This window comes from Salvelinus fontinalis, chromosome 1, assembly GCF_029448725.1.
Source record: "Salvelinus fontinalis isolate EN_2023a chromosome 1, ASM2944872v1, whole genome shotgun sequence".
NCBI lineage: Eukaryota > Metazoa > Chordata > Actinopteri > Salmoniformes > Salmonidae > Salvelinus > Salvelinus fontinalis.
In genome coordinates, this window is record NC_074665.1 from 98,813,861 (window position 1) to 98,885,949 (window position 72,089).

At 44.5% G+C, this 72,089-nt stretch overlaps 3 protein-coding genes across 11 annotated transcripts in view; 2 read left to right on the forward strand and 1 right to left on the reverse strand.

Moving 5' to 3' along the window:
- The first annotated feature begins 14,550 nt into the window (after window positions 1-14,550).
- On the forward strand, window positions 14,551-23,967 carry LOC129865095 (peroxisomal membrane protein PEX13-like). Its single transcript, XM_055937582.1, has 4 exons — window positions 14,551-14,989; window positions 15,464-16,239; window positions 16,528-16,650; window positions 22,281-23,967. The coding sequence occupies exons 1-4, from the start codon at window positions 14,913-14,915 to the stop codon at window positions 22,691-22,693; spliced, it is 1,389 nt and encodes a 462-aa protein (XP_055793557.1). The 5' UTR covers window positions 14,551-14,912; the 3' UTR covers window positions 22,694-23,967.
- Window positions 23,968-24,192: 225 nt separating this feature from the next.
- Window positions 24,193-41,248, forward strand: LOC129865104 (SANT and BTB domain regulator of class switch recombination-like). Of its 5 annotated transcripts, none has more exons than XM_055937617.1 (22): window positions 24,308-24,528; window positions 25,202-25,353; window positions 26,016-26,205; window positions 26,565-26,649; window positions 26,853-27,094; window positions 27,577-27,635; window positions 28,533-28,693; window positions 28,775-28,861; window positions 29,085-29,195; window positions 31,500-31,623; window positions 31,816-31,968; window positions 32,909-33,063; window positions 34,594-34,711; window positions 36,410-36,442; window positions 36,716-36,815; window positions 38,239-38,327; window positions 38,409-38,437; window positions 38,516-38,589; window positions 38,894-38,982; window positions 39,912-40,003; window positions 40,102-40,127; window positions 40,171-41,248. In XM_055937617.1, the coding sequence occupies exons 2-22, from the start codon at window positions 25,204-25,206 to the stop codon at window positions 40,179-40,181; spliced, it is 2,178 nt and encodes a 725-aa protein (XP_055793592.1). In that variant the 5' UTR covers window positions 24,308-24,528; window positions 25,202-25,203; the 3' UTR covers window positions 40,182-41,248. The 5 variants fall into 5 exon arrangements, with proteins under 5 accessions (XP_055793583.1, XP_055793592.1, XP_055793595.1 ...); XM_055937620.1 differs by having other exon boundaries at window positions 40,278-41,248; XM_055937608.1 differs by lacking the exon at window positions 24,308-24,528 and adding an exon at window positions 24,193-24,297 and having other exon boundaries at window positions 40,102-41,248.
- Window positions 41,249-47,250: 6,002 nt separating this feature from the next.
- Window positions 47,251-72,089, reverse strand: part of LOC129865130 (exportin-1) — a 72,602-nt gene continuing 47,763 nt past the window's right edge. For 4 of the 5 annotated variants that reach the window (XM_055937646.1, XM_055937636.1, XM_055937627.1 and 1 more), the window contains exons 15-25: window positions 71,686-71,842; window positions 70,736-70,899; window positions 69,208-69,342; window positions 67,265-67,448; window positions 66,587-66,693; window positions 60,180-60,374; window positions 58,280-58,448; window positions 53,619-53,753; window positions 51,559-51,718; window positions 49,037-49,133; window positions 47,251-48,738 (exon numbers count right to left, since the gene is read on the reverse strand). In XM_055937646.1, the coding sequence (XP_055793621.1) occupies window positions 48,592-48,738; window positions 49,037-49,133; window positions 51,559-51,718; window positions 53,619-53,753; window positions 58,280-58,448; window positions 60,180-60,374; window positions 66,587-66,693; window positions 67,265-67,448; window positions 69,208-69,342; window positions 70,736-70,899; window positions 71,686-71,842 (1,650 nt within the window). In that variant the 3' untranslated portion in view covers window positions 47,251-48,591. The other variant, XM_055937660.1, reaches the window with a different exon arrangement.

Sequence of the window (72,089 nt, forward strand, 5' to 3'; positions counted from 1 at the left end):
GAGACAGTGGCAAGGGAACCGTTACTGTAGTATGTAGTTTAATGTATGTAGTTTACTATAAACGTTTTTATTTTTTATCGGTCTGACCTGATATAACTTTAACGGTACATTAGCTATAACATCATAAGAATGCATTGTATTAGAAAACATGGATAAACTAAAATACTTTTTTTTTGTTGATTAAAACATAATGAAAATTCTGTTTGATTAACACACCCAGACAATCAGAATAATAATTAGTCAGAGAACTGGCCTTCGGTGTGGCTTTCCATTGAGAGGCATTATGTGTTTTGCAACGCAGTCAAACATTTGACTTCCTCTTCTGACGGGCAAACAGGTTCATGTCAACAACACGCCTTGAGTCACACACACACGCGTGCTCTCTCTCTCTCACACACACACACACACACACACACACACACACACACACACACACACACACACACACACACACACACACACACACACACACACACACACACACACACACACACATAGCTCTCACACACACACACACACACACACACACACAGCTCTCACACACACACACACACACACACACACACACACACACACAAACACACACAAAAACCACAAAATCACACACGTTGAGGGACTTAGATGGAAAGTACCCATAGAAGCCTTAAGCCACTCAGATGTGCTGCCCGGCAAATAACATGACGCAATGTCACAGGAACACAATAATTTCTCTGGGCAGGAACTGTATAGGAACTGAGTCACATACAACCTTTGAAAAAGGAGAAATGTCTCCTGGATGCAGGAACGTGGGAACATTTCCTTTACATTTAAATTACGTGTTAGCGCAGATCCTCCGCACTGCATATTGAATCTAGGCCTTCACTGTCATTAAGCAATGGTCACACAGGGACAGAGATGGTCACACGGGGACAGAGATGGTCACACAGAGACAGAGATGGTCACACAGGGACAGAGATGGTCACACAGGGACAGAGATGGTCACACAGGGACAGAGATGGTCACACGGGGACAGAGATGGTCACACAGAGACAGAGATGGTCACAGAGACAGAGATGGTCACACAGAGACAGAGATGGTCACACGGGGACAGAGATGGTCACACGGGGACAGAGATGGTCACACGGAGACAGAGATGGTCACACGGAGACAGAGATGGTCACACGGAGACAGAGATGGTCACACAGAGACAGAGATGGTCACACAGAGACAAAGATGGTCACACAGAGACAGAGATGGTTACACAGAGACAGAGATGGTCACACAGAGACAGAGATGGTCACACAGAGACAGAGATGGTCACACAGAGACAGAGATGGTCACACGGGGACAGAGATGGTCACACGGGGACAGAGATGGTCACACGGAGACAGAGATGGTCACACAGAGACAGAGATGGTCACACGGGGACAGAGATGGTCACACGGGGACAGAGATGGTCACACGGGGACAGAGATGGTCACACAGAGACAGAGATGGTCACACGGGGACAGAGATGGTCACACAGAGACAGAGATGGTCACACAGGGACAGAGATGGTCACACAGAGACAGAGATGGTCACACAGGGACAGAGATGGTCACATGGGGACAGAGATGGTCACATGTAGACAGAGATGGTCACACGGGGACAGAGATGGTCACACAGGGACAGAGATGGTCACACAGAGACAGAGATGGTCACACAGAGACAGAGATGGTCACACGGGGACAGAGATGGTGAATAGAAGGGGAATGTCTAAACTTTCTCTGTCTTCTCAATTTGTCTCAGGTGCCGCTCACGCTTGAAACACTAAGATTATATTTCCTGCTTGTCCCCATTGTTTGGTGTAGCAGGAATGTTACAATCCCCATTGTTTGGTGTAGCAGTAATGTTAGAGTTATCATTGTTTGGTGTAGCAGTAATGTTAGGCTTTGTCCCCATTGTTTGGTGTAACAGTAATGTTAGGCTTTGTCCCCATTGTTTGGTATAGCAGTAATGTTAGGCTTTGTCCCCATTGTTTGGTGTAGCATGAATGTTACAATCGCCATTGTTTGGTGTAGCAGTAATGTTAGGCTTTGTCCCCATTGTTTGGTGTAGCAGTAATGTTAGGATCCCCATTGTTTGGTGTAGCAGTAATGTTAGACTCCCCATTGTTTGGTGTAGCAGTAATGTTAGAGTCCCCATTGTTTGGTGTAGCAGTAATGTTAGGATCCCCATTGTTTGGTGTAGCAGTAATGTTAGGCTTTATCCCCATTGTTTGGTGTAACAGTAATGTTAGGCTTTGTCCCCATTGTTTGGTGTAGCAGTAATGCTAGGCTTTGTCCCCTTTGTTTGGTATAGCAGTAATGTTAGGCTTTGTCCCCATTGTTTGGTGTAGCAGTAATGTTAGGCTTTGTCCCCATGGTTTGATGTAGCAGTAATGTTAGGCTTTGTCCCCATTGTTTGATGTAGCAGTAATGTTAGGCTTTGTCCCCATTGTTTGGTGTAGCAGTAATGTTAGGATCCCCATTGTTTGGTGTAGCAGTAATGTTGGGCTTTGTCTTCAGCTGCTGAAACTGTGTGAACAAAACTTTTTTAATTTGATTTGATTTATTTGATCATGTAAAAACACAATTCCACCACACACGTAGATGCAGCGTATTTTAAATCATCAAGGATAACAGTTTTTGTTTTCTATTTCCATTGTGGTCCTCTTGTTTTTGCCCGGTAGCCAGGGACTTTGAACCACTTTGCAGAATGTGAATGTGCAGCTATACGTATTGGCTGTGGGTGAGTGGAGGAGGGGGAGAGGAGGAAGTGGAGAGGAGGAGGTGGAAAGGGGTGGATGACAAGCCAACAGAGCTCAAAGGTCACATTTCGAACCAAACCCCAAACACCACGACCACCACCAGTATTCTCATACACCCCCACACAGTGACATCACAGTCTAGAATCCCACCTTACATTTGGGATCCCAACAAGATGGAAATGCATGGCCAGCAGCTACAGTGTGCACCATAGAGGATACAGTCCTGTTAAACACAGGGATAGATACAGAACACATCACCAACACACACACCTACCTATCTAACCTCTCTCTCTCTCCTACCCTCCCTCCTCCTCTCCCTTTCACACACATATATACGTAAACAGTGACATCAGAAAGCACTTTCAAGATTCACACCTTTTATCAAATACTCAACAACCAGAAGAGATGTCTCTTTCTGCACACCCCGCCCTGTGCAACTGGGTCCTGGACGTCCTGGCGGGCCGACCCCAGGTGGTGAAGGTAGGCAACAACACTTACATTATGCTGACCCTCAACACAGGGGCCCCACAAGGGTGCATGCTCAGCCCTCTCCTCTGCTCCCTGTTCACCCACGACTGCGTGGCTTCACACGCCTCCAACTCAATCATCAAGTTTGTAGACGACACTACAGTGGTAGGCTTGACTACCAACAACGACGAGACGGCCTACGGGGAGGAGGTGAGGGCCCTGGCGGAGTGGTGCCAGGAAAATAACCTCACACTCAACGTCAACAAAACAAAGGAGATGATCGTGGACTTCAGGAGACAACAGAGAAAGCACGCCACCATCCACATTGCTGATGGAGAAGGTGGAAAGCTTCAAGTTCCTCGGTGTACACATCACAGACAAGGAGACAGGAGGCTGAAGAAATGTGGCTTGGCCCCTAAGACAGATGTACCATTGAGAGCATCCTATCGGGCTGTATCACCGCCTGGTATGGCAATTGCAGCATCTGCAACCGCAGGGCTCTCCAGAGGGTGGTGTGGTCAGCCCAACACATCACCCGGGTCACACTGCCTGTCCTCTAGGACACCTACAGCACTCTGTGTCACAGGAAAGACAAGAATATCATCAAGGACCTCAGCCACCCGAGCCACGGCCTGTTCACCCCACTACCATCTAGAAGGCAGAGACAGTACAGGTGCATCAAATCTGGGACCGAGAGACTGAGAAACAGCTTCTATCTCCAGGCCATCAGACTGTTAAACAGCCACCACCACTAGCCGGCCACCGCCCAGTACCCTGCCCTGAACTTAGTCACTGTCACTAGCCGGCCACCGCCCAGTACCCTGCCCTGAACTTAGTCACTGTCACTAGCCGTCCACCACCCAGTACCCTGCCCTGAACTTAGTCACTGTCACTAGCCGACTGCCGCTCAGTACCCTGCCCTGAACTTAGTTACTGTCATTAGCTGGCTACCACCCGGTACTCTACCCTGAACTTAGTCACTGTCATTAGCTGGCTACCACCCGGTACTCTACCCTGCACGTTAAGCCGGGTGTACACGACACGACTTTGGCCACGATTTAGCTGTCCCAGACAAGTTTTTGAGATCGGAGACAAAATCCCCCATGTCGCTGCCTTCCTGGGGCGCACGGCTGTCACTGATGATGTAAGCGGGTCAGAGACACAATCTGAGGGGTATGGATCTCGTCTTTGAGCCGTCCCAGACGTCCTGATATTTTCAAACATGTTTGATTTTATCGGCACAAAATCTGGAATGCTCTTGAGGTGTGAGATGTGCAACGACACGTTTTGAGAACGGTGATCAGCAACAGCCAATGAGAGCTCGTCAGAGAAGAAGCCAGTGAGATGATGACGTTGTTTCACATCAACCAGAATATATAGACTAGACCAGGACTAATGACTAATACTGGTATGAATATATAGACTAGACCAGGACTAATGACTACTACTGGTGTGAATATATAGACTAGAGCATGACTAATGACTAATACTGGTATGAATATATAGACTAGACCAGGACTAATGACTACTACTGGTATGAATATATAGACTAGAGCAGGACTAATGACTACTACTATTAGTATGAATATATAGACTAGACCAGGACTAATGACTACTATTGGTATGAATATATAGACTAGAGCAGGACTAATGACTACTATTGGTATGAATATATAGACTAGACCAGGACTAATGGCTACTATTGGTATGAATATATAGACTAGAGCAGGACTAATAACTACTACTGGTATGAATATATAGACTAGAGCAGGACTAATGACTACTACTGGTATGAATATATAGACTAGAGCAGGACTAATGACTAATACTGGTATGAATATATAGACTAGAGCAGGACTAATGACTACTACTGGTATGAATATATAGACTAGAGCAGGACTAATGACTAATACTGGTATGAATATATAGACTAGAGCAGGACTAATGACTACTACTGGTATGAATATATAGACTAGAGCAGGACTAATGACTAATACTAATAGTATGAATATATAGACTAGAGCACGACTAATGACTACTACTGGTATGGATATATAGACTAAAGCAGGACTAATGACTAGTACTGGTATGAATATATAGACTAGAGCAGGACTAATGACTAATACTAGTATGAATATATAGACTAGGGCAGGACTAATGACTAATACTAATAGTATGAATATATAGACTAGAGCAGGACTAATGACTACTACTGGTATGAATATATAGACTAGAGCAGGACTAATGACTACTACTGGTATGAATATATAGACTAGAGCAGGACTAATGACTAATACTAGTATGAATATATAGACTAGGGCAGGACTAATGACTAATACTAATAGTATGAATATATAGACTAGAGCAGGACTAATGACTACTACTGGTATGAATATATAGACTAGAGCACGACTAATGACTACTACTGGTATGGATATATAGACTAGAGCAGGACTAATGGCTACTACTGGTATGAATATATAGACTAGACCAGGACTGATACTTACTACTACTAGTATGAATATATAGACTAGAGCAGGACTAATGACTAATACTAGTATGAATATATAGACTAGAGCAGGACTAATGGCTACTACTGGTATGAATATATAGACTAGAGCAGGACTAATGGCTACTACTGGTATGAATATATAGACTAGACCAGGACTGATACTTACTACTACTAGTATGAATATATAGACTAGAGCAGGACTAATGACTAATACTGGTATGAATATATAGACTAGACCAGGACTGATACTTACTACTACTGGTATGAATATATAGACTAGACCAGGACTGATACTTACTACTACTAGTATGAATATATAGACTAGAGCAGGACTAATGGCTACTACTGGTATGAATATATAGACTAGAGCAGGACTAATGGCTACTACTGGTATGAATATATAGACTAGACCAGGACTGATACTTACTACTACTAGTATGAATATATAGACTAGACCAGGACTAATGACTAATACTGGTATGAATATATAGACTAGAGCAGGACTAATGACTACTACTGGTATGAATATATAGACTAGAGCAGGACTAATGACTAATACTAGTATGAATATATAGACTAGAGCAGGACTAACGACTAATACTGGTATGAATATATAGACTAGAGCAGGACTAATGACTAATACTAGTATGAATATATAGACTAGAGCAGGACTAATGACTACTACTGGTATGAATATATAGACTAGAGCAGGACTAATGACTACTACTACTGGTATGAATATATAGACTAGACCAGGACTAATGACTAATACTGGTATGAGTTTGCACTTGCTTATAACCAAAGCTAAAGTGTAAAATCCTTCCAGCTCTGAATATTTCAATCAACGTTATTCAATTCAACATGTATAGATATTTCAACTCTGGATGGCAGCGTGAATGTCTGACTGAACGTCTATGAGTCTGCTTTGAGCCACAGCTCATCGTAGCTACGTTAACCAAGTGAATAATCATGTAGTGAATGTCTGATTGAACGTTTCTGAGTCTGCTTTGAGCCACAGCTCATCGTAGCCACGTTACAATCTAATCACAACATTGTTTTTCACGAGACAGCGTGGTATCAAGAATCATCACATCCAAGTGAATAATCATGTAGTGTGTGACTTCCTGTCTGTGTCACATCGTTTAGTGTGCCCACCACTACGTTGGCAACAACACAACAAACTACAGGAAAGATGGTAGTTTGAAGTGAGACGCTCAGTAATGTTAGATTAAAGTTATGTAGTGTCCACCCGGTTTTAGAGACTGCTGCCCTATGTACGTAGCTATTGAACACTGGTCACTTAATGTTTACATACTGTTTTACCCACTTCATATGTATATACTGTATTCTAGTCAAGGTTCATCCTATACAACTACTGCTGTACACATTTTCTATTCATATACTGTCCATACTGTCTATACACACCATCATCGTACATATATATTTAAATTCTGGACTCTGACGTTGCTCTTTCTGATATTTCTTAATTCCTTTCTTTTTATTTTGGGGATTATTGTGTATTGTTTTGTATTGTTAGGTATTATTGCACTGTTGGAGCTAGAAACACAAGCATTTAGTTAGATATTATTGCACTGTTGGAACTAGAAACACATGCATTTAGTTAGGTATTATTGCACTGTTGTAGCTAGAAACACAAGCATTTAGTTAGGTATTTAGTTAGGTATTTATGTTGACTTGACCAAATATTTTGATATGGTAGACCATTCCATTCTTGTGGGCCAGGTTAAGGAGTATTGGTGTCTCTGAGGGGTCTTTGGTCTGGTTGGCTAACTACCTCTCTCAAAGAGTGCAGTGTATAAAGTCAGAACATCTGCTGTCTCAGCCACTGCCTGTCACCAAGGGAGTACCCCAACTCTCCATCCTAGGCTCCACGCTCTTCTCAATTTACATCAATAACATAGCTCAAGCAGTAGGAAGCTCTCTCATCCATTTATATGCAGATGATACAGTCTCAGCTGGCTCCACCCCGGATTTTATGTTAAACGCTCTACAACAAAGCTTTCTGAGTGTCCAATTAGCTTTCTCTGCCCTTAACCTTGTTCTGAACACCTCCAAAACAAAGGTCATGTGGTTTGGTTCTCCCACAGGTGTGATTACTACCTCTGAGGGTTTAGAGATTGAGGTAGTCACCTCATACAAGTACTTGGGAGTATGGCTAGACGGTGCACTGTCCTTCTCTCAGCACATATCAAAGCTGCAGTCTAAAGTTAAATCTAGACTTAGTTTCCTCTATCGTAATCGCTCCTCTTTCATCACAGCTGTCAAACTAACCCTGATTCTGATGACCATTTTACCCATGCTAGATTATGGAGACGTAATTTATACATAGGCAGGTAAGGGTGCTCTCGAGCAGCTAGATGTTCTTTACCATTCGGCCGTCAGATTTGCCACCAATGCTCATTTTAGGACACATCACTGCACTCTATATTCCTCTGTAAACTGGTAATCTCTTTATACCTGTCGCAAGACCCACTGGTTGATGCTTATTTATAAAACCCTCTTAGGCCTCACTCCCCCCATCTGAGATATCTACTGCAGCCCTCATCCTCCACATACAACACCCGTTCTGCCAGTCACATTCTGTTAAAGGTCCCCAAAGCACACACATCCCTGGTTCGCTCCTCTTCTCAGTTCACTGCAGCTAGCGACTGGAACGAGCTGCAACAAACACTCAAACTGGACAGTTTTATCTCAATCTCTTCTTTCAAAGACTCAATCATGGACACTCTTACTGACAGTTGTGGCTGCTTCACGTGATGCATTGTTGTCTCTACCTTCTTGCCCTTTGTGCTGTTGTCTGTGCCCAATAATGTTTGTACCATGTTTTGTGGTGCTACCATGTTGTGCTGCCGCCGTGTTGCGTTGCTACCATGTTGTTGTCATGTTGTGTTGCTACCATGCTGTGTTGTCATGTGTTGCTGCCATGCTATGTTGTTGTCTTAGGTCTCTCTTTATATAGCGTTGTGTTGTCTCTCTTGTCGTGATGTGTATTTTGTCCTATATTTATATTTATTTTTTATCCCAGCCCCCATCGCCGCAGGAGTCCTTTTGCCTTTTGGTAGGCCGTCATTGTAAATAAGATTTTTTTCTTAACTGACTTGCCTAGTTATATAAAGGTTCCATTAAAAGATAAGGATTTAGCTAGGTAGTACTAGCATTTAGCATTTAGCTCGGTAGTACTAGCATTTAGCATTTAGCTCGGTAGTACTGCCCTGTTGGAGCTAGGAACACAAACATTATGCTGCACCTGCAATAACATCTGCTAATATGTGTACGTAACCAATAAAATGTTATTTGATTTTGATATTACACGGCACCTGTTAAAACCACACATGACACATCATCATCCGTCTCACTAGGCTGTAGAAGAGCCGTGCTTCTGTCTTTGAGGTCACAGCGTCAGTCCTCTCACAATAGTCAAGCAGACATCATGCACCATACACACACTGTATGGCTCACTTCTGCTTTTACTGTTACAGGAGCACTGTTAAAGGGGAACTACTGTACACACGACCATGGCTCTTCTGCACAACTACTAAAACACTTCTCTGGACAGTATTGTCTTGATTTTGCTTACAGAAAACCAAGTAAAATCGCAGTCTGACATTCAGGAAACCAATAAATAATACAATGATCTATGTTTTTTTCTTAAATAGACCTTGTTTTATAGAAACGTGATGATGGAGATCATTTGACATGAACAATACATCTGCTAAATGTTGATCAAATGTTTTGAATTGGGTAATCTTAGTATGGATTCTGTCAGTCAAATACACCAATGGTTGTTTCATCTAAATTGTGTATTATCTCTCCCAGTTGATAAAACTCCCCCACCTTTGATACTTCAGTATAATTTCCATCAGCCTCAGGGCGACCTCTACTGGCTGAAAGGGAATAATGCAATGGAGCCACATCTTTGATGGAACTGACATCCTCAAGAAAAGACAAAAAGTTAATCACTTCAGTGCAATTTTCTCAAGTACGTTGTACATTTTCAGAACACTAAGGTTAAACATCTAAATAGATTATCAAAATGGCTCGCATTTCAAAACTCCAAGCACATTTTCAATTGACTGAGTACAACAAACAAATTCACAATATCACTTGTTCACTGCACCAAATCACTCTTTCAATTTCAATACATATTCAGTATCCACTTTTCAAAATGCAATATTCATTTTACTTTTGATATGATTTTCTTGTAATTTGCTTATAATACATTTAACTATCACTTAATCAAACTGCTCAAAATGGATTAACTACTGAACCAGGATTATGTATTTATTATATTTAACTAGGCAAGTCAGTTAAGAACAAATTCTTATTTACAATGACGACAAACCAAAAGGCAAAAGGCCTTCTGGGGGGATGGGGGCCTGGGATTAAAAATAAAAAATAAATACAATATAAATATAGGACAAAACACACATAACAACAAGAGAGACAACACTGCATAAAGAGAGACCTAAGACAACAACATAGCAAGGCAGCAACACAGCATGGTAGGAACACAACATGGTAGCACCACAAAACACGGTACAAACATTATTGGGCACAGACAACAGCACAAAGGGCAAGAAGGTAGAGACAACAATACATCATACAAAGCAGCCACCACTGTCAGTAAGAGTGTCCATGGTTGAGTCTTTGAATGAAGAGATGGAGATAAAACTGTCCAGTTTGAGTGTTTGTTGCAGCTCGTTCCAGTCGCTAGCTGCAGTGACCTGAGAAGAGGAGCGAACCAGGGATGTGTGTGCTTTGGGGACCTTTAACAGAATGTGACTGGCAGAACGGGTGTTGTATGTGGAGGATGAGGGCTGCAGTAGAAATCTCAGATGGGGGGAGTGAGGCCTAAATAAGTATCAACCAGTGGGTTTTGCGATGGGTTTACAGAGATGACCAGTTTGCAGAGGAGTATAGAGTGCAGTGATGTGTCCAAAAAGGAGCATTGGTGACAAATCTGATGGCCGAATGGTAAAGAACATCTAGCTGCTCGAGAGCACCCTTACCTGCCGATCTATAAATTATGTCTCCGTAATCTAGCATGGGTAGGACGGTCATCTGAATCAGGGTTAGTTTGGCAGCTGGGGTGAAAGAGGAGCGATTACGATATAGGAAACCAAGTCTAGATTTAACTTTAGCCTGCAGCTTTGATATGTGCTGAGAGAAGGACAGTGTACCGTCTAGCCATACTCCCAAGTACTTGTATGAGGTGACTACCTCAATCTCTAAACCCTCAGAGGTAGTAATCACACCTGTGGGAGAACCAAACCACATGACCTTTGTTTTGGAGGTGTTCAGAACAAGGTTAAGGGTAGAGAAAGCTTGTTGGACACTAAGAAAGCTTTGTTGTAGAGCGTTTAACATAAAATCCGGGGTGGAGCCAGCTGAGACTGTATCATCTGCATATTAATGGATGGGAGTGCCTCGTTAACGTATATAGTTTGATAACTGCTGAACACTGTAACGTTCGATATTTTTACATCATAAATGTATCAATATACATCAATTTATGTTAGAAGTTTTCAAACCAAATCATATATATTCCACACATTATCTGAATGTTGTCAAGTAGAGAAACAGCTGATTCTGTATTAGCTGCCAAGTCACATAGAAAAGGTGATCTTGAACAATGGAATGCACACACCGTGCTAATCCAATGCTACACCAATACATTAACCAACTGCTTTACAATACCCCATCAAAACCCCTTTATCTGATGGTTCTATGTATGTACGTTATAATCTTAATGAAACTGTAAGACTGACATACAACATGCTCACGATCTGCCATCGGATACAAAAAAATATGGTTTGTAAAAAACAATTCTGCGTGTCAAGTTATAGCTAAATACTGACTAAACGATGTTCTCAGGATATTTCACAGACAACTCTTCATGAATGACTCAGGGGTGAAAGATGTGTTCACCTCAAATGAATGCACAATCAAAGGTTCTGAACATAAGACAGGGGGCATTACAAGTGTTCTCAGTTTAGAGTTTTGTACTTACAGTTTTGAAAATATACTACTTTACATCTTAAAAACGCACCGAAGCTATTTAAAAAAAACTGTTATTGACACCAAAATGCTACAGCCAAAGTTAATGTCAGAGAAGTGAAGCTTGCTCAGCTGGATTACAAATACAATATCAGTGCTTTATTAAATAATCCCTCCATGGCTTTGAGTAGGGAGATGGATCAACTGAAGTTGAGGATCCCTGGTGTCTGATACACGCCGTTTGGTGAGAAGAAGACCCTGTGGTGAGGACGAGACTGAGGAGACCATGTCTATCCTTTTGTATTTTGATTGAGTGTTTGCCTGATAAAGTCATGCTAGGAGATGTTAGTTATCCCATGAGACCGTTTGTTCCGAACCCCATACTGTGTTTCAGGTGCCAATGGTTATGGCCACTCATGTTGCAGCAGTGTGTAGGAGGGAGATTCCTAGATGTGAGAAGTGTGCAAGAGGGCATGGGACAAAGGAGTGTGTAATTTCTGAGGAGAAAGTAGTTTGTTGCAATTGTGGGGGGAGACCATTTTGCTGGGGATCAGAAATGTCCTGTGCGAGTGAGACAGGTATTGGCTGCCTTGGCTATGAGACAGGTTAAGGTTTCCAGGGTTCGAGCAGTGCAGAACGTGACATGGGTGATGGGCCATGGGTGAGGGATCATGAGAGGATACCAGTAAGTAGTAGGCCAGGACTGAGTGACCCGGACAGTTGGTGTTTTAGCAAGGTTGGTTTCTTGGTGTTCATTTCTATGATAATTAACTGTAGCCTACTGCACAGATGGAGGAAGTCACAGAAGATAAAAGCAGCAGCAGCAGAAAGGTTATTGGGAGTGAAAGATTTTACGCAGGGCAGGCTCCAGGCATAAGCGACATAAGCTGTCGTATAGGGCTCCCACCATAAATATATACACTGAGTGTACAAAACATTAAGAACACCTCCCTCCCCCTTTTTGCCCTCAGAACAGCCTCAATTTGTTGGTGTCGAAATCTGTAGCCCTGATATCCAGGGGGCCCCCACTGATTTTGTTAGATACTCTCACTCAGATATCATAGCATAAGTCATGGCAAAATGCGTAAAATTGCAGGAAATTAGCTTTAAAACAGCAAAACTTTCTCTCAACGGCAAAATTGGTAGAATTTAAGGAAATTAGCTTTAAAACTGCAAAAAACTTTCTCTGCCCTATTGCAAAATAAGTAAAACTGGATAATTTTTTAATAAAATTGCTACATTTTCTCTCGACCCATTGGCAAAACGTGTAGAATTGTAATAAATTAGCTTTAAAACTAAAAATGTTCTCTCCGCAGTCAAGAGGGGGGCCACTAAAATGTTTTGCCCGCTTGGTGGGGTGGGCCCCCAACCAAATAATGGTCTAATGCCAACAATGAAACAAGGGTTTCATTGCGCCTTGCGCCCTGTGACTTTAATGTAGATGACTTAATGTAGATGACTTAATGTAGATGACAAGGTGTTCACCCATGTGATTGCTAACAGACTGAAAGAGGGCATGACATTATTAATAAGTGATACTCAATCTGACCTATTAGATTACAGACATATGATTGATGATGGTTTTATTTTTTATTTAATTTATTTTTATAAAGCTTTTGATCTGATTGAACACCCATGTATGTTACAAACATTGGAATATGTAGGTTTAGGTGAAAACGGTGTAAAGGTGATTGGAATGTTATATGATGGTAATAATAGTTCAGTATCTCTTCAACATGGAACATCTAAATGATTTGACGTGAAGAGAGGAATTCGTCAAGGATGTCCCAGCTCACCATTACTGTTCATTCTTGCGGCTGAGTTATTAGCTATCCTTATAAATGTTAGTCTGAAGAACAAATCTTACTGCAGAGACTTACTACAAGATTTCACTAGAAGTTCTACAGTCAGAATAAGAACTAGATCATTTTCCTTTATCACCTAAAGCTAAATAACTTGATCTCAAAACAATGAATGACATTTACCCATGTAATGATTTCATAAGACAGAGATTCAACTTTGACTTTAACCATTGTGTGTTTTGTTATTCGGATATTGAAACGGCAGAATAATTGTTTCCCCCATGTCAACCTACTAAAGCCTTTTGGGGTGCATTTCAGTACTAAATCACATAATGATCTATTCATTTCAGTACTAAATCACATAATGATCTATTCATACGCACGTTAACGTTTATCAGTTTGGTTTTCTAATGGAGGACAGGAAAGGTGAATGTACAGTATGTATAACTTCATCATAATTGGGGTTTTTTTAACTACCCCATTTATTGTTTTCTTAAACAAGGTAAAGTGAAATAAACAATCTTTGAAATTGGTTCAATCCAAACCCTTAATCTTTATCTCTGTAATTTGATTCCTGAATAAATTCCTGAATATTTGTACAAGTTTGCTCAGTCTGTTTATTGAAATAAATGTTATTTCTACATGTGAATTATGTCTGTTTGATTTTTAAATGTCTAGGAAAAAAAAACACTTCTCTGGACAGTATTAGTATTGTCTCGATTTTTTTGCATTGTTAACAGCAGTAAAATAGCAGTCTGGCATTCAGAATATCATAAATAATACAATGATCTATATTTTAAAAAATAGACCTCGTTTTATATTTAAAAAAAATTAACGATTGAGATCATTTGACATGGACAATAAATGTGACAAAAGTTGTATTAGTATTGGTTCTGTCAGGCAAATACACCAATGGTGTTGCGTATTTTCGCTCCCAGTTCTCTCAGTTGAAAAAACTGTCCCACCTCATCTTCGATACTTTAGTATTATCTCCATCAGCCTCGGGACGACTTGGAACGGAATAATGCAATGGAGCCAGAGCCCTCTAGGCTCTACTAATCAACGCCGAAAAGATACAACAAAGTTGCTGACTTCAGAGACGTTAAACTTGCCCAGCAAGAATGAAAATACAATATCAAATGCGTTATAAAATACATCCTCTCTGACTTTATGCTTTTAAACCAATTATGTATTGTTTAAAACGTTTTCCGTATCGTCTTATTGATTATTTTGGTCTGGCACACAGGAGTCAGCCATGGAGCTAGATCGGTAGCAATTTGCTAGTTACTACGGGGAAGTGAAGGAAAAACGGTTAAAAACGGTGTAACTTCAGACAATTTGTACGATGGCATCGCAGCCTCCTCCTAAACCGTGGGAAAGGCGGATTCCAGGAGCAGCCATGAGTGCACCAGTTAACTATCGGTAAACAAGTTATTGCTTACTTGACTAACTATGTATGAGTTAGCTAGCTAGCGTTAGCCTCTTATCTAGGCCCAGGCCCTAACTAGGTCGGAGCTTGTTGTTTTGCGTTTGCCTAACGGACAGAACTAGCTAGATTTCTATATTTGACAATAGTTTAGTATTGGACTGTTATTGGATAATAACTCAACCAAAAGTGCCCACCGAGTTCCAATCTAGTTATTGTAACGTTAGTTAGCTAACGTCGTTACCTGTGACTGGCATGTCGTTTGTTTGTTATCTAGCTAACGTTAGCTAATAGACGTAACCCATTGCACTACGTTAAACACACCTAGAGTGCTCAGACTTCTCTTTAACTACGAAACCAAAGGAAACTAGTTGAGGCGTTTTTATTTTTAACATTTTGACAACACGAACACGTGATTGATTTGAATGTTCACTGTTTTATAAGTTATGCCCCTCTTTCCAATCCACCAGGTCAACTGACTTTGCCCCACCAGGTCCCTCCACCTCCGGCCTCTCTGGTCCCGCAGGTCCTCCCGTCTTGACCCGCATGGTGCCCCCTGTCCCCCCTCGCCCTGTCCAGTCCATCCAGCCCTACCGTCCCTCCTACGGCTCCTTCCCTGGCTCCTCACACAACCCCTATGGTAGCTCCAGCCTCTACGGTGGAGCATACAGCCCCTACAGTCCCTACAGTGGTGGCTATGGCATGGGAGGGGGGCTCGGTGGTGGCCTTGGTGGGAGCCTGGGCTACAGCCGCTTCGGCCAAACCGGTGGTGAAGACGTGGCGCCCAGTCGGTTTGTCCAACAGGCAGAGGAGAGCAGCCGTGGCGCCTTCCAGTCCATCGAGAGCATCGTCCAGGCCTTCACCTCGGTCAGTATGATGATGGACGCCACCTTCTCGGCCGTCTACAACAGCTTCCGAGCCGTGCTGGATGTAGCCAACCACCTGACACGGTTACGGATGCACTTTACTAAGGTTCTGTCGGCCTTTGCCCTGGTGCGCACCCTGCGCTACCTGTACCGCCGCATACAGAGGATGCTGGGGCTGAGGCGTGACGGTGAGGTGGAGGACCTGTGGGCAGACAGTGAAGGAGCTGTTCTGGCGACCAGAGGTGCTGGAGCCGCAATGGAAGACCCCAGAGCCGGAGCGGTCAAGTCGTGGCCCATCTTCCTTTTTCTGGCTGTGGTCCTAGGAGGGCCCTATCTCATCTGGAAGCTGCTGAGCTCCGCCCAGGGGCCCGAGGAGAGCGGTGAGGCCCCTTACTGTCTGTGTGTGGGCTCTCCTGTATATCCTTTGTCTCTCTGACTGCCTGTCTGTTAACCACAGTTTCACGACCTCAAACAGATGGGTCAGGGTTAATCTGAACATACACTGCTACTCTGGCTCTGTGTATGCTCATAAGAGAAGTATGCTACATGCATTTTGTTTGTTACGTTAGTCAGCACCTTACCAAAAGGATGTTTTTACATTTTTACTTCATTAATATTCCCTACAAGGACTATATAATTACATTTTGATTGATTAAATCCCTATGCAGTCACCAACTGGGCTAGTGGGGAGGATGACCATGTGGTTGCCAGGGCGGAGTATGACTTCACAGCTGCGTCGGAGGAGGAGCTCTCACTGAATGCTGGAGACATGCTCAACCTGGCTCCTAAAGGTAAGAAACCAGGAGGAGAGGGGGGAATCAAACCCACAACCAGCACCATGCTCTAACCCAGTGTTACTCAACTCCAGGCCTCCAGTACCCCCAACAGTTCACCTTTTAATTAAACAAAAATTGTAGCCCCGGACACCTTATTCAACTTGTTAGCTAGTCATCAAGCCTTCGATGAGTTGAATCAGCTATGTTTGTCTGTATGTCTGTATGTTTGTCTGTATGTTTGTCTGTATGTTTGTCTGTATGTTTGTCTGTATGTTTGTCTGTATGTTTGTCTGTCTGTTTGTCTGTCTGTATGTCTGTTTGTATGTTTGTCTGTATGTTTGTCTGTATGTTTGTCTGTATGTTTGTCTGTATGTTTGTCTGTCTGTTTGTCTGTCTGTTTGTCTGTCTGTATGTTTGTCTGTATGTTTGTCTGTATGTTTGTCCGTAACTTCACATCAACGTAGTTGAGCGGAGACGAGAGTGGGCGGAGTGTACCTCCGACTACATCTAGTCGCTGTCAGTTAATACGAGGAAACGGTCGGTGGTTGTATTAGATTAACATTTTATTATAAAGGTAAGGGTTAAAGAATTTTCATTTTTACAGGTATCAACTGTCAGCGACTCGATGTAGTCGGAAATACAGTCCATACTCTCGTCTCCGCTCAACTCTGTTGATGTGAAGTACATGGTGGAGTTGAGTTTTACTAGGCTAGTTTGCCTGGGACATGTGCTGCTGGGGGTACTGGAGGAGCGGAGTTGTTTTACTAGGCTAGTTTGCCTGGGACATGTGCTGCTGGGGGTACTGGAGGAGCGGAGTTGAGAAACACTGTTCTAAACCAGGAAGCCATTGGAGCCACCAGATTAACCTTGAGATGCCGAAGGAGCCTACTGCCATCTCTCAGGGTTACCCAGTGCTGCAGGCAGGGCTCGCGACTAACTTTTTCCGTCACTGTCCCAAAGTGCAATTTCAACTGAACATAAATCGTCCCAAAATGTAAAATGCTTATTTTTTTATTTGTTGATATGCCAACGTGGATCTAGGTAATTTGCAATGCTTTTTAAAGTCATTGGTGTATTTCTGAGACAAATACAGTCAATATTACATCAACTTAATTAGTTAAACAAAACTTTTTCATCTTAATGAGAACAGACAAACATCCATTATATAATTGTAATGTTTCTAAAACAATACATGTATTACTAGTAAGATGTCATGTGGTGTATTGTTTAATTTCATTTTTTGTGATCTAAGTCTTTTAACCAATGTTCGTTCACCTGTCCCTTTCTTAAGGGTAGGAGGTTAAAGTGCTAATGGGACTTGTCTTGTTTGTGCCTGTGAGATAGAGGGCTGCAGTCCAAACACATTTTACCCCCCCCCCCCCCAGCCCTCGCGCTAGCCACTTCCCTCGGAGGGGAATCCCTGTCGAAACCAGATGCAGTTTGATTGCCATCTTAAGTAGAGGTCCAATTCACACACACGTTACCCCCTCGGCCGTCGATTCAGCTCGAGGGAGCAAGTGAACTACTTTAATCGCTTGTGGGGTTGATATGACCCACAATTCAATGCAAACTGTAGTCATGTGTCAAACTCTGGTGGCCTTGAAGTGTCATTTAGTCAACATAGCTGAGGTACACTTGGATGTGACGATGTAAAATGTCATTCAAAGGCTGAGGGTTTAGGGCTGAGGGTTGTCTACTTTGTGTTTGGACTCCAACCATAGTCTGACTAGTATCCCTAGCAGTTAAAACTCCAACATAGAATAACAACCTAGCTTGAGAACAAAACAATGTCAATAGCCAAGAAAACACAAGGACAAAATCTCACTTCAGTAGACTTTCATTTAGAGTAAATTAAACAAACGTGCCTGTGCACAGCGCTTCTAAAAATGAACCTGTCATTCAGCTCTTCACATGCACGCAACACCCAGACAGGAAGTGTTGCAGCGCGAAGCAGAAATTAACCGGTCATTCAGCTCTTCACATGCGCACAACACCCAGACAGGAAGTGTTGCAGGGCGAAGCAGAAATGTGTTTGGTTCAGGTCAGTAAGATACCATATTGTCTAGAATACCATAGGTGACCCCGTTTCAGGAAACTAGATGTATGCCGCGTGTCACTACTTCACAGGAGAGACGTTTGATCATAAACATAAAAAAATTGAAATGCGTTTTTTTTTTCTTTTTTTTTTCGGAAATGCAGTCTTGAACATGTGAACTTTCATGTGCCTTTTAATAATGAACTTGTATGCCGTCTGTAAATACGAATACAATTGTTAAATTACGCAAGGGAAATGACACAGGACTTCTTATTTAATGAAGGGGTTTGCAGTCTGCCGTGAAGAGTTCATCCATATATACGGATAAGAGTCTAGCTAGATTCAGATATTATACCTTTCTAATTTTGTCAGTTATTTTCATTGCAAGTTAAAGCTTACTGCTAGTTGACGTTAGATGGCTGGCTCGCTAGATAACATTACGTTTATGATCTGTGTGTAGTAATGTTGCAACCAGTCAGGATATTCTCGGTGGTGCAGCTGTAGAACTTTTTGAGGATCCATGCTAAATCTTTTCAGTCTCCTGAGGGGTAATAGGTTTTGTCATGCCCTCTTCATGACTGTCTTGGTGCGCTTGGACCATGTTAGTTTGTTGGTGATGTGGACACTAAAGAACTTGAAACACTTGACCTGCTCCATTACAGCCCTGTCGATGTGAATGGGGGCGTGTTAAGCCCTCTTTTTCCCGTTGTCCATGATCAGCTCCTTAGAGAGAGACTGGCACTACATTACCAGGACTCTGACCTCCTCCCTATAGGCTGTACCGTTGTCCATGATCAGCTCCTTAGAGAGAGACTGGCACTACATTACCAGGACTCTGACCTCCTCCCTATAGGCTGTACCGTTGTCCATGATCAGCTCCTTAGAGAGAGACTGGCACTACATTACCAGGACTCTGACCTCCTCCCTATAGGCTGTACCGTTGTCCATGATCAGCTCCTTAGAGAGAGACTGGCACTACATTACCAGGACTCTGACCTCCTCCCTATAGGCTGTCACATCATTGTCGGTGATCAGGCTGTTGTCTGTTGTCGTCAGCAAACTTGATGGTGTTGGAGTCGTTCTTGGCCATGCAGTCGTGGGTGAACAGGGAGTGCAGGAAGGGACTAAGCACGCACACCTGAGGGGCCCCAGTGTTGAGGAGCAGCATGGCAGATGTGTTGTTGCCTACCTTTACCACCTCAGGGCAGCCTGTCAGGTCCAGGATCCAGTTGCAGAGGGAGGTGTTTAGTCCCAGGATCCTTAGCTTAGTGATGAGCTTTGTGGGCACTATGGTGTTGAACGCTGAGCTGTAGTCAATGAATAGCATTCTCACGTAGGTGTTACTTTTGTCCAGGTGGGAAGGGCAGTGTGGAGTGCAATAGAGACGGCATCATCTGTTGGGGTGGTATGCGAATTGGAGTGGGTCTAGGGTTTCCCGGGATGATGTGTTGATGTGAGCCATGACCAGCCTTTCAAAGCACTTCATGGCTACAGAGGTGAGTGCTATGGGGCGGTGGTCATTTAGGCAGGTTACCATGGCGTACTTGGGCACAGGGACTGGTCTGCTTGCATCATGTAGGCATTATATACTGGGTCAGGGAGAGGTTGAAAATGTCAGTGAAAACACTTTCCAGTTTGTCTGTGCAGACTTTGAGTACACGCCCTTGTAATCCATCTGGCCCCCCGGCCTTGTGAATGTTGACCTGTTTAAAGGTCTTACACACATCGGCTACGGAGAGCCTGATCACACAGTTGTCCGGAACAGCTGGTGCTCTCATACATGCTTCAGTGTTGCTTGCCTCGAAGTGAGCACAAAGGGCATTTAGCCTGTCTGGTAGGCTCGCGTCACTGGGCTACTTGCGGCTGTCCAAAGGCAGTTAAACACAATCCTATTGTTGCACCTTCAGATATTCCCTCTAAGTTTCCACCTTTAGGCTGAATATCCATCTGTCGCTTTATTATGAGGTGCGCGTTTGAGAACGTTGTTCTCCTGTAATAGAATTTTGGAACATTGACATGAGACGAGTGAACACATTGCTGTGCTTGTAATATAAATGTATTCATAGATCAACTTTGAAGCTACATGTGATATGTTTCATCAGCCTCGTCTTTGTGTTTAAACATTTTACTATGGAACCGCTGAATGCATTTTAGATTTTTCTGGCCTATCGTCCCGGTAACTGTCCCAACGTCTGTTTTAAACCGTCCCAGACATAGTTTTTTATCGTTCTTGAGACGACAGGACGCCCTTAATTTCAATCCCTGACTGCAGGATCAGGATCCGGCACCTCAGTTTGGATGCCTACGTTCTGGAACCTACTGGCCAGGTACTTCTCATGGCATGAAACACAATTGTCACTGTTTGCAATGTAAAAAGGATATTAAGAGCGATCAAAGAGAAATCAAGTTGACTCCTCGTTAATTATCCTGCCCCCTGATTTGGCCTGGGCAGGACCATTCTTATAGGGAGGGGGGGGGGGGGGGGGGCGGGCGGGCGCAGTAGTGTGTTAGAGCGCGTCTTACAAGATGTCTACCCTTAACTCCTTCTCTATGGTCCGTAGTAGCAGAGTGTTTGGGATCTGACATGGGGCACGTGGGAGGTTCCCCCAGCCTCACACACAGCTAGTGGTTAGATTGGGTGGTTAGAAACGTCACAGATACAACCCACAGACTCTTAGACCTACTCATCCACACAGAGATATAGGTCCCCCCCACCCCCACACACACATACACATGCATTAACGGTTTTGACAGCCCAAAAGTGTAACACCCCCACACACACGTACGGTGACCATGTTTCACATCAGCCCACGCTTTCTCTCTCTCTTTCTGTGTTCTCTCTCTCTCTCTCTCTCTGTTCTCTCTTCCAATTCAAGGGGCTTTATTGGCATTGGAAACATGTTTACTTTGGCTTAGCAAGTGAAATAGATAATAAACAAAAGTGAAATAAACAATAGAAAATGAACAGTAAACATTATACCCTCTGGGTTCTCTCTCTGTGGGTTCTCTCCATCTAGAGGCTATCCCTCCTACAGTGTCACCATTGTGATGTCACCGCAGGTGGAAATATCAGTGTGTGTAACGCAGACTTGAGAAAGGAGATTGTCAGGGTTCTGACTCGAAAGAGAGGGGGAGAGAGGAGAATTGACGTAGACAGCAGCCTTGGTAAAACCACAATGACGAGAGGGAACAAGGAGGTAGGGTCCACACTTAGAGAAGATTACTAGAGTTGGTTTAATTTTGCAGTAGGCCTAGATCAATTATTTACCAAGACATCTTAAATCGATGGGTTTTCCTGTGCGTATACCGGTAGGATTTATCTGCTGCATTGTTGGTCACTTCATTGTTTTCTCTGGTACCTCTGAGCCCCCTCCTTCTCTCTTGCACTCACTTTTGTTCCGGCACCTTCCGATTTAGAAATGAAGTACTGCGGTTACCACTATATGTTATCAGGGGGAAAGAGTGCTGGAGGCCTTGGGTGGAAGACAGCTAGCACTGTAGCAGGCAGGTCAACAGAACACCATTCAGAATGGGTTACATACTGAATGTGTTCCTGTTAACTAAGTGTGCTAAATGACCATGTTATATCCTCTCTCTCCCCTGTGTGCAGAGCATCAACCCAGGCTGCGTGGGTGGCTGCTGGCCAGTGTAGACGGCCAGACCACAGGCCTCATACCTGCCAACTACGTCAAGGTCCTGGGGAAGAGGAGAGGCAGGAAGCACGCTGAGCTGGAGAGGCTGGCTCAGGTTCAGGCCCAGCCAGGGAACCCACTGGGCACCTCCCTTCAAGCCCTCCAACCTAACCTGGCTACGGGCCCAGTGCCAACTCTAGCCCCAGGCTTGGTTTCAGGCCTAGGCCCAGCTGAAGCCGTCCCAGTAACTATCCCAGAGGAGCTGCTGGAGTGCGTGTATAGGGAAACACCAGCCGGTTACAGCAGCCTGGGCCTGGGTGTAGTGCCTGGGTGTAGCACCACTACAGCTTCAAGCACAGTGCTCACCATACCAGAGAAGATGGACCTGTGATGTCGGAATTTCTTTTCACACACATCCGTTGAGGCTGTACGTGGTTTGTTGAGCTGTTCTGTATAGCTCGGTCCCGTCCAGCAGTGGGGAACCACTTGATCTACATCCAGAAGGTGATTCATGTTCACAATTCAGTGGCTTTGGTTTGCCATTTAATCTGCCTGGAAGCAATTAGTAAGGTTGGTATATGAGGTATTGAGTACCTGGATAAAGGAGAAGTAGTTATGTCAGACATCTGGAATTGAGTGTTTCTAGAACACTATCTTGGTTTGGATGTCTTGTCAGTGGTTATCTAAACCAACCAATACCTATCCTGTAACAGCCTTGTCAGTACGGTTACACTACATTTTAGCCCAATAATGATGCATATTTAAATGTTTTTGATATAGATTTATTTAATTAACAGTGAATGAGTACATTAAGATCAAATTAAGTACGCTAAGAGATGATGCAAATATTTGAGAGAATATTGCATCGTTTGACGTTGACAGGACAAAGCCATAATACTATATTTCTGTAATTCACCGATTTGTTCCACGTGAATGTCGTTGGTTTGATATTAAAAGATAAATTCATGGGAATAGAACGGGCTTGGAACTTCTAACCCTGGCAATTTGACTGGTAAACTCATGGGTACACTCACAATGGCTGCCTGACTGGTATTTTGGAATGTTCTATCAACTCCTGGGTTGCCATGGTAATGTAAAACATTTATTCAAATGATGCTAGCTGATGTGGCTCATGCAACGGAATGTATTGTTTTTGTAATGTCAGTTGACATCACAGGCCCAATTGAAGAGTACAACTTCCTACTTGTACTTCCTGGCTCGGGTCTAGGTTGAAGATGGGAATATTTTAGACCTAGGCATGGGTACACTCAATGTCCACCTATTATGTCAACATTGACTTGGAGACTATTTCTATGGATAAATGACTATCAAGGTTCAGATTTGGTTCCAAGGGAAGGCTTGACTTGGTTTTAAATCGGTGTTAATATGGTTGTAAAATGTTGTTTGAAATTCGGGAATGGTCCAACTATATCTTGAATGTTCTGTAAAATGTCCTAAATATTCAAAGTGGAGTTTTGAACTTGGAAAATAGAACTATCCAATATCAAGATATATTAAATCAAGAAGTTTTGTTGAATGCATCTGTGTAAGAACTGAAATAGCGGTCCTCATCTTGGGGTGTTTCAGTGGTATTTTTAGTCCTCACTCTCCTGAAAAACTGTAAATACAATTATTTTGGAAATAAACATTTTCAAAACCTGAAAAGTGGCCTTTGGCTTTTTCTTATTAAGAAATGAAAAACGTATTATACACATCACATGGCAAAAATACATTACTAACTTAACCTGTTTAGTTTTATATCATTGGATGTTAATTGTTTTGAAAATGTAATGCGTCCATTATAACAAGGTGAAACACGTGGTTAAACACCTGCTGGATACAAAATAATTTCCCTTCATTTGATTTAGCCGAAAAGGGCACTTCTGTCGCTAAGCAACCCCGGGACGCGGGACCACTGCACCGGCTGCTGCACTGCGGCACCGGAAAAGCGGAATCAATGCAACAGAAGATTTGGGGACGTTACAACGACTGGCGGTTCGTTATCTTAATGTCATTCACGAGCGTTTTAGGGTGTTTCTATCCCGTATGCAATGCTGATTGAATGTCTTGTCTGTCCATCAAATCGTCCCCGGGATGATACTGCAGAGAGAGTGCACTTATAGCTAGCTAGCTAGTAGCATTAGCGTTAGAAGTGGATGACGGCTACTGTACACCGAACGTCCTATCATCCGGACCACAGAAGAATCCGGCGTCATCATTGAATCAGTAAGATACAAGATAACCGTACAGCCAACTAGATACTACAAGTATTTTGGAACTATAATACAAACTAATCGTATTTAGCTTCTAGTACAGTGATGTGCACTATAGGTAGCTAGCTTGCTAGAATAAGCTTCTGACAAAAATGCCATTAAATTTGCGTTGGACAGTTCGACTACAGCCAAAGACAAAGGGGCGTTCCAAGGGAGGAGAATCCATCCTTGTTGCAAGAAGATAATCGACGTAGCCAAAAGTATGTGTGTGCGTTTGTAACGGATGTGAAATGGCTAGCTAGTTGCCATTTCACATCCGTTACACGTTGTTCACCGCGTATGCTACTGACAGTCAGCTTTTCAATGACAACGGTGGGACAAAGTAGGAGTAGCCTATTCCAGAATTTGGTTTAGAGATGCTGTTGGATGTCAAGGCTCTCTATACATGCTCTTGTTATTCTTATGTATCTATGTCAAGTAGACCGTCCCATTACTATTGATGATGAAGAAACCTCAGCTTTCTGTGCGCATAAAGTCGCCTCCACCTTTTGTATGATGGTGTCCTCTCACTGAGTCTACCTTTAACAGAATAATGCTCCGATCTCTCTCACCCTTCAGACGTAATAATGTATGATAATGTCATATCGCTGAGTCAACCTTGATCTCTCACCCTTACCTGCTGACAGACATGAGTCGTTACTGCACCCTGAACAACAACTTCCCCAATGACAACCAGCTCCTGGTCCTGGACATGGTGCTGAGCTCTCTCTGGAGCGTTCCACAGCCCGTCAACTGGGACAACGTGGCCATGCTGGTCCCTGGCTTCACACCCAAGGAGGTAAGCTCTACATGCACTGCAAATTGGGACAATAAACATATTGATTGATTGAAGCTATAGTAGCTGACGGCTACAGTGCAACACCCCTTGTGGATTGCGAACCCGGGTCTCCCAGTCTGTAGGCAAGCTTCCCAGTCTGTAGGCAAGCTTCCCAGTCTGTAGGCAAGCTTCCCAGTCTGTAGGCACTGCTCCAACCAAGGAGAGATCGTAAAAGGCTATTCGCCTGGTCTGAGATCTGTCTGTATTGTCTTACTCCCTACGGTCACTGTTTGGCGTGACAGGTAGCCTCGAGGTAAGAGTGTTGAGCCAGTAATCTAATGTTCGAATCCTAGAGCCGACAAGGTGAAAAAATCTGTCGCTGTGCCCTTCAGCAAGGCACTTAACCTGGTGACCCTAGACTTGACCCCACTCTCCACGTCTGTTTCAGGGGGAGTTGGGATATGCCAGGAACACATTTCCATTGCACTTGTACACATGTGTCACATGATAAATAGAAGCGCCCACCAATGTTTTAATAGGTCAGCTGTCCTATAGTTTAGTCTGGACTGCTGTTGAATGTTGTGCAGGGGTTACTGGAACCAAGATGATGTGGTCTGAGGGATGTTGTTGTCATGGTATAGTAGTGACATGGTTGCCATGGTGGTTGTCGTGCCTACCTTCAGTGTGCGCAGAGGTTCGAGGAGCTGAAGAGCACCGGAGGGTTCCATCACGTGGACGACCAATGCAACGCGCTGACGGCAGGAGGATCCTCCCCTGTGGACTCGCTGGCCACCTACATCAAATCCACACTATTGGACACCACGGGAGACGTGGAGGAGACGCGGACCAATCAGAGCTCCATCTCAGTGACGGGTAAGGCTGACTGGTGTTGATGTGCTAGTGCATATGTAGTGGTTTTAGTCCCAGACTTGGTGCTCCGGTAACGCTTGCCGTGCAGTAGCAGAGAGAACAGTCTATGGCTGGGGTATATAGGTCCTGGATGGCAGGGAGCTCAGCCCCATGATGTACTGGGCCGTCCGCACCACCCTCTGTAGCGTCCTTGTGATCGAGGGCGGTGCAGTTGCCATACCAAGCGGTGATGCAGCCAGTCAAGATGCGAAAGTTCTGCGTCCAATGTAGCAGGCAGTAAGACCTGAAGACTGTTCATGTCTGAATATCTAGGCTTTAGCTCGGTGAGCTACACAGTCTTGTTTGGTGTCTCCACTCTCCAGGCCTGGCGGTGAACCCTTCAAGAGGTAGCTCGGTGGAGAAAGAGGAGTCTGCGGAGGAGGGCGAGAAGCCCCAGGAGGGGAAAGGGTGAGTTCCTGGTCTAACTACCGTCAAACAGAAATACACTGTTAATCAGTCCAGCTCAAGTCAAGGTGATCAAAGAGTTTCATAGAGCAAGATCAAGAACTTAGTCTGCTAACAAATACTCAAATGTACTCTACTACAAAAATCAAGAGTTATTCCTCTCTGTGTGTCTGCCTGTCTATCTCTGTATCGCTCTCCCCATGCAGGCCCAATATGGTGATCCACGTGTGTGACGAGGCTAAGAACCTGAAGCAGGACTTCATGTGTCCCCGTGACCTTCTGATCAACGAGATGCGTTACTTTGCTGAGTACCTCTCTGTTGACCTCCAGCGCTGGGAGGAGGTGGACATCTCTGTGCACTGTGACGTGCAGATCTTCGACTGGCTCATGAACTACGTCAAGAGGCACAAAATGGCCGTCGATGGCAACAATGACAAACCCAAACTCGGTAAAGAATTGAATTGATGCTCTCGCATCATACGTACTGTAGCTACATACACTGATGCTTGTATAGTACTATACCATCACTTACCTGGGCGTATCAAATGATAACCATGGAGACGGCAGTGATGTGGTCACTCATAGCGATGTGCTTGTTGGTTGGCCTGGCAGTGTGTTTGGTTTGTTACGTGGGGGTTGTTGGTTGTGTGCTAACATTGGTTGGTTATGTGGTGTTTGTTGGTTGTGTGTTAACATTGGTTGGTTATGTGGTGTTTGTTGGTTGTGTGCTAACATCGGTTGGTTATGTGGTGTTTGTTGGTTGTGTGCTAACATTGGTTGGTTATGCGGTGTTTGTTGGTTGTGTGTTAACATTGGTTGGTTATGTGGTGTTTGTTGGTTGTGTGCTAACATTGGTTGGTTATGTGGTGTTTGTTGGTTGTGTGTTAACATTGGTTGGTTATGTGGTGTTTGTTGGTTGTGTGTTAACAGAGCCCAGCAATGTGATCTCAATCCTCATCTCCTCCGAGTTCTTGAAGATGGACACTTTAGTAAGTGTTGTAATGGCAGGAGCTGGGTTGCTATGCCGGTTCCAATGTACCGTACGTTTCGGGTGCCCTGGTTTTCTGTTGTAGCGGAAGAACGAACGCAAAGTGGCTGAACTGAAATTGGGAAAAAGGCTATTGGGAACCTTTTACAACAAAAGAAAATATTTTGGACCGATTTTTGGCGAGGAGTGAGACCTCCCGCTTCGCCTCTTCCTCTCTGCTACAGTAAATGACCCAGCGAGCTCTTGTTGGTCGTTGAATAAAATGTCCCTCAAGAAAAAAACAGAAAACCAATCAGCTAATTAGGTAAAGAGGCTTCACTCTTCACTTTAGTCTCAAACAGAAAACGAAGGGCCTTTGGAACGGTTCACTTCCGGTTGCATGGTTACAGAAAACGAAGGGCCTTTGGAACGGTTCACTTCCTGTTGCATGGTTACCATTACAATTGTTTTTAGAACTGTAACATGTTACTTTTATTGCAAGTAAGTGACACATGACTTCCAAGGCATTGAACAAACTCAATGACCTATTTATGTCGACCTCTCATAGGTGGAGGAGTGTATTCTGTCACATGTTGACCTCTCATAGGTGGAGGAGTGTATTCAGTCACATGTTGACCTCTCTTAGGTGGAGGAGTGTATTCTGTCACATGTTGACCTCTCATAGGTGGAGGAGTGTAGTCAGTCACATGTTGACCTCTCATAGGTGGAGGAGTGTAGTCAGTCACATGTTGACCTCTCATAGGTGGAGGAGTGTAGTCAGTCACATGTTGACCTCTCATAGGTGGAGGAGTGTAGTCAGTCACATGTTGACCTCTCATAGGTGGAGGAGTGTATTCTGTCACATGTTGACCTCTCATAGGTGGAGGAGTGTAGTCAGTCACATGTTGTCCTCTCATAGGTGGAGGAGTGTATTCAGTACTGTCACAAGCACATGAGTGCCATCGTGGCCACACCCTGCAACATGAACTGCATCAACAGTAACCTGGCAGCGGACATCTCTGACCTCTTCAGCCACAACGAGGCAGACGACATCATGGACAGAAAAGACAAGTTCAAAAGGTAGACCCTAGTGATTTTGTCAGGCCTGGTAGACAGATCGTTCCGCTTCAGCCAACACCTTTCATTTCTCCCTTTCCTCAGTAAGTTATTCCAGAAGAAAATTGAGTGTCTCTTCGATCCTGACTATAAGAACCAGGACTCCCCAGGCAACGCATCGACTCTGTACAGGTGTGTGGCAGCTCTGGGATGCACTGCTCTGTCTGTCATTGGTCTTATTCATTTGGGCACACAACAGAAAACATTTTGCATCACAAAACAAAAATGAGCGTTTCTTACTGGACAAGTGTAGGTAGATCCTGACCTGTTTGTCTGTTTTCTTCTGTTTGGTTCCCAATGAATACGACTCGTGTTAACCTCGCCTAACCACCGAACTGCAACTTGTCTTTCCCAGATGTGGTCTGTGCCTGAAACTGCTGACCAAGGACACAGAGAGGAAGATCTCCTGCATCCCAGGGAAGATCAACATCGACCCTCGAGGAGACATCACCTACACTCACAGCAGGTCCTGTACCACCCAGTTACACCTTGGTTGTGGGTTTGATTCCCTCTGTGGCCATCCATATGTCAAATGTAATCGTGCATGACTGTAAAGGGTCTCTCAGAGTACCGCATTTGGACGCCATACGCACAGCAGTGTTCTAGAATATTGCAACGTTGGCTTTCATACTTTTTGAATTCTCAGCGCAGCTCAAAGCAATTTCTCCAACTGTCAACACATTCAAATGAATAGAGGACGTGTCCCGGAAAGTTGTTGGTTGGGATTTGTGGGGAGGTGCACGTTGGAGAGGTGCACGTTGGAGAGGGGCACGTTGGAGAGGGGCACGTTGGAGAGGGGCACGTTGGAGAGGGGCACGTTGGAGAGGGGCACGTTGGAGAGGGGCACGTTGGAGAGGGGCACGTTGGAGAGGGGCACGTTGGAGAGGTGCACGTTGGAGAGGGGCACGTTGGAGAGGGGCACGTTGGAGAGGTGCACGTTGGAGAGGGGCACGTTGGAGAGGGGCACGTCGGAGAGGGGCACGTTGGAGAGGTGCACGTTGGAGAGGGGCACGTTGGAGAGGGGCACGTTGGAGAGGTGCACGTTGGAGAGGGGCACGTTGGAGAGGTGCACGTTGGAGAGGGGCACGTTGGAGAGGGGCACGTTGGAGAGGGGCACGTTGGAGAGGTGCACGTTGGAGAGGGGCACGTTGGAGAGGGGCACGTCGGAGAGGGGCACGTTGGAGAGGGGCACGTCGGAGAGGGGCACGTTGGAGAGGGGCACGTCGGAGAGGGGCACGTTGGAGAGGTGCACGTTGGAGAGGTGCACGTTGGAGAGGGGCACGTCGGAGAGGGGCACGTTGGAGAGGGGCACGTCGGAGAGGGGCACGTTGGAGAGGGGCACGTCGGAGAGGGGCACGTTGGAGAGGGGCACGTTGGAGAGGGGCACGTTGGAGAGGGGCACGTTGGAGAGGGGCACGTTGGAGAGGGGCACGTCGGAGAGGGGCACGTTGGAGAGGGGCACGTTGGAGAGGGGCACGTCGGAGAGGGGCACGTTGGAGAGGGGCACGTCGGAGAGGGGCACGTTGGAGAGGGGCACGTTGGAGAGGGGCACGTTGGAGAGGGGCACGTCGGAGAGGTGCTTGTGCTTCTAGTTCCGACAGTGCAGTAATATCTAACAAGTAATCTAACAAATTCCACAACAACTACCTAATACACACAAATTTATGACAGAGCGTCATAGAATAGATAGTATAAAATACAGTATATACCAATGAGATGAGTAATGCAAGATATGTAAACATTATTAAAGTGGCATTATTAAAGAGACTTGTGATCTATTTATTAAAGTGGCCAATGATTTAAAGTCTGTATGTAGGTAGCAGCCTCTCTGTGTTAGTGATGGCTGTTTAACAGTCTGATGGCCTTGAGATAGAAGCTGTTTTTCAGTCTCTCGGTCACAGCTTTGATGTACCTGTACTGACCTCACCTTCTGGATGATAGCGGGGTGAACAGGCAGTGGCTCGGGTGGTTGTTGTCTTTGATGATCTTTATGGCCTTTCTGTTACATCGGGTGGTGTAGGTGTCCTGGAGGGTAGGTAGTTTGCCCCCGGTGATGCGTTGTGCAGACCTCACCACCCTCTGGAGAGCCTTACGGTTGTGAGCGGTGCAGTTGCCGTACCAGGCGGTAATACAGCCCGACAGGATGCTCTCAATTGTGCATCTAGAAGTTTGTAAGGGTTTTAGGTGACAAGTCTAATTTCTTCAGCCTCACTACACTGTCTGTGTGGGTGAACCATTTTAAGTTTGTCCGTGGTACACCCCCTGGACAGGAGACTAGTCTATCTCCTCACCCCCTGGACAGGACACTAGTCTATCTCCTCACCCCCTGGACAGGACACTAGTCCATCTCCTCAGTACACCCCCTGGACAGGACACTAGTCCATCTCCTCAGTACATCCCCTGGACAGGACACTAGTCTATCTCCTCAGTACACCCCCTGGACAGGACACTAGTCTATCTCCTCAGTACACCCCCTGGACAGGACACTAGTCCATCTCCTCAGTACACCCCCTGGACAGGACACTAGTCTATCTCCTCAGTACATCCCCTGGACAGGACACTAGTCTATCACAGGGCCAATCTATCTCCTTAATGCTGAGTTCCAAGCAGAACTCCTGACCTTCCAATCTCAGGGTGGACACTCTAACCACAAGGCCACTGAGTTGGTTCCAAAGACCAGGCTGGCCAACATGGTTTTGTGGTGGAGCTGCTTTGAGAAACATGGACAAAATAAAGGAGAGTCATTTGTATCACTACCTCTGGTCTGTAGGCAGAAGAGATGGGAGGTCCATGATTACATGACCGGACTGTATGAGGAGCTGAAGTCCTGGGTGCTGGTCTACTGGAGGATCTGGGGAACCATCAACCACCTCACCTGCTCCCACTGCCAACAGGTAGGGGGGGGGGGAAGCTGTCAACCACCTCACCTGCTCCCACTGCCAACAGGTGGGGGGGGGGGGGGGCTGTCAACCACCTCACCTGCTCCCACTGCCAACAGGTGGGGGGGGGCTGTTTGCGTGTGTGCATGTGCACTCCAGGCATTGTGTAATGCATCCAGACGTGTGTGTGTGTGTGTGTGTCTCCAGGCGTTTGTGTGTGCAGAGCTGTCCCACTGTCGGTATCACCCAGAGGTTGTGTTGTACCCGGGCATGGGGACAGAGCAGGGCTGGCACGGGACGGGCATCTACCCCTGCTGCAACCAGAGGACACTACGCTTTGACCCCACCGGCATTCCCAAGGTAGGAACACACTCACACTGACCCCACCGGCATTCCCAAGGTAGAAACACACTGACTCCACCGGCATTCCCAAGGTAGCAACACACTGACCCCACCGGCATTCCCAAGGTAGCAACACACTGACCCCACCGGCATTCCCAAGGTAGGAACACACTGACCCCACCGGCATTCCCAAGGTAGGAACAGACTGACCCCACCGGCATTCCCAAGGTAGGAACACACCGACCCCACCGGCATTCCCAAGGTAGGAACACACCGACCCCATCGGCATTCCCAAGGTAGGAACACACCGACCCCACCGGCCCTCCCAAGGTAGGAACACACTCACACTGACCCCACCGGCATTCCCAAGGTAGGAACACACTCACACTGACCCCACCGGCATTCCCAAGGTAGGAACACACTCACACTGACCCCACCGGCATTCCCAAGGTAGGAACACACTCACACTGACCCCACCGGCATTCCCAAGGTAGGAACACACTCACACTGACCCCACCGGCATTCCCAAGGTAGGAACACACTCACACTGACCCCACCGGCATTCCCAAGGTAGGAACACACTGACCCCACCGGCATCCCCAAGGTAGGAACACACTCACACTGACCCCACCGGCATTCCCAAGGTAGAAACACACTGACCCCACCAGCATTCCCAAGGTAGGAGCACACTGACCCCACCGGCATTCCCAAGGTAGGAACACACTCACATACTGACACCACCGGCATTCCCAAGGTAGGAACACACTGACCCCACCGGTATTCCCAAGGTAGGAAAACACTCACATACTGACCCCACCGGCATCCCCAAGGTAGGAACACACTGACACACACTTGGAGTTGTGAGGTGACCATGCTTTGAATAGTTTGCATCTCACACAATACAGATTTGACACATTTCACACTTGAATCTTGTCAAAACGGCGTGTGTGTGTCTCAGGGCTGTAAGATGCGGGACCACATAGTGAATGCGTCAGACAGTGGAGACTGTACTGGGGACCACCAGGTAAACTCAGCCCAGACCAGACTACTCAACGACCTGCTACTACACAGAGAGGCAGTGTGTGTACCCAACACACCCCTACCAGAGACAGGGTAAGAAACTGTGTGTGTGTCCCCAACACACCCCTACCAGAGACAGGGTAAGAAACTATGTGTGTGTCCCCAACACACCCCTACTAGAGACAGGGTAAGAAACTGTGTGTGTGTCCCCAACACACCCCTACCAGAGACGGGGTAAGAAACTGTGTGTGTGTCCCCAACACACCCCTACCAGAGACAGGGTAAGAAACTGTGTGTGTGTCCCCAACACACCCCTACCAGAGACAGGGTAAGAAACTGTGTGTGTGTCCCCAACACACCCCTACCAGAGACAGGGTAAGAAACTGTGTGTGTGTCCCCAACACACCCCTACCAGAGACAGGGTAAGAAACTGTGTGTGTGTCCCCAACACACCCCTACCAGAGACAGGGTAAGAAACTGTGTGTGTGTCCCCAACACACCCCTACCAGAGACAGGGTAAGAAACTGTGTGTGTGTCCCCAACACACCCCTACCAGAGACAGGGTAAGAAACTGTGTGTGTGTCCCCAACACACCCCTACCAGAGACAGGGTAAGAAACTGTGTGTGTGTCCCCAACACACCCCTACCAGAGACAGGGTAAGAAACTGTGTGTGTGTCCCCAACACACCCCTACCAGAGACAGGGTAAGAAACTGTGTGTGTACCCAACACACCCCTACCAGAGACAGGGTAAGAAACTGTGTGTGTCCCGAACACACCCCTACCAGAGACAGGGTAAGAAACTGTGTGTGTGTCCCCAACACACCCCTACCAGAGACAGGGTAAGAAACTGTGTGTGTGTCCCCAACACACCCCTACCAGAGACAGGGTAAGAAACTGTGTGTGTACCCAACACACCCCTACCAGAGACAGGGTAAGAAACTGTGTGTGTCCCCAACACACCCCTACCAGAGACAGGGTAAGAAACTGTGTGTGTGTCCCCAACACACCCCTACCAGAGACAGGGTAAAAAACTGTGTGTGTCCCCAACACACCCCTACCAGAGACAGGGTAAGAAACTGTGTGTGTGTCCCCAACACACCCCTACCAGAGACAGGGTAAGAAACTGTGTGTGTGTCCCCAACACACCCCTACCAGAGACAGGGTAAGAAACTGTGTGTGTCCCCAACACACCCCTACCAGAGACAGGGTAAGAAACTGTGTGTGTCCCCAACACACCCCTACCAGAGACAGGGTAAGAAACTGTGTGTGTACCCAACACACCCCTACCAGAGACAGGGTAAGAAACTGTGTGTGTGTCCCCAACACACCCCTACCAGAGACAGGGTAAGAAACTGTGTGTGTCCCCAACACACCCCTACCAGAGACAGGGTAAGAAACTGTGTGTGTGTCCCCAACACACCCCTACCAGAGACAGGGTAAGAAACTGTGTGTGTGTCCCCAACACACCCCTACCAGAGACAGGGTAAGAAACTTTGTGTGTGTGTCCAACACACCCCTACCAGAGACAGGGTAAGAAACTGTGTGTGTATTTGTGTATCTTATGACAGGTTTTGTGTTTAGTGATACTCCCTTGTTCTCTCTCTGTGTATCTATGTGCCAGGCCTGTAGACTCCCCCTCCAGTGGTTCAGAGAGGGGGGAGAGAGGGGAGAGAGGGGAGCGGGTACTGGACTGTGACATCCTGGTAGAGCCGGGGCTTCAGAGAGTAGAGGGCACCACCGTGAGTTTACAACTTATTTATTTATATATTTATCCAGGCAAGTTAATTGAGGTCAAATTCATACTCACAAGTAGAATGATACGTTTTTAGGAACTTTAGTGTGTTTGCTCAAATGTGTTATTTACAATGGCAACCAGACCTCCATGATATACCTATCTGGCTACACATCTGTCTACTAGCTACAGAACATCTGATTTTAAACCTAACCTTAACCACACTGCTAACCCTAATGCCTAATGCCTAACCTAAACCACACTGCTAACTCTAATGCATAATCAAACAAAACCTTAAATAAGACCAAAAAGCACATTTTTGTTTTAAAGAATTTTTACGATATAGCCAATTTTGACTTTGCAGCTGGCCCATCTTCGGAAATCACTCAGTTCTGCCTCCAGGGCAAGATTGATGACAATTAACGTCGACCTGCACTTGATTTGTGGAGTCATAGACTATAGGAATATCTAACTCAACCTATTTCAAATAGACTATAGTCTAACTCAATCTATTTCAAATAGACTATGGTCTTACTCAACCTGTTTCAAATAGACTATAGTCTATTTCAAATAGACTATAGTCTAACTCAACCTATTTCAAATAGACTATAGTCTAACTCAACCTATTTCAAATAGACTATAGTCTAACTCAACCTGTTTCAAATAGACTATAGTCTAACTCAACCTGTTTCAAATAGACTATAGTCTAACTCAACCTGTTTCAAATAGACTATAGTCTAACTCAACCTGTTTCAAATAGACTATAGTCTAACTCAACCTGTTTCAAATAGACTATAGTCTAACTCAACCTATTTATCCAGCAGCATACCACCCTGCATACCACTGCTGGCTTGCTTCTGAAGCTAAGCAGGGTTGGTCCTGGTCAGTCCCTGAATGGGAGACCAGATGCTGCTGGAAGTGGTGTTGGAGGCCAGTAGGAGGCACTCTTTCCCCTGCTCTAAACAAAGATCCCAATGCCCCAGGGCAGTGATTGGGGACACTGCTCTGTGTAGGGTGCCGTCTTTCGGAAGGGACGTTAAACGGATGTCCTGACTCTCTGAGCTCATTAAAGATCCCATGGCACTTATCGTAGGGGTGTTAACCCCGGTGTCCTGGCTAAATTCCCAATCTGGCCCTTAAACCATCATGGTCACCTAATCATCGCCACTTTACAATTGGCTCATTCATCCCCCCTCCTCTCCCCTGTAACTATTCCCCAGGTCGTTGCTGCAAATGAGAACGTGTTCTCAGTCAACTTACCTGGTAAAATAACGGTAAAATAAAATAAATAATTTAAAATAGACTGTAGTCTAACTCAACCTATTTAAAATAGACTATAGTCTTACTCAACCTGTTTCAAATAGACTATAGTCTAACTCAACCTGTTTCAAATAGACTATAGTCTAACTCAACCTATTTAAAATAGACTGTAGTCTAACTCAACCTATTTAAAATAGACTATAGTCTTACTCAACCTGTTTCAAATAGACTATAGTCTAACTCAACCTGTTTCAAATAGACTATAGTCTAACTCAACCTATTTAAAATAGACTATAGTCTTACTCAACCTGTTTCAAATAGACTATAGTCTAACTCAACCTGTTTCAAATAGACTATAGTCTTACTCAACCTGTTTCAAATAGACTAGAGTCTAACTCAACCTGTTTCAAATAGAGTCTAACTAACTCAACCTATTGCTTTGCAGTTTTCCCTGTTGAAAAACTGGAGCCGGCAACTGGTATGATCAACGTTTATTGTTTCCAAATGTAATTGTGCTGCAGTGTGTGTATCCGTGTCTGTATACGTGTGTTTGTGTGTGTGTCTGACGTGACATATTACAGTAGTGACATAGTATACCTTTGTACCACCAGAAGCCTGAGGGCCAGTCTGTTTGTGCTACCATGCCAACTCCTCATGCTTAGTTAATGAGCAGTGGTGTTAGGCTGGACACCAAACAGATCTGGGACCAGCTTATCTAAACCCTGATATGCCCTCCTCTGCCCTGTGTCAGAGGCAGCAGACGCTGCTTTCTGAGGATGAGGAGTATACCACGGGGTCAGAGGTCACTGAGGATGAGGTGGGAGATGAAGAGGAGGCCAGCAAGAAACAAGGTAGAGTAATTAGGCTCTCTGATTGGTTTATACTCTAATTGGAAAAACTGTATGGCTGAGAGGGATGAGGCAAAGGGAATAGCAAATATGTCTGACAACACAGCAGAGTGGTAAACATACATTAAATATAGAAATCACATAACTAAAAGAAGAAACTATACTATGAAAAAAAAGAAGCTCTGGAGTACATTTAATGAAATTCTAGGCAAAAAAGCAAACTCATCTGTCATTGAGGCAGAGGACTTGTTCATAACAAAACCCTTTAATATTACCAACCACTTTAATAACTTTTTTGTTGACAAGATTAGCAAATTTAGGCCTGACATGCAAATAACAAATGCTGAGCCTTCATATTCATACATAATGGACCAAGTAATGGAAGACAAGCACTGTAGTGTAGAGTTCCACAAAGTGGGTGTGGAAGAGGTGAACAAAATGGCTGCTAATCTATAAATAAGGACAAACCACCTGGTACCGACAACCTGGATGGTAAATTGCTAAGATTTGTAGTGGAATACATTGTGACTCCTGTTGGCCACATCTTCAATTTAAGCCTAGAAGACGGTGTGCCCTCAGACATGGGGGGGACACAGAATAGAACACAGAGTTGCCCGTCGAATAGAACACAGAGTTGCCCGTCGAATAGAACACAGAGTTGCCCGTCGAATAGAACACAGAGTTGCCCGTCGAATAGAACACAGAGTTGCCCGTCGAATAGAACACAGAGTTGCCCGTCGAATAGAACACAGAGTTGCCCGTCGAATAGAACACAGAGTTGCCCGTCGAATAGAACACAGAGTTGCCCGTCGAATAGAACACAGAGTTGCCCGTCGAATAGAACACAGAGTTGCCCGTCGAATAGAACACAGAGTTGCCCGTCGAATAGAACACAGAGTTGCCCGTCGAATAGAACACAGAGTTGCCCGTCGAATAGAACACAGAGAGTTTTCGTTAATGGAAGCCTCTCTCATGCAAATTCAGTTGAGTGTGGTGTTCCGCAGGGCAGCCGATTAAGGCCATTATTGTTTTCCTTTTTTTACTAATGACCTTCCACTGACTTTGAATAAAGCCTGTGTGTCTATGTACGCTGACGACTCAACCGTGTACACGTCGACTGCAACAGTAGAATAAATAACTGACACCCTGAACATAGAGCTCCAGTTAGTTTTAGAATGGGTAACTAGCAATAGGCTGGTGCTAAATATAAACAAATATGTAAAGCATCGTTTTTGGGGTTAGGGTTAGGGTTTTGAGAAGGAGGCAAGGATGCAAGGAATCAAATCGAGATTCTCCCTATGTCATAAGACCACACTTTGATATCTGTCTGCAGCTATGAGCTATCAGTTGTAATTGAATCATGAATGTATGTGTACACTGCTTATGGTTGTAACAACATAGGGGTTTTCTATGTGTTCATTGTTAGCTGCTAAGAAGGCCAAGAAGTTGAGCAAACCTTTGAAGAGGCAGATGTCTTCACCTAATTTTCATCGCAAAGAGAAAGCAGTGGAGAAAGTGAGTGTGCTTCACTCGTTTACCTGAGACTTAAATAATTCCAATTTTCTTACTTTTCCAAATTCTGTTGGTTGTTTACAGACCCCTTCGAGGGACAACACTCCATTTAGGTGAGCTCAACTTCGTCAACTACATGCTTCTTCATCTATTTCACCGCTGTATCTGTTTGAAATGGTTTGTGTTTCCAGAGTGAGTGCCCAGAAGAGTAAATGGGACAGCTCTCGCTCCATCCGCTACAACCAAGATGCCCAAAGAGAGGAAGGTAACACAGGCCTCAGTTAACTTAGTGTGGATGTGTTACGATAGATGTGTGTATTTGTAAGTCGCTCTGGATAAGAGCGTCTGCTAAATGACTTAAATGTAAATGTAAATGTAAATGTATTCTAATTGTCCCCTCCCTCTCCCCCTCCCTCCCTCCCTCCCCCCCCCTTCCCCTCTCTCTCCCTCCCCCTCCCTTCCCCTCTCTCTCCCTCCCCCTCCCTTCCCCTCTCTCTCCCTCCCCCTCCCTTCCCCTCTCTCTCCCTCCCCCTCCCTTCCCCTCTCTCCCCCCCCCCCTCCCCCCCCAGACCAGCGGCGTATGGTGGAGATCATTGGTCATCTGACTAAGATCAGGTTCGGAGATCAGGAACAGAGAAAGTCCAAGGACACTAAAGAGGTGTGTTTTACTGAGTCGATTACACCTTTATTTTTAGCAGGGGATAAAACACTAGAGCGTTGAAACATGAAACTTCATTTACATTGTGTGTGTATAGTGTGGTTGTCACTGGCGTACCCCCCCCCCCCGTTGTGGTTGTCACTGGTGTACCCCCCCCACCCCTGTTGTGGTTGTCACTGGTGTACCCCCCCGTTGTGGTTGTCACTGGCGTACCACCCCCCCCCGTTGTGGTTGTCACTGGTGTACCCCCCCCCCCCTGTTGTGGTTTTCACTGGTGTACCCCTCCCCCCCCCTGTTGTGGTTTTCACTGGCGTACCAACACCCCCCCGTTGTGGTTGTCACTAGCGTACCACCCTCCCCCCCGTTGTGGTTGTCACTAGCGTACCACCCTCCCCCCCGTTGTGGTTGTCACTAGCGTACCACCCTCCCCCCCGTTGTGGTTGTCACTAGCGTACCACCCTCCCCCCCGTTGTGGTCGTCACTGGCGTACCGCCACCCCCCTGTTGTGGTTGTCACTGGCGTACCAACACCCCCCCGTTGTGGTTGTCACTAGCGTACCACCCTCCCCCCCGTTGTGGTTGTCACTAGCGTACCACCCTCCCCCCCGTTGTGGTCGTCACTGGCGTACCGCCACCCCCCCCGTTGTGGTTGTCACTGGCGTACCAACACCCCCCCGTTGTGGTTGTCACTGGCGTACCAACACCCCCCCCCCCCCCCGTTGTGGTTGTCACTGGCGTACCAACACCCCCCCCCCCCCCCCCGTTGGGGTTGTCACTGGCGTACCACCCTTCCCCCCCGTTGGGGTTGTCACTGGCGTTCCACCAACCCCCCCCCCCGTTGTGGTTGTCACTGGCGTACCACCACCACCCCCCCCCCCCCCCCGTTGTGGTTGTCACTGGTTGTATAATGTGTGGTTGTGGTTGTTCCAGCGTGCAGCAGGGATCTACTCCAGGCTAGAGGCCCAGTTCAAGTCCTCCTCCCAGGCCAGTGGACGACAGAGTGGCCCTGAGAAAACCCTCAGGTACGTATACATACACACACACATTGTCTCCCCCTACCCTCCTCTGTCTGTCTCCCCCTTTTCTGAATTAGTTGTACCCCCTTTCTGTCTTCTTTCAGAGGGAAGCCACGCTTCAGCCAAGCTCGGACCACATAGATACTGGAACAGGAAGAGGGAGGAAGAGCGGAGGACCACATAGATACTGGAACGAGAAGAGGGAGGAAGACAGGAGGAAGAGTGGAGGACCACATAGATACTGGAACGAGAAGAGGGAGGAAGAGGGAGGAAGAGCGGAGAACCACATAGATACTGGAACGAGAAGAGGGAGGAAGACAGGAGGAAGAGCGGAGGACCACATAGATACTGGAACGAGAAGAGGGAGGAAGACGGGAGGAAGAGCGGAGGACCACATAGATACTGGAACGAGAAGAGGGAGGAAGAGCGGAGGACCACATAGATACTGGAACGAGAAGAGGGAGGAAGACAGGAGGAAGAGCGGAGGACCACATAGATACTGGAACGAGAAGAGGGAGGAAGACAGGAGGAAGAGCGGAGGACCACATAGATACTGGAACGAGAAGAGGGAGGAAGACAGGAGGAAGAGAGGGAGGAAGAGAGAGATCCTCATGTGAGAACTCAGTGGATCAAACTGACCCAAATGGGTCCTGGCAACCTGGCAGCAGCTAAACCTCTCAACCCCACCTTGCTTGCTCCACTGTGCCCCTGGTAATATTTGTGCCTGTATTCATAACGAGCCTAAGAGTAGGAGTGCTGATCTGGGATCAGTTTGTCTTTTTAGAACATACTTTAGAACATACTGAGTGGACAGGGGAGACCTGATCCTAGATCAGCCCTCCTACTCTGAGACACTTGATAAATACAGGCCCTGGTCCTGCATTGGTCGTCTTTAGTTCAGGAGGCCTGGTTTTGCCGTAGGGCTTTGTAGCCCACTTAGAACCCAGTCCAGCCCGTCTGACTCTGGTGACTTTGTAACGATCACATCTCCTACCTCCCATTAACTGTATATTACAATGCAATAGGTCACCTAGCTCTAAACCTGTATGCCATAGAATATAATATACTTTAACATAGAAGCTACCTTGTGGTGAGTAATAGGAGTGGTTAGCAGTAGGTAGAGGATGGTGAATGAAATGCCCGTTGTTTCTATTTCTATATCTGTCTGTGTTGGCAGTATCGCACAGTACTGGGACTAAGAGGACATGGGTGGACTAGGCAGTCAGAAATAAAAGTTACATTCCCACCATTTATCGGTGCCTGAGCTTCTTTTCTGTGTCTTGCATGAGGGTGCAGGTACATGTGGGGCATTTTGTTCAGTTCAACTACTCTCCATTAGATGTCATTATAATATCACAGAAGGAAAATCAATCAGTTATTATTTGTTTGTGGTAAGTTTCTGTACACAGGTAATTATAGTGGGTTCCCGAGTGATGCAGCGGTCTGAGGCACTGCATCTTAGTGCTAGAGGCATCACTACAGATCCTGGTTCGATTCCAAGCTGTATCACAACCGACCGTGATTGGGAGTCCCATAGGGCGGCACACAATTGACACAGCGTCGTCTGGGTTATGGTTTGGTCGCGGTAGGCCGTCAGTTAATTGTTCGTGGTAAATTCTGTGCACTGGTTATTATTAAAATGCCATTATTGTCCATTAGATGGCAGCATTGTCTTTCACATGGACTACAGAACAGTTTCTGCCTGTCAAATCCACTTTACCCCACTGACTCCACCAAGGACACCCACCTCACCTAGATTGCATGACATTGTTTTACTATTGTTTGTGCTGTTCACTCTGGCTGTCTTGCCCTCAGAGAAAGAAAATTATCAAATTGAGACAAATGGAAAATATGGGCTTTTGATAAGAAGGGTAACGCATATTATTAAAACCTCTAGGTATTTTATTTGAGGCAAGTCAAGGTCTAAGCCCTTAAATCGCAATATCTACTAAGCGAACATATGGAATTGTTTTAAGATGGTTTAAAATGGATCATTTAGCCATTTGATTTGGAATTTTAGGATGAATATATTTCAAAAAAATAATTTAATGAAACATTGAATTTAGCCTTTACTGCTATAGCCAATAGAAACGCAATGAATAACACATTTGTACGTGGCAACACAGACAGTCAAAATGTATAATCAGGTTGAAGTGTCTGTCCTTTATCCCGAGAGAGAAGAAGACTCTGGGAAATAAAACAAGTACAGTGAGGGAAAAAAGTATTTGATCCCCTGCTGATTTTGTACGTTTGCCCAAAGACAAAGAAATTATCAGTCTATAATTTTAATGGTAGGTTTATTTGAACAGTGAGAGACAGAATAACAACAAAATCCAGAAAAACACATGTCAAAAATGTTATCAATTGATTTGCATTTTAATGCTGGAAATAAGTTTTGGTCACGTTGTTCATATTAGTTTGTCATGCAAACAGTTGGTTCGGGTTTTATAGACAATTTCGTGACGATTTTCTTTTCCGGATCCTCTCATTTGTAGAAAAAGACTGCTTGTTATTGAATAGCCGCAAACTTTATATCGTCCGAAAGAGGGGATTGAGTTGCAGCCACTACAAGAAACTGCAAATCTAGTATAAACACACCCGGAGCTATTCAATATTTTAAATGACGTCCCCATGTGATGCACGGGTGCGTCGATCTACTATCGGGTTTTTAAAAGTTGTTCTTCGAAAGACGAGGCGGGTAAAAATAGGAACACCTGGGCATGAGTTTGTGTGGGGGTTCATTCTCTCCTCCCCCCTCCCATACAGCATGGGCATTGGGGTCTCTCTTACGCTCTTTCTCCGTCATGTGGCTGGCCAGCTGGGTGGTTTGCGTAAGTAACAGGCTTCCTCCACAACTCTGAGAAGTCTATATTTATAACCTCAGCATGGAGCCATGTGCGGGGGGGGGGGGGGGGGGGCTAGGATTCTGTACCAAATGGCACCCTTTTCCCTATATAGGGATTAGGATGCCATTTAAAGTGTATCTGGACACCTGCCCAGCCGTGCTGTGAGCTCTTCAAAAGGGAAGCCATACCAGGGCTATGGCTCACTGGAAGCAGAGCTGGGTTCAAATAATACTCAACATCTTTCAAAAGCGTTTGCTCTAGTCTTCCTGGAGTGCCAGGTGGGCAGCGTTTGCACTTTTAAAACTATTTCATTGGTTCCATTAAGCCAGGCAAGCTCAATCAAGCACCTATACAGTATTTCAAATGATTTTGAATAGTATTTGAACCCAGGTTTGTTCCCTGGAAGTGGGTCACAGGGGAGAGGGTCTCTGGTTACCCCCAGAGAACTGCCCCCTGTGTGAGATGGGGTCTCTGGTTACCCCCAGAGAACTGTCCCCCTGTGTGAGATGGGTTTAATGATCATTTCAGCACAAGCTCTGCGTTCATGAATTATTACCGAAAGGTTGCATGGCTGACTTCATCACTAAACAAAACATGGCTGACTTCATCACTAAACAACACATGGCTGACTTCATCACTAAACAAAACATGGCTGACTTCATCACTAAACAACACATGGCTGACTTCATCACAAAACAAAACATGGCTGACTTTATCACTAAACAAAACATGGCTGACTTCATCACTAAACAACACATGGCTGACTTCATCACTAAACAAAACATGGCTGACTTCATCACTAAACAACACATGGCTGACTTCATCATTAAACAAAACATGGCTGACTTCATCACTAAACAACACATGGCTGACTTCATCACTAAACAACACATGGCTGACTTCATCACTACACAACACATGACTGACTTCATCACTAAACAACACATGGCTGACTTCATCATTAAACAAAACATGGCTGACTTCATCACTAAACAACACATGGCTGACTTCATCACTAAACAGAACATGGCTGACTTCATCACTAAACAACACATGGCTGACTTCATCACTAAACAACACACGGCTGACTTCATCACTAAACAGAACATGGCTGACTTCATCACTAAACAAAACATGGCTGACTTCATCACTAAACAACACATGGCTGACTTCATCACAAAACAAAACATGGCTGACTTTATCACTAAACAAAACATGGCTGACTTCATCACTAAACAACACATGGCTGACTTCATCACTAAACAAAACATGGCTGACTTCATCACTAAACAACACATGGCTGACTTCATCACTAAACAACACATGGCTGACTTCATCACTACACAACACATGACTGACTTCATCACTAAACAACACATGGCTGACTTCATCATTAAACAAAACATGGCTGACTTCATCACTAAACAACACATGGCTGACTTCATCACTAAACAGAACATGGCTGACTTTATCACTAAACAAAACATGGCTGACTTCATCACTAAACAACACATGGCTGACTTCATCACAAAACAAAACATGGCTGACTTTATCACTAAACAAAACATGGCTGACTTCATCACTAAACAACACATGGCTGACTTCATCACTAAACAAAACATGGCTGACTTCATCACTAAACAAAACATGGCTGACTTCATCATTAAACAAAACATGGCTGACTTCATCACTAAACAACACATGGCTGACTTCATCACTAAACACACATGGCTGACTTCATCACTAAACAAAACATGACTGACTTCATCACTAAACAAAACATGGCTGACTTCATCACTAAACAACACATGGCTGACTTCATCACTAAACAACACATGGCTGACTTCATCACTACACAACACATGACTGACTTCATCACTAAACAACACATGGCTGACTTCATCATTAAACAAAACATGGCTGACTTCATCATTAAACAAAACATGGCTGACTTCATCACTAAACAACACATGGCTGACTTCATCACTAAACAGAACATGGCTGACTTCATCACTAAACAACACATGGCTGACTTCATCACTAAACAACACACGGCTGACTTCATCACTAAACAGAACATGGCTGACTTCATCACTAAACAGAACATGGCTGACTTCATCACTAAACAACACACGGCTGACTTCATCACTAAACAACACATGGCTGACTTCATCACTACACAACACATGGCTGACTTCATCACTACACAACACATGGCTGACTTCATCATTAAACAAAACATGGCTGACTTCATCACTAAACAAAACATGGCTGACTTCATCACTAAACAAAACATGGCTGACTTCATCACTAAACAAAACATGGCTGACTTCATCACTAAACAACACATGGCTGACTTCATCACTAAACAACACATGGCTGACTTCATCACTAAACAACACATGGCTGACTTCATCACTACACAACACATGGCTGACTTCATCACTACACAACACATGGCTGACTTCATCATTAAACAAAACATGGCTGACTTCATCACTAAACAAAACATGGCTGACTTCATCACTAAACAACACATGGCTGACTTCATCACTAAACAACACATGGCTGACTTCATCACTAAACAACACATGGCTGACTTCATCACTACACAACACATGACTGACTTCATCACTAAACAACACATGGCTGACTTCATCATTAAACAAAACATGGCTGACTTCATCACTAAACAACACATGGCTGACTTCATCACTAAACAACACATGGCTGACTTCATCACTACACAACACATGGCTGACTTCATCACTACACAACACATGGCTGACTTCATCACTACACAACACATGGCTGACTTCATCACTACACAACACATGACTGACTTCATCACTAAACAACACATGGCTGACTTCATCATTAAACAAAACATGGCTGACTTCATCACTAAACAAAACATGGCTGACTTCATCACTACACAACACATGGCTGACTTCATCACTAAACAACACATGGCTGACTTCATCACTAAACAACACATGGCTGACTTCATCACTAAACAACACATGGCTGACTTCATCACTAAACAACACATGGCTGACTTCATCACTAAACAAAACATGGCTGACTTCATCACTAAACAAAACATGGCTGACTTCACCACTAAACAACACATGGCTGACTTCATCACTAAACAAAACATGGCTGACTTCATCACTAAACAACACATGACTGACTTCATCACTAAACAAAACATGGCTGACTTCATCACTAAACAACACATGGCTGACTTCATCACTAAACAAAACATGGCTGACTTCATCACTAAACAACACATGGCTGACTTCATCACTAAACAAAACATGGCTGACTTCATCACTAAACAGAACATGGCTGACTTCATCACTAAACAACACATGGCTGACTTCATCACTAAACAACACATGGCTGACTTCATCACTAAACAAAACATGGCTGACTTCATCACTAAACAGAACATGGCTGACTTCATCACTAAACAGAACATGGCTGACTTCATCACTAAACAACACATGGCTGACTTCATCACTAAACAAAACATGGCTGACTTCATCACTAAACAACACATGGCTGACTTCATCATTAAACAAAACATGGCTGACTTCATCACTAAACAGAACATGGCTGACTTCATCACTAAACAGAACATGGCTGAACATGAACTGAGCTGGTGCTGGTGTTGGAGATGGTGTTTGTCACAGGCATTGCATCCATGATCGAGTACTAGGCCTCCCTCCATAAACAGCATTTTGTTTCAGTGCGAGACAGTCAGCGTAACCTTTAGTGGAATACCACTATGTTATCAGTGATTAGTGGTGGTGGTGGGGGGGGGTTACTGCAGCCCAACCTTGGCCAAAGATGTTAAAATAGAAATTGACACGCCACAGGAATATCTAGTGTGTGTTGTGTGAGTGAGAGAGCTCAGACACTGGCATAAAGAGGGCAGAGTGACGCAGAGACACATCATCAGCCTCATGTTTCACTAGAAATCCGTTGGTGTGTGTTCACCTCAGCCAGAGAGAGGGGAAGTGGTTCTGCCAGCCTGTCAGTATAGAGAACAGGAGACGGGGCCTGTCTCCAGTGATGGTTACTAGAACAGCCTATCAGAGCGGTTATCACCGCCCCTCGGTCTTAACTCTCTGAACGAGCTAAAGGGTTTGTAGGTTTTTGTTACAGCCCAGCACTGAAACACTTTTTACTCAACAATTGGGGTATTGATTATTAGTTGATCAGGGTCATGTGCCTGGCTCTCTCTCAGGAGAGAGAAGTTACTACAGACAAATACAGACAGACCAGGGTTGGTGACCACTACTTTAGAGAATATTAATATTTAAAAAATAAAAAAGTTACACTTACTGCCACCACAAAAAAAGCGATGTATGAAAAAGAAATTGAACCCAGAGGCATTGGTTATAAAATCCTCAACTTTAATCAGTTCAAAAAGTTTCACAACAACAAGTAGAGAAGGGGAACTATTTGCCATTTACAGATTGAGTTTGGATTAGGAATTATACATTTGTTGCTTAATTAAACTAATTATTTCACTCTCTGGAATAAAAAGCCTTTTGTTTTATTTTGGATAGAAGAGATGTTATAAAGATCCAAATAAAAAATGCAAAAATACAAAATGAAATGTAAACCGAGTTGTGTTTTATTTTTGCTCGTCTTCTAGGTCGTGTTGTTGAAGCACTACTAGCATAGTAAACAATGTCAATTAGTTCCCATTCACAATCTCAAAAGCCCACTGACAGAAGTTACACAGGAGTTTGTTATGAAGAGGCAGCCATCTTGAACCCATAAATAACATTTCAATAACCGCTTCTTCTTTCTGTTAAAGGTCCATTTTAATGAAGAGCAACGATCCTCGTAGAGGAAAACTAAACGCCCATGTCGTCTAGGCGACAGCACACGCACTCAACACACCCACAAAAATACACTAAATAATAATGATGTTCCCATGGTAATTCATGTGCTATAGAATTGGGATGATATGCACATAATCTGACTGTCTTGCTCCGATGATGCTCCTTCCTGTCTTCCTAGTTCCCGCCTCCCAGTCACAGCCAGGTCGACCAAACGCAGTAGGTTTCTTTCAGTTCGGCGGAGGTTCAACCAATGAGTACGGCCGCTAGCCTGACCACCTGACGCACAAATCAGCAGCATCTCTCAGACTTCCTTCCTTCATAATCCGCTAGCTTCACATTCTAACCACAATGCATTGGGTTGGGAATCAGACGCAGGGTGCGCACACACACACACACACACACTTCTAGAACACCACTTCATTCCTTCCAGTCTGTCCATCTGTCACACCATAGTTCTAGAAGCCTCTTTGCTGAGAACTTTATATAGAGATAACATGTGGAGTGGAGAACAATGAGGGGAGGAAACAAGTAAAGTTCAGAAGTCTGATCCATACGTCTGCATCATGTCATGCAGCTAGGGGACCAAATAAACGATAGAAGTTTGGGTTAAACAGTGGAAACATATTACACAGAAGTCTCCATATAAAACGTAGCGTAGGTGCTATGCATAACGGGCCACGGGGGTGACGCGGTACGGCGTCATTTCCATATTGACATGGTTTTGGTCGACAAAACACCTGATGGATGAGGACGGGCGTGTCTGCTCTCTCCGTACCTCAGCAAAGTGACCGGGGGCCTCCCACCTCTCCTTCTGTTAGGGTTCGTTGTGTTTGTTGGTATGCCTGTATGTACAGTAACAGCAGTATGGTTCATGTGGCTGGACGTCTCAATCACACATCTCCTCAGGTATTTCGTGTGGGTTGAGGATACCGGGAACTGACATCTGCAGCTTGTGTTTCTCCTCCTGCGCCTGACGCAGCGACGCCTCCCGCTCCTCCAGGAACAGGTCTGTGGTGTCTTCCCCTGCAAACTCCTACAGGAGGAGAGAGAGAGAGACATTACCACACACAAATACAGACAGCAACAGGTCTGTGGTGTCCTCCCCTGCAAACTCCTACAGGAGGAGAGAGAGACATTACCACACACAAATACAGGTCTGTGGTGTCCTCCCCTGCAAACTCCTACAGGAGGAGAGAGAGAGAGACATTACCACACACAAATACATACAGACAGCAACAGATCTGGGGTGTCCTCTCCCACAGGAGGGGAGAAGGGGGTCCATGTATATTTTTACAGAGGAACCTTGGTTGGAGGTGGAGGAAAAGGCTCACCTTAATCTGTACCAGGAAGTCCCTCAGGTGTTCCTTGAAGGCTGCAATATCCTGGTTTAGACTGAACAGTCCAGTTACAAACACCTTGACCTGGGCACTGGGGGACAAGATAACTTAGAAGACATAGAGAAACAGGACAACAGTGTTGTGGTCGTCCACCGCCGCCTCTGGACCACACCATGACCCTCAGGGTTGGGATCCTATCCTCTGGACCACACCATGACCCTCAGGGTTGGGATCCTATCCTCTGGACCACACCATGACCCTCAGGGTTGGGATCCTATCCTCTAGACCACACCATGACCCTCAGGGTTGGGATCCTATCCTCTAGACCACACCATGACCCTCAGGGTTGGGATCCTATCCTCTAGACCACACCATGACCCTCAGGGTTGGGATCCTATCCTCTGGACCACACCATGACCCTCAGGGTTGGGATCCTATCCTCTAGACCACACCATGACCCTCAGGGTTGGGATCCTATCCTCTGGACCACACCATGACCCTCAGGGTTGGGATTCTATCCTCTGGACCACACCATGACCCTCAGGGTTGGGATCCTATCCTCTGGACCACACCATGACCCTCAGGGTTGGGATCCTATCCTCTGGACCACACCATGACCCTCAGGGTTGGGATCCTATCCTCTGGACCACACCATGACCCCCAGGGTTGGGATCCTATCCTCTGGACCACACCATGACCCTCAGGGTTAGTCCTATCCTCTGGACCACACCATGACCCTCAGGGTTGGGATCCTATCCTCTGGACCACACCATGACCCTCAGGGTTGGGATCCCATCCTCTGGACCACACCATGACCCTCAGGGTTGGGATCCTATCCTCTGGACCACACCATGACCCTCAGGGTTGGGATCCTATCCTCTGGACCACACCATGACCCTCAGGGTTGGGATCCTATCCTCTAGACCACACCATGACCCTCAGGGTTGGGATCCTATCCTCTGGACCACACCATGACCCTCAGGGTTGGGATCCTATCCTCTAGACCACACCATGACCCTCAGGGTTGGGATCCTATCCTCTGGACCACACCATGACCCTCAGGGTTGGGATCCTATCCTCTAGACCACACCATGACCCTCAGGGTTGGGATCCTATCCTCTGGACCACACCATGACCCTCAGGGTTGGGATCCTATCCTCTAGACCACACCATGACCCTCAGGGTTGGGATCCTATCCTCTGGACCACACCATGACCCTCAGGGTTGGGATCCTATCCTCTAGACCACACCATGACCCTCAGGGTTGGGATCCTATCCTCTAGACCACACCATGACCCTCAGGGTTGGGATCCTATCCTCTGGACCACACCATGACCCTCAGGGTTGGGATCCTATCCTCTAGACCACACCATGACCCTCAGGGTTGGGATCCTATCCTCTGGACCACACCATGACCCTCAGGGTTAGGATCCTATCCTCTGGACCACACCATGACCCTCAGGGTTGGGATCCTATCCTCTGGACCACACCATGACCCTCAGGGTTGGGATCCTATCCTCTGGACCACACCATGACCCTCAGGGTTGGGATCCTATCCTCTAGACCACACCATGACCCTCAGGGTTGGGATCCTATCCTCTGGACCACACCATGACCCTCAGGGTTAGGATCCTATCCTCTGGACCACACCATGACCCTCAGGGTTGGGATCCTATCCTCTGGACCACACCATGACCCTCAGGGTTGGGATCCTATCCTCTGGACCACACCATGACCCTCAGGGTTGGGATCCTATCCTCTGGACCACACCATGACCCTCAGGGTTGGGATCTTACACATGACGTACTGGGTATACTGTATGTTATTCAATGTGTTTCTATTGGCTAATAGCAGTAAGGACTATCTGTTATTCAATGTGTTTCTATTGGCTAATAGCAGTAAGGACTATCTGTTATTCAATGTGTTTCTATTGGCTAATAGCAGTAAGGACTATCTGTTATTCAATGTGTTTCTATTGGCTAATAGCAGTAAGGACTATCTGTTATTCAATGTGTTTCTATTGGCTAATAGCAGTAAGGACTATCTGTTATTCAATGTGTTTCTATTGGCTAATAGCAGTAAGGACTATCTGTTATTCAATGTGTTTCTATTGGCTAATAGCAGTAAGGACTATCTGTTATTCAATGTGTTTCTATTGGCTAATAGCAGTATGTTCCCTCTAAGGTGCGTGGGGCACACAGCTCCCCTGGGAAAATGCCGCACAGAAGAAATATCAGCCCGTGCAGAGAAGCACGAGATTAAACTTCACTCAACTTTATAGAGTTTTCCCATTGTTTATTTGATTGTTTCCTAAAAGAGCACAAAACGTGTACATTTCTAGACATTTCTGAAAAGCAAGTCAAGTAAAGAGCTTTTTTGTTTTGTTTTAAAGGGACAGTGTTGTATTTTGAGACAGGATTGAATAAGCTAATTAGCCAATGGACAGAGGGTAGCATAACTAGCCTGATTCTCTGTAATAATGGTGCGTTTAATTTTGTTCATATAAAGGTACTTACTCCTGTAGATGTGGGAAAGCAGTTTTGAGCAGGTTGGCCACGTACTCCTGTATGAAGACCTGGTTGTTGCCGGGGTTGGAGGAGTTGAGCTGGGTGTTGATTTTCCCTTCCTCCACCAGGTTAAACATGTAGGTCAGGATGGAGGCATGCATCGTCAGGCCTGGGGCAGAGAGACACACACAACCAGACATGCACAGTTACGTGATATGGATTTATGGTAAAACAGAACAAGAGACGTGCGTTCTTACCGGCAGTTTGTGTGTCCCAGCTAGCACATAACGTTCTGAGAACCATAGGTTTCTTAGAGCTTAGTGAGAGCGTGGTTGTCCTATGGCTATTTAGCATACAACCTTTCCACAACTTCCTGGGAATGGTGCAGTATAGCTGCTTGGCTTTGGAACATTCTCAGCACATTTAATTTGACAAAAAAAAACGCTATTTGCTTTGTATATCATTACTTTAACAAAACGTTTCCTAAAAGTTCAAACATGATTACATTTACATGGGTACAATTTTGGTAATGTTCTAGGAACGTTCTCCGACTGGTTTGACATTGGGAATGTTCTCAAATAGTCCAGAGAACATTAAGAAACAAAGTTATTCTGTGGGAATTTCAGTAATTCAGCTTAACATTTCCTACAGGTTTCCTCATGGTTGTATTTAAAATCATGTTCTCAATTTGTTCCAAGAACGTTAAGAAAACTTTCCATAAAAAAACCACAAGAAAACATTAGTAACGTTCAGAGAACGTTCTAAGAATGTAATTGGAAAAAACATACATTCTCAGAACGTGAAGAAAACATTCTGTAAGCTTTAGTAACGTTCTAAGAATGTTATTTAAAAACATATACATTCCGTTCTCAGCATCAACAAAACTCTCTCTATCCTCCATCTTGTTAAGTGTGTTCAGGTGTTAGCCACGCCCACTGATTGGCCACAGCTGATCTTAATGAGTCCTTGTTTCCTTTGAAATGGGGTCTGTTTGAATAGACGAAAATGAACAGCTTTGTATGTGTAAAAGAACACGGCATGCTAGCTCCATCCTTGTGGGTCACTGGACTAATTCAATGGATAGAGAAGATTATAGGTTTGAATCCCACTGATGCCGTGTCACAATAAAACAGAAATGTGCTTGTAGGGCTGAGAATTGCCAGAGACCTCATGATACGATATCACAATACTTAAGTGCTGATATTATATGTATTCGATACTGTGGTTTTATTTGTGATTTGATGTTCCAAACATATTTCTCACCATATGTCTGCTGCAGAGGGACAAGAGAGAACCATGAGACAATGAGTTGGAAATAAAAGTGCTGAAAACAAATTGTCCCCCTTTTAAAAAAAGATGGAGAACAAGCTATGAAGGAAAAAATACTTAAGAGTTTTGGTGCAGGTACAGCCAACAAGCACTAACATAATATTGTTAAACCAATAAATCATCAAAAATAATCTCCCAATATGTAACTGTATACATGTTCCCCCCATCACTATGTGTTCTCATGATTAATGCCTAAGGAAATTAATTTCTATGTATCCTATCAGTGCGAGTTAAAAAAATAACCCAAAATAACCTAGCAGTGTTGTTACAAGTCTCATTGAGACATTCAGTGAAAGTTTTAAGGAAGTTATTTAAAAATCTCAAAATAACCTATAATTTCTGTGCTCAGAGAATTAATAAAACCTTCTAGGAAAACCTTCAAGGAACCAGAGTAAAACGTTCTCAGAACCTCCCAGCAACCTAAAAATGTACGTTACCAGAACAGGAAAAATGTTCACTTCCGTTCTCAGAAAGTAAATAAACTTTCCATTTACCAGTCAGGAAACGTATGGCTTCGACCCCAGAACCAATGGGAAACAAAAAACTTCAGTTCCCACAACTTCAAAAGGAACCAAATGTGCTAGCTGGGATGTGTGTGTGTGCTCATCGTCAGTGTGTGTGTGTGTGTGTGTGTGTGTGTCTGTGTGTGTGTGTGTGTGTGTGCTCATCATCAGTGTGTGTGTGTGCGTGCTCATCGTCAGTGTGTGTGTGCGTTGCATCCGTGTGTGTACTGTACTCACCAGCAGTGTGTGATGTGTCAGTGACCACAGAGAAGATGTGTTGGAGGATGTCACAGAAGTATGTCTGGTAGAAGCTCTGTGCTGCAGCCTCTTCCTGAGTCACGTTCTGCAGTAGAGTGTAGAGGATCTGAAGACCTGCCACAGGAACATACACAATATGTATCATATATATATATACAGGATCTGAAGACCTGCCCCAGGAACATACACAATATGTATCATATATATATATATAGGATCTGAAGACCTGCCACAGGAACATACACAATATGTATCATATATATATATATACAGGATCTGAAGACCTGCCCCAGGAACATACACAATATGTATCATATATATATATATAGGATCTGAAGACCTGCCACAGGAACATACACAATATGTATCATATATATATATATAGGATCTGAAGACCTGCCACAGGAACATACACAATATGTATCATATATATATATAGGATCTGAAGACCTGCCACAGGAACATACACAATATATATATCATATACAGTGCATTCAAAAAGTTTTCAGACCCCTTGACTTTTTCTAAATTTTCTTATGTTACAGCCTTATTCTAAAAAGGATGATTGTTTTTTTTCCTCAATCGACACACACTACCCCATAATGACATCACAATACCCCATAATAACAAAGCAAAAACATTAAAAACGGTGTCCAATGTATCCTACTCATTCGAGGGTTTTTCTTTATTTTTACTATTTTCTACATTGTAGAATAATAGTGAAGACATCAAAACTATGAAATAACACCTATGGAATCATGTAGTAACCAAAAAAGTGTTAAACAAATAAAAATATATTTTAGATTCTTCAAAGTAGCAACCCTTTGCCTTGACAGCTTTGCACATTCTTGGCATTCTCTCAACCAGCTTCTTGAGGTAGTCACCTGGAATGCATTTCAATTAAATTTGTAAGTCGCTCTGGATAAGAGCGTCTGCTAAATGACTTAAATGTAAATGTAAATGTAACAGGTGTGCCTTCTTAAAAGTCAATTTGTGGAATTTCTTTCCTTAATGCGTTTGAGCCAATCAGTTGTGTTGTGACAAGGTAGGGGTGGTATACAGAAGATAGCCATATTTGGTAAAAGACCAAGTCCATATTATGGCAAGAACAGCTCAAATAAGCAAAGAGAAACGACAGTCCATCATTACTTTAAGACATGAAGGTCAGTCAATCCAAGCATTAGTGAAGTCAGCAATGATGTTGGGCGATTAAGCCTGGCTCGCAGTCGGTGTTTCAATTCATCCCAAAGGTGTTAGGTGGGGTTGAGGTCAGGACTCTGTGCATGCAAGTCAAGTCTTTCCACACCGATCTCGACAAACCATTTCTGTATGGACCTCGCTTTGTGCACAGGGGCATTGTCATGCTGAAAAAGGAAAAGGCCTTCCCCAGACTGTTGCCACAAAGTTGGAAGCACAGAATTGTCTAGAATGTCATTGGAGATTTCCCTTCACTAGAACTAAGGGGCCTAGCTCAAACCATGAAAAACAGCCCCAGACCATTATTCCTCCTCCACCAAACTTTACAGTTTGCATTATGCATTGGGACAGGTAGCGTTCTCCTGGCATTCGCCAAACCCAGATTCGTCCGACGAACTGCCAGATGGTGAACCGTGATTCATCACTCCAGAGAATGTTTCCACTGCTCCAGAGTCCAATCGCGGCTAGCTTTACACCACACCAGCCGACACTTGGCATTGCGCATGGTGATATTTGCCTTGTGCGCGGCTGCTACACCATGGAAACCCATCTCATGAAGCTCCCGAACAGTTCTTGTGCTGACGTTGCTTCCAGAGACTAGTGAGTGTTGTAACCGAGGACAGACCATTTTTACGCACTACGCTCCTCAGCACTTGGAGGTCCCATTCTGGGAGCTTGTGTGGCCTACCACTTTGTCGCTGAGCCGTTGTTGCTCCTAAACGTTTCCACTTCACAATAACAGCACTTACAGTTGACCGGGGCAGCTCTAGCAGGGCAGAAATTTGACGAACTGACTTGTTGGAAAGGTGGCATCCTATGACGGTGCCACGTTGAAAGTCCCTGAGCTCTTCAGGAAGGCCATTCTACTGCCATTGTTTGTCTATGGAGATTGCATGGCGGTGTGCTCAATTTTATACACCTGTAAGCAACGGGTGTGGCTGAAATAGCCGAATCCACTCATTTGAAGGAGTGTCCACATACTTTTGTATATGTAGTGCATCTACAATAGAAAATCCATATGTACGTGTGTGTAGAGAGTGTGTGTTAGCATGTGTATTGCGTGTGTCCCCGCTGTTCCATAAGGTGTATTTCTATCTGTTTTTACTGCTTGCAACAGTTACCTAATGTGGAATAGAGTTCTATGTAGTCATGGTTCTATGTATTACTGTGAGCCTCCCATAGTCTGTTCTGGACTTGGGGACTGTGAAGAGACCTCTGGTGGCATGTCTTGTGGCGTATGCATGGGTGTCTGAGCTGTGCGCTGATAGTTTAAACAGACAGCTCGGTTCATTCAGCATGTCAACACTTCTTACAAAAACAAGTAGTGATTAAGTCAATCTCTCCTCCACTTTGAGCCAGGAGAGATTGACATGCATATTATTAATGTTCACTCTCAGTGTACATTTTAGGGCCAACCGTGCTGCCCTGTTCTGAGCCAACTGCAATTTTCCTGTCCCTCTGTGTCACCTGACCACACGACTGGATAGTAGTCCAGGTGCGACTAAACTAGGGCCTGGAGGACCTGCCTTGTTGATAGTGTTGTTAAGAAGGTGGAGCAGCGCTTTATTATGGACAGACTTCTCCCCATCTTAGCTACTGTGGCATCAACATGTTTTGACCATGACAGTTTACAATCCTGGGTTACTCCAAGCAGTTTAGTCACCTCAACTTGCTCAATTTCCACATGATTTATTACAAGATTTGGTTTAGAGTTTAGTGAATGATTTGACCCAAATACAATGCTGTTAGTTTTGTAAATATTTAGGACTAACTTATTCCTTGCCACCCACTCTGAAACTAACTGCAGCTCTTTGTTAAGCGTTGCAGTGATTTCACTCGCTGTAGTAGCTGACGTGTATAGTGTTGAGTCATCCACATACGTAGACACACTGGCTTTACTCAGAGGTCATTAGTAAGAATTGAAAAAAAGGGGCCTAGACAGCTGCCCTGGGGAATTCCTGATTCTACCTGGATTATATTTGAGAGGCTTCCATTAAAGAACATCATCTGTGTTCTGTTAGACAGGTAACTCTTTATCCACAAAATAGCAGGGGGCGTAAAGCCATAACACATACGTTTATCCAGACTATGATCGATAATGTCAAAAGATGCACTGAAGTCTAACAAAAGAGCTCCCACAACCTTTTTATCATCAATTTATCTCAGCCAATCATCAGTCATTTATGTAAGTGCCGTGCATGTTGGATGCCCTTCCCTATAAGACCGCTGAAAGTCAGGTTGTCAATTTGTTCACTGTAAAATAGCATTGTATCTGGTCAAACACCATTTTTTCCAAAAGTTTACTAAGGGTTGGTAACAGGCTGATTGGTTGTCAATTTGAGACAGTAATGGGGGCTTTACTGATCTTGGTTAGCAGAATGAATTTAGCTTCCCTCCAGGCCTGAAGGCACACACTCTCTTGTAGGCTGAGATTGAATATATGGAAAATAGGAGTGCCAATATCGTCCGCTATTATGTTGATAGACAACAATCATTTGTTCACCTCTTCCACACTCACTTTACGGAATTAAAAATTACAATTCTTGTCTTTCATAATTTGGTCAGTTATACTTGGATGTGTAGTGTCAGCGTTTGTTGCTGGCATGTCATGACTAAATTTGCTAATCTTACCAATGAAAAAATTAATTAAAGTAGTTGGCAATATCAGTGGGTTTTGTGATGAATGAGCCATCTGATTCAATGAATGATGGAGCTGAGTTTGCCTTTTTGCCCCAAATGTAATTGAAGGAGCTCCAAAGCTTTTTACTATCATTCTTTATATAATTTATCTTTGTTTCCTAGTATAGTTTCTTCATCTTTTAATTCAGTTTAGTCACATTATTTCTCAATTTGCAGTACTTTTGCCAATCGGTTGTGCATCCAGACTTATTTGTCATTCTTTTTGCCTCATCCCTCTCAATCATACAATAGTTTTTTTATTAATCAATCCAAGGGGATTTAAACGTTTTTTACAGTCATTTTCTTAATGGGTGCATGCTTATTAGTACCTGGAATAAGTAGTTTCATAAAATGTGTCAAGTGCAGCGTCTGGTTGCTCCTCATTACACACCACAGAGCAGCAAATATCCTTTACATCAACATAAGAATCACTACAAAACTTATTGTATGACCTCTCATACACTATATTAGGCCCAGGCTTTGGAACTTTGGCTTTCCTAGATATGACTATTATATTGTGATCACTACATCCGATGGATTTGGATACTGCTGCTTTAAAGAAGATTTCTGCAGCATTAGTAAATATGTGATCCATACATGTGGATGATTTCATTCATGTGCTGTCATTCGTAAAGGAAAGCACCTGTGTGTGTGTGTGTGTGTGTGTGCGCGCGCGCGCGCGCGCGCGTGCGTGCGTGCGTGCGTGCGTGCGTGTGTGTGTGTGTGTGTGTGTGTGTGTGTGTGTGTGTGTGTTCGAGCCTCACCTGTGTCGGCCACGTTCCTCATGGTGTGTTTGAAGGCCCAGATGATGGAGTCCAGTACCAGTTTGAACTGGGCCGGAGGGATGGCCAGGAAGGCTGGGAAACAGTGGGAGTTGACCGCCTGCAGCAGGTAGAAGAAATGAGTCCTGTGTTCCGGGTACTCCTCAAAGTCCTGCAGGGAGAGAGACGGGCCATATTGATGAGAACCAACCGACAACAGTTGTAGGCACTAAAAAGATAGGTTGTCCTTGGTATTGGTAGAACAACAGCTGTAAAATGTGTGCAACACACACCACTAACACTCCATGGAGAGTGACCCCCCTACAGTCAGTATGGAAATGGAACACTCCATGGAGAGTGACCCCCCTACAGTCAGTATGGAAATGGAACACTCCATGGAGAGTGACCCCCCTACAGTCAGTATGGAAATGGAACACTCCATGGAAAGTGACCCCCTACAGTCAGTATGGAAATGGAACACTCCATGGAAAGTGACCCCCTACAGTCAGTATGGAAATGGAACACTCCATGGAAAGTGACCCCCTACAGTCAGTATGGAAATGGAACACTCCATGGAGAGTGGCCCCCTACAGTCAGTATAGAAATGGAACACTCCATGGAGAGTGACCCCCTACAGTCAGTATGGAAATGGTACACTTCATGGAGAGTGACCCCCTACAGTCAGTATGGAAATGGAACACTCCATGGAGTGACCCCCTACAGTCAGTATGGAAATGGAACACTCCATGGAGTGACCCCCTACAGTCAGTATGGAAATGGTACACTTCATGGAGAGTGACCCCCTACAGTCAGTATGGAAATGGAACACTCCATGGAGTGACCCCCTACAGTCAGTATAGAAATGGAACACTCCATGGAGTGACCCCCTACAGTCAGTATAGAAATGGAACACTCCATGGAGTGACCCCCTACAGTCAGTATGGAAATGGTACACTTCATGGAGAGTGACCCCCTACAGTCAGTATGGAAATGGAACACTCCATGGAGTGACCCCCTACAGTCAGTATAGAAATGGAACACTCCATGGAGTGACCCCCTACAGTCAGTATGGAAATGGGGGTCTCAGTGAACTACCTCTTTAAAATTGACTTATTTTGTTGGTTACAGGTACAAAAACAATCAAATCACTGCATACAAAGATAACCCAAAGCATTCCCCCCCTCAGTCCCCATCCCCCCCTCAGTCCCCATCCACCCACCCGAATCCTCCCTCCCCATTCCACCCCTCAGTCCCCATCCTCCCTCCTCATTCCCCCCTCAGTCCCCATCCACCTACACCCATCCTCCCTCCCCATTCCCCCCTCAGTCCCCATCCTCCCTCCCCATTCCACCCCTCAGCATCGTCCCTCCCCATTCCCCCCCTCAGTCCCCATCCACCCACCCGCATCCACCCACCCCATTCCACCCCTCAGTCCCCATCCACATCCTCCCTCCCCATTCCCCCCCCCTCAGTCCCCATCCACCCACCCGCATCCTCCCTCCCCACCCGGAAACCAGGCTTCCTACACCCTCAGATTACGGGATGCCAAGGTCAGACTTTTCCATATTCTGTTCCAGTTAAAACATTGTTCAGATTCAATTAGATCTGTAGAATTGACTCTTTTAATGGCTAGCTCAGAATATGAGCTTTACAAAAGTTGTTTATATATTATTGAGATCAGTCCTTTCAGGAGCCCAGATCATTTATTTATAAATCACATCATGGAATGTTTTGGTAGTTTTAGTTTGTACTTTTGCAACAAAATGCACTTTTGACAAATTTTGCCTACTATGTCATGGATTTACAGCCATACTGACTTCAACATGTTATTAAGAGTACATTTGATAAACTTTCAAGATGAAAGTTTAGAACAATAGCCACTATTAATAATGCTGATACTTACTTTATTGATCATGTTGAGCGTGCATTCGAACACGGCATCGAAGATCTGCGGGATCTCCCCGGTGATGTGTCCGCCCAGCTTGTTGACGATGGTTGCCATGGTGCTGAGGACCTCGGGCTCCCGGGCGGCGGGGACGTTGCGCTGGTAGTCGATGAGAACGGCGTCGAGCAGCGGCGGAACAAAGTTCTCCCCCACCTGGGAGGGAAGAGAGGACGGGATTAACGGACAGATCAACACGGCTGAGGGAGGAATGTTATGTTCTCACCGGGTTATTATAGGACAGGACTGAGGTCAGTGTGTGTGTGTTTGTTACTAAGGACTAAGTGACCAACACGGTTGTCTTTCAAACTCTTAAGGTGAGAGTTTCCCAATCCATTCCTGGAGTACACACAGGACTGACAAGTACTGCTTTAAACAGTCAGGTTGGACAGTCAAGGTTGTATAAGTCTTGTTTTTGTCATGTAGTTTTTAATTGAAACACCTCCGCTGTCTTTCATTGGGATACATGTAGTAACAATATATCCTGATACATGTAGTAACAATATATCCTGATACATGTAGTAACAATATATCCTAGTAACAATATATCCTGATTACATGTAGTAACAATATATCCTGATACATGTAGTAACAATATATCCTGATACATGTAGTAACAATATATCCTGATACATGTAGTAACAATATATCCTGATACATGTAGTAACAATATATCCTGATTACATGTAGTAATAATATATCATGATACATGTAGTAACAATATATCCTGATACATGTAGTAACAATATATCCTGATACATGTAGTAACAATATATCCTGATACATGTAGTAACAATATATCCTAGTAACAATATATCCTGATACATGTAGTAACAATATATCCTAGTAACAATATATCCTGATACATGTAGTAACAATATATCCTAGTAACAATATATCCTGATACATGTAGTAACAATATATCCTAGTAACAATATATCCTGATACATGTAGTAACAATATATCCTAGTAACAATATATCCTGATTACATGTAGTAACAATATATCCTGATTACATGTAGTAACAATATATCCTGATACATGTAGTAACAATATATCCTAGTAACAATATATCCTGATACATGTAGTAACAATATATCCTAGTAACAATATATCCTGATACATGTAGTAACAATATATCCTAGTAACAATATATCCTGATACATGTAGTAACAATATATCCTAGTAACAATATATCCTGATACATGTAGTAACAATATATCCTAGTAACAATATATCCTGATACATGTAGTAACAATATATCCTGATACATGTAGTAACAATATATCCTAGTAACAATATATCCTGATACATGTAGTAACAATATATCCTGATACATGTAGTAACAATATATCCTAGTAACAATATATCCTGATTCCATGTAGTAATAATATATCATGATTACATGTAGTAACAATATATCCTGATTACATGTAGTAACAATATATCCTGATACATGTAGTAACAATATATCCTGATACATGTAGTAACAATATATCCTGATACATGCAGTAACAATATATCCTGATACATGCAGTAACAATATATCCTGATTACATGTAGTAACAATATATCCTGATACATGTAGTAACAATATATCCTAGTAACAATATATCCTGATACATGTAGTAACAATATATCCTGATACATGTAGAAACAATATATCCTGATACATGTAGTAACAATATATATATATATATTTTTTTTTTTAAACCTTTATTTAACTAGGCAAGTCAGTTAAGAACAAATTCTTATTTTACATGACGGTCTAGGAACAGTGGTTTAACTGCCTTGTTCAGGGGCAGAATGACAGATTTGTACCTTGTCAGCTAGGGGATTCGAACTTGCAACGTTTTGGTTACTAGCCCAATGCTCTAACCACTAGGCTACTTTGCCACCACAATATATCCTGATACATGTAGTAACAATATATCCTGATATACAGTTTAAGTCGGAAGTTTACATACACCTTGGCCAAATACATTTAAACTCAGTTTTTTACAATTCCTGACATTTAATCCTAGTAAAAATTCCCTGTCTTAGGTCAGTTAGGATCACCACGTTATTTTAAGAATGTGAAATATTTCAGCTTTAATTTCTTTCATCACATTCCCAGTGGGTCAGAAGTTTACATACACTCAATTAGTATTTGGTAGCATTGCCTTTAAATTGTTTAACTTGGGTCAAACGTTTCGGGTATCCTTCCACAAGCTTCCCACAATAAGTTGGGCGAAATTTGGCCCATTCCTCCTGACAGAGCTGGTGTAACCGAGTCAGGTTTGTAGACCTCCTTGCTCGCACACGCTTTTTCAGTTCTGCCCACACATTTCCTATAGGATTGAGGTAAGGGCTTTGTGATGGCTACTCCAATACCTTGACTTTGTTGTCCTTAAGCCATTTTGCCACAACTTTGGAAGTATGCTTGGGGTCATTGTCCATTTGAAAGACCCATTTGTGACCAAGCTTTAACTTCCTGACTGATGTCTTGAGATGTTGCTTCAATATATCCCCATAATTTTCCTCCCTTATGATGCCATCTATTTTGTGAAGTGCACCAGTCCCTCCTGCAGCAAAGCACCCCCACAACATGATGCTGCCACCACCATGCTTCACAGTTGGGATAGTGTTGTCACCACCGTGCTTCACGGTTGGGATGGTGTTGTCACCACCGTGCTTCACGGTTTGGATGGTGTTGTCACCACCGTGCTTCACGGTTGGGATGGTGTTATCACCACCGTGCTTCACGGTTGGGATGGTGTTGTCACCACCGTGCTTCACGGTTGGGATGGTGTTGTCACCACCGTGCTTCACGGTTGGGATAGTGTTGTCACCACCATGCTTCACGGTTGAGATGGTGTTGTCACCACCATGCTTCACGGTTGGGATGATGTTGTCACCACCATGCTTCACGGTTGGGATGGTGTTGTCACCACCATGCTTCACGGTTGTATTCACGGTTGTGTTGTAGCGGTCACCACCGTGCTTCACGGTTGGGATGGTGTTGTCACCACCATGCTTCACAGTTGGGATGGTGTTGTCACCACCATGCTTCACAGTTGGGATGGTGTTGTAGCGGTATTTATTATAGAGTGGTAGGGATAAAGATTTTGTTCGGGCGCCAGGCAGGTATCAACCATGCCGAAAGGAAAATTGTAGAATAGAGAGAGTACCACTACCAGACCCACACACATCAGCAGAAGAGACTGCCTAGAGTGTAGCCTGTTTACCAGACAGCCAGTGGAGAGAAGAGAGAATACACACATCAGCAGAAGAGACTGCCTAGAGTGTAGCCTGTTTACCAGATAGCCAGTGGAGAGAAGAGAGAATACACACATCAGCAGAAGAGACTGCCTAGAGTGTAGCCTGTTTACCAGATAGCCAGTGGAGAGAAGAGAGAATACACACATCAGCAGAAGAGACTGCCTAGAGTGTAGCCTGTTTACCAGATAGCCAGTGGAGAGAAAAGAGAATACACACCCTATAAAACCCACATCACAGCACAGGGGTAACCCCACCAAGAATACCTCATACAATCATAATAATGGCAGAGCAATTGAACAGCAACTTCATACAAGAAAGAACCCAGTCATCAACAGAGGATTTGCAGTAATATGTATTATCTTCCAGTGGAGGAGTGCAGAGGGTATGAATGTGGGGGGGTGTTCATAGACACAACAAAGGCCTTAAAAATGTCCACAATCTTCTCGGCCACAGGTCATTAGTACACCCCCCCCTCAATACAGTTCAAATAACAATACACAACTTGCAAGCAACCTCCCTTTTAACTAAAATGTCCACCCAAATACTTCTGGCAGGGCAATAATAGTCCAGCTCTAATGAACTTCAATGGGAAGTGCATTTGAAAAATAGAGAGTCTGTTGCAGGGCAAAGCACTGGAACGATAGAGGGAAGAGAAAGAGAGAAAGAGAACAGGAGAGATCTTAGCTGTGGTCTTCAGGCGTGCCGGTGTACTGTCTGACCGTCCGATGGTTTGTTGACTTGTATGTTAAAACTTCTACTTGCTACTAATCCATGCGATCCATAACCGGCGCGGTCCCAAACGATAACAACCACGACCTAGAGCGGTCACACCGATGATTGAGTTAAATACTTTATAATCTACACGCGATGAAAACAAACAAAACTTCTGCAGCATAGCACACACAATCAAACTGTCGCGCCACCCAAGAGCTCCTCCCCAAAGCTGTCTTTATCTCCTCCTTCCTGACTGCTGATGCGCTCTTAAAGTGGCAGCGCACGGTGAAGGCTCCGTGCAGGATTTCACCACAGTGTTCTTCGGCTTGCAAGCCTCCCCCGTTTCCCTTCAAACATAACGATGGTCATTATGGCCAAACAGTTCTATTTTTGTTTCATTAGACCAGAGGACATTTCTCCAAAAAGTACGATCTTTGTCCCCATGTGCAGTTGCAAACCGTAGTCCGGCTTTTTTATGGCGGTTTTGGAGCAGTGGCTTCTTCCTTGCTGAGTGGCTTTTCAGGTTATGTCGATATAGGACTCGTTTTACTGTGGATATAGATACTTTTGTACCTGTTTCAGCTGGGTGGTCCAATGGTGTTTATACTTGCGTACTATTGTTTGTACAGATAAACGTGGTACCTTCAGGCATTTGGAAATTGCTTCCAAGGATGAACCAGATTTGTGGAGGTCTTGGCTGATTTCTTTTGATTTTCCCATAATGTCAAGCAAATAGGCACTGAGTTTGAAGGTAGGCCTTGAAAGACATCCACAGGTACACCCCCAATTGACTCAAATTATGTCAATAAGCATATCAGAAGCTTCTAAAGCCATGACATAATTTTCTGGAATTTTCCAAGCTGTTTAAAGGCACAGTCAACTTAGTGTATTTATGTAAACTTCTGACCCACTGGAATTGTGATACAGTGAGTTATAAGTTAAATAATCTGTCTGTAAACAATTGTTGGAAAAATTACTTGTGTCATGCACAAAGTAGATGTCCCAAACGACTTGCCAAAACTATAGTTTGTTAGCAAGAAATTTGTGGAATGGTTGAAAACCGAGTTTTAAGGACTCCAACCTAAGTGAATGTAAACTTCCAACTTCAACTGTATGTAGTAACAATATATTCTGATACAAGTAGTACCTAATATCTTCCTGTCAGGTGTGTATATATCTGATACATGTAGTACCTAATATCTTCCTGTCAGATGTGTATATATCTGATACATGTAGTACCTAATATCTTCCTGTCAGATGTGTATATATCTGATACATGTAGTACCAATATCTTCCTGTGAGATGTGTATATATCTGATACATGTAGTACCAATATCTTCCTGTCAGATGTGTATATATCTGATACATGTAGTACCTAATATCTTCCTGTCAGATGTGTATATATCTGATACATGTAGTACCAATATCTTCCTGTCAGATGTGTATATATTCTGACACATGTAGTACCTAATATCTTCCTGTGAGATGTGTATATATCTGATATATGTAGTACCAATATCTTCCTGTGAGATGTGTATATATCTGATACATGTAGTACCAATATAGCCAGCAGCATACCACCCTGCATACCACTACTGGCTTGCTTCTGAAGCTAAGCAGGGTTGGTCCTGGTCAGGCCCTGGATGGGAGACCAGATGCTGCTGGAAGTGGTGTTGGAGGGCCAGTAGGAGGCACTCTTTCCTCTGGTCTAAAAAATATCCCAATGCCCCAGGGTAGTGATTGGGGACACTGCCCTGTGTAGGGTGCCGTCTTTCGGATGGGACGTTAAACGGGTGTCCTGACTCTCTGAGGTCATTAAAGATCCCATGGCACTTATCGTAAGAGTAGGGGTGTTAACCCCGGTGTCCTGGCTAAATTCCCAATCTGGCCCTCAAACCATCATGGTCACCTAATAATCCCCACTTTACAATTGGCTCATTCATCCCCCTCCTCTCCCCTGTAACTATTCCCCAGGTCGTTGCTGCAAATGAGAACGTGTTCTCAGTCAACTTACCTGGTAAAATAAAAAAAATAAAAAAAATATCTTCCTGTGAGATGTGTATATATCTGATACAAGTAGTACCAATATCTTCCTGTGAGATGTGTATATATCTGATACAAGTAGTACCAATATCTTCCTGTGAGATGTGTATATATCTGATACAAGTAGTACCAATATCTTCCTGTGAGATGTGTATATATCTGATACAAGTAGTACCAATATCTTCCTGTGAGATGTGTATATATCTGATACAAGTAGTACCAATATCTTCCTGTGAGATGTGTATATATCTGATACATGTAGTACCAATATCTTCCTGTGAGATGTGTATATATCTGATACATGTAGTACCAATATATTCCTGTCAGATGTGTATATATCTGTATCTCACCATCTGTGGATCGCTGGATCTGCTAACCCAGCCCGAGATGAGTTTGAGCGTCTCTCTTTTCACCGTCCTCATACTTCTGATCAGGGGCTGTTTCGTCACCATCTCTCCTGAAACGCACAGCGCCAAGAGAAGAGACGCATGAGGAAAGGACACACCACCAAGAGAACAGATGCATGAGGAGAGGACACACCACCAAGAGAAGAGACACATGAGGAAAGGACACACCACCAAGAGAAGAGACGCATGAGGAGAGGACACACCACCAAGAGAAGAGACACATGAGGAGAGGACACACCACCAAGAGAAGAGACGCATGAGGAGAGGACACACCACCAAGAGAAGAGACGCATGAGGAAAGGACACACCACCAAGAGAAGAGACGCATGAGGAAAGGACACACCACCAAGAGAAGAGACGCATGAGGAGAGGACACACCACCAAGAGAAGAGACACATGAGGAGAGGACACACCACCAAGAGAAGAGACGCATGAGGAGAGGACACACCACCAAGAGAAGAGACGCATGAGGAGAGGACACACCACCAAGAGAAGAGACGCATGAGGAGAGGACACACCACCAAGAGAAGAGACACATGAGGAAAGGACACACACAGCCCCCAGCCCAGCCCCCAGCCCAGCCCATCCCCCAGCCCAGCCCCCAAACATCCCCCCACTGACCGTTGGTCTGGATGGCTGCGGAGATGTTTTCGCTGAGGCACTTGTAGACGTTGAGCATGTCCAGATAAATGCGTCCTAACTGGATAACGAAGGGGTGTCCCACGGCCTTACAGGCCCGGACGTTGGTCTTCAGGATGCTGCCTAGCTGCTTCACCGTCTCTGGGTCCTTCAGAATGTCCACGTTCTAACAGAGGGGAGTCAATCAATCACATGTCATTTATGAAGCCCTTTTCACATCAGCAGATGTCATAAAGTGCTGTTCAGAAACCCAGCATAAAACCCCAAACGGCAAGCAATGCAGATGTAGAAGCACAGTGTGTAGGATAAACTCCCTGGAAAGCAGGAACCTAGGAAGAAACCTAGAGAGGAACCAGGCTCTGAGGGGTGGCCAGTGCTCTTCTGGCTGTACTGGGTAAAGATTTAAGAGAAGGGTACTTTAGTGATCATCAGACTGAAACGTGAATGGATGGAGTTAAAACATGACAATGATAAAGGGGTTGACTAGAGAAGAAACAGATATGATGAACTTGTTTATTCATTCTGATTATATTGAGTTTAATAAGCTGCAACAGCTACTCTTCCTCCTAGGCTCTGCAAAGAACAAAACAATCATTTACAATCAATAACCTCAATGGAGAATACTTTTTATAGTTCAGGATTAAACTTTATCTGTGTCCTGGACAAATAGTCCATAAAGACAGCTGGACATCATCAGAGAGAAAAGAGATTTGGTATATTCAGGTTACCAGGTGTGTGGGTGACTTGATCAGTGTTATTGATCAGACTGAAACATGAATGGATTAAGTTAAACTAAATCAGGGTCAGAGAAGACTGAAATATAACAAAACTGTTTGACATAGAAACACCAGATTTTCAGTTTTAAAAAAAGTTTATTTTATTTATACAACTTATTAATTAGGAAATTATGAAAAATATGAATAACATACCAGCCATGAGGCCACTAGGTGATTTGACTACAGGAAAGGAGTAGCTACTACAGGTCTTTGACTGTAGGAAAGGAGTAGCTACTACAGGTCTTTGACTACAGGAAAGGAGTAGCTACTACAGGTCTTTGACTGTAGGAAAGGAGTAGCTACTAAAGGTCTTTGACTGCAGGAAAGGGGTCGCTACTACAGGTCTTTGACTACAGGAAAGGAGTAGCTACTACAGGTCTTTGACTGCAGGAAAGGGGTCGCTACTACAGGTCTTTCTGTGACCTGGGGTTCTCCAGCAGCTGAACACATGTACATAACAGTCCTGACATGGGTTTCAATCAGACACACTGCTCTTCAGGACAACTCTCTCCCTCCATCCTGTCTTACTCACTGTCCTATCCAGTCACATTCTCACTGGGGGGATTTTAGCTTATTTACAAAACATGTAAAATATGAAAGAAGTGTGAAATGAATGATCACAGGAGTGAATAGATTCATTATTACAGGAGTGAATAGATTCGTTATTACAGGAGTGGCCAGATTCATTATTACAGGAGTGAATAGATTCATTATTACAGGAGTGGCCAGATTCATTATTACAGGAGTGACTAGATTCATTATTACAGGAGTGAATAGATTCATTATTACAGGAGTGAATAGATTCATTATTACAGGAGTGAATAGATTCATTATTACAGGAGTGACTAGATTCATTATTACAGGAGTGACTAGATTCATTATTACAGGAGTGAATAGATTCATTATTACAGGAGTGACTAGATTCATTATTACAGGAGTGACCAGATTCGTTATTACAGGAGTGACTAGATTCGTTATTACAGGAGTGACTAGATTCATTATTACAGGAGTGGCCAGATTCATTATTACAGGAGTGACTAGATTCATTATTACAGGAGTGACCAGATTCATTATTACAGGAGTGACTAGATTCATTATTACAGGAGTAAATAGATTCATTATTACAGGAGTGACCAGATTCATTATTACCTTGGTGGCCTGTTGAATGATGCTGTCCCACACCTGGTTAGGTAGTAACATGTATTTCTCTATGATATGCTCTTGTACTGCCTGGTCTGTCTGGGCTCCGATCATATACCCCACGGCCTCGTAGAACGTATGGACCTGCACAACACACACAGGAGACACAACACACACATACATGTGACAGAGCATGTAGATACACAAATACTAGATTTTGCTCTGAGTCAGCGTGATGCATCTCAGTAGACAGATATAGATACACAAATACTAGATTCTGCTCTGAGTCAGCGTAATGCTTCTCAGTAGACATAGATACACAAATACTAGATTCTGCTCTGAGTCAGCGTGATGCTTCTCAGTAGACATAGATACACAAATACTAGATTCTGCTCTGAGTCAGCGTGATGCTTCTCAGTAGACAGAGCATATAGATACACAAATACTAGATTCTGCTCTGAGTCAGCGTGATGCTTCTCAGTCGACAGAGATAGATACACAAATACTAGATTCTGCTCTGAGTCAGCGTGATGCTTCTCAGTAGACAGATATAGATACACAAATACTAGATTCTGCTCTGAGTCAGCGTGATGCTTCTCAGTAGACAGAGATAGATACACAAATACTAGATTCTGCTCTGAGTCAGCGTGATGCTTCTCAGTAGACAGATATAGATACACAAATACTAGATTCTGCTCTGAGTCAGCGTGATGCTTCTCAGTAGACAGAGATAGATACACAAATACTAGATTCTGCTCTGAGTCAGCGTGATGCTTCTCAGTAGACAGATATAGATACACAAATACTAGATTCTGCTCTGAGTCAGCATGATGCTTCTCAGTAGACAGATATAGATACACAAATACTAGATTCTGCTCTGAGTCAGCGTGATGCTTCTCAGTAGACAGATATAGATACACAAATACTAGATTCTGCTCTGAGTCAGCGTGATGCTTCTCAGTAGACAGATATAGATACACAAATACTAGATTCTGCTCTGAGTCAGCGTGATGCATCTCAGTAGACAGAGATCAAGTCCCATCTAGTCAGTGTGTTTCTACAGCTTGGAACGTACACACAAACATAACATTAACCACTGAGGGATGGTCAAGAGTTGTAACTTTTGTCAGAGTTAGTAATAATGAACACAGATACAAGAAACAGTGAAAGACAACCTGGGTTTTATTGGTTAGACTGGAAATGTTCATATGTTCTGAATCCCAGCGGTTTTCAGTAGACATGACAGAGTCCTCTCTACTCAATCTATTTCTACAGCTTGGTATGTGTTTGAACCTGTTTCAACATGTCCTAATACACACCTTTCAGTTTTGGTTGAGTGAATGACAGTTATAGTCCTCTCTAGTCAGTGCATTTCTAGGGCCTGAGGCTGACCTATCTGTTGGGGTTACAGATCATGATGATGTTGTTGAGGATCTCGTCGCACGTGTGTGTGTGTGTGTGTGTGTGTGTGTGTGTGTGTGTGTGTGTGTGTGTGTGTGTGTGTGTGTGTGTGTGTGTGTGTGTGTGTGTGTGTTACCTGTTGTGGCTGCAGGTCACAGATGATGGTGTTGATGTTGTTGAGGATCTCGTCGATGAAGGGCATCACCTCGCCCACCTGCACCTGGACAAAATGGCGACGGCACTTCTGGGCGATCTTGATGAAAGTGTCACACGCCATATCCTGTACCCCATCATGGGTCTCTGAGGGGGGGAGGGAGGGAGGGAGGGGGGGAGGGGGTGAGACAGGCTGGAAAACACACACATCTCACCTCTGTACACCAGTCACACAGACAGTTAGTTCTCTCACCTCTGTACACCAGTCACACAGACAGAGTTAGTTCTCTCACCTCCGTACACCAGTCACACAGACAGAGTTAGTTCTCTCACCTCTGTACACCAGTCACACAGACAGAGTTAGTTCTCTCACCTCCGTACACCAGTCACACAGACAGAGTTAGTTCTCTCACCTCTGTACACCAGTCACACAGACAGAGTTAGTTCTCTCACCTCTGTACACCAGTCACACAGACAGAGTTAGTTCTCTCACCTCCGTACACCAGTCACACAGACAGAGTTAGTTCTCTCACCTCTGTACACCAGTCACACAGACAGAGTTAGTTCTCTCACCTCTGTACACCAGTCACACAGACAGAGTTAGTTCTCTCACCTCTGTACACCAGTCACAAAGACAGAGTTAGTTTTCTCACCTCTGTACACCAGTCACAAAGACAGAGTTAGTTTTCTCACCTCTGTACACCAGTCACAAAGACAGAGTTAGTTTTCTCACCTCTGTACACCAGTCACACAGACAGAGTTAGTTCTCTCACCTCTGTACACCAGTCACACAGACAGAGTTAGTTCTCTCACCTCTGTACACCAGTCACACAGACAGAGTTAGTTCTCTCACCTCTGTACACCAGTCACACAGACAGAGTTAGTTCTCTCACCTCTGTACACCAGTCACACAGACAGAGTTAGTTCTCTCACCGTGCATGAACTCAAAGAGTTTATTGACGACGGTCTTGAGGAACTTCCAGTGGGCTCTGAGGAAGCGAGGATACTGGCCCACGATGTACATGATATTGGAGGCAATGATGGCCTTATTGTCCTTCCCCCTCTTCTGTTCACACAGACCCAGCAGATCCTACACACACACACACACACACACACACACACACACACACACACACACACACACACACACACACACACACACACACACACACACACACACACACACACACAGAATCCCAACTCAGTTAGACAGATGGATAACAGAGAGCCTTTGGACAATAGATGAGCGATGTGTTCATCCTTGAGGCCCAGTGTGTCCAGAGAGGCAGCACTGTTTAACCCCCCACATCTTTCCCTCCTGCACCTCTGTCACAATG

Bases quoted from the DNA above. Each gene is read 5' to 3' on its own strand.
- LOC129865095 (XM_055937582.1), top strand. From the start codon at position 14,913: ATGGCATCGCAGCCTCCTCCTAAACCGTGGGAAAGGCGGATTCCAGGA. The intron at 14,990-15,463 runs GTAAACAAGTTA...CCAATCCACCAG, and splicing joins AGTGCACCAGTTAACTATCG to GTCAACTGACTTTGCCCCAC. The intron at 16,240-16,527 runs GTGAGGCCCCTT...ATCCCTATGCAG, and splicing joins CCAGGGGCCCGAGGAGAGCG to TCACCAACTGGGCTAGTGGG.
- LOC129865104 (XM_055937608.1), top strand. From the start codon at position 25,204: ATGAGTCGTTACTGCACCCTGAACAACAACTTCCCCAATGACAACCAG. The intron at 33,064-34,593 runs GTAAGAAACTGT...TCTATGTGCCAG, and splicing joins ACACCCCTACCAGAGACAGG to GCCTGTAGACTCCCCCTCCA. The intron at 34,712-36,409 runs GTGAGTTTACAA...ATTGCTTTGCAG, and splicing joins AGAGAGTAGAGGGCACCACC to TTTTCCCTGTTGAAAAACTG.